The 72,089-nt window shown below is 47.8% G+C and overlaps 1 protein-coding gene across 1 annotated transcript; it reads right to left on the bottom strand.

Moving 5' to 3' along the window:
* Positions 1-56,733: 56,733 nt before the first annotated feature.
* On the bottom strand, positions 56,734-57,705 carry LOC143975858 (integrase/recombinase xerD homolog). Its single transcript, XM_077478415.1, has 2 exons — positions 56,953-57,705; positions 56,734-56,853 (listed from the first exon to the last, which is right to left on the bottom strand). Exons 1-2 carry the CDS (start codon positions 57,703-57,705, stop codon positions 56,734-56,736), a joined length of 873 nt encoding a protein of 290 aa, XP_077334541.1.
* Positions 57,706-72,089: the final 14,384 nt, after the last annotated feature.

Raw genomic sequence — 72,089 nt, 5'->3', positions numbered from 1 at the left:
ACCTGAAGCTGATGTTACCGAATATTTTTTTTTGAAATATCACATCCCTTCAAGACTGCCTATGCTGATGCTGAGTGACTGTCCTGTTATGTTGATTGTCTATCCTCTTCCTCCTCCGCTGATATGTTGGAAGAACATTTCTGGTTCTGGGTGATGCCATCAGCCCAATTTTTTAAGTACAATTTTTGATGCAATGCTTTGCAGCAGGGCTAATTCCTGCAATAAAACTAGAGTATATGGGAGAGGTTGCAGTGTGGTGGCACCAGCACCAGTGCCTAAAGCCCAATTTTTTTGCCCCTGTTTAACAGGGGCGTTTAATTACAATTTTTGATGCAATGCTTTGCAGTAGGGCTAATTCCTGCAATAAAACTAGAGTATATGGGAGAGGTTGCAGTGTGGTGGCACCAGCACCAGTGCCTAAAGCCCAATTTTTCTGCCCCTGTCTAACAGGGGCGTTTAATTACAATTTTTGATGCAATGCTTTGCAGCAGGGCTCATTCCTGCAATAAAACTAGAGTATATGGGAGAGGTTGCAGTGTCGTGGCACCAGCACCAGTGCCTAAGGCCCAATTTTTCTGCCCCTGTTTAACAGGGGCGTTTAATTACAATTTTTGATGCAATGCTTTGCAGCAGGGCTCATTCCTGCAATAAAACTAGAGTATATGGGAGAGGTTGCAGTGTGGTGGCACCAGCACCAGTGCCTAAAGCCCAATTTTTCTGCCCCTGTTTAACAGGGGCGTTTAATTACAATTTTTGATGCAATGCTTTGCAGCAGGGCTAATTCCTGCAATAAAACTAGAGTATATGGGAGAGGTTGCAGTGTGGTGGCACCAGCACCAGTGCCTAAAGCCCAATTTTTCTGCCCCTGTTTAACAGGGGCGTTTAATTACAATTTTTGATGCAATGCTTTGCAGCAGGGCTCATTCCTGCAATAAAACTAGAGTATATGGGAGAGGTTGCAGTGTCGTGGCACCAGCACCAGTGCCTAAGGCCCAATTTTTCTGCCCCTGTTTAACAGGGGCGTTTAATTACATTTTTTGATGCAATGCTTTGCAGCAGGGCTCATTCCTGCAATAAAACTAGAGTATATGGGAGAGGTTGCAGTGTCGTGGCACCAGCACCAGTGCCTAAGGCCCAATTTTTCTGCCCCTGTTTAACAGGGACATGTAATTACAATTCTTGATATAATATTTCACAGGAGGGCTTGTTCCTATGCCCACCCAGAGTAACTGTGAGGACTTATAGTGTTGTGGCACCAGCACCACAACCACCAAAGGTCAATTTTTCTACCACTGTTAAACAATGGCATGTAATTACAATTTCTTATATAATCGTTCACAGCAGGGCGCTCTAGGGGCCAACCAAGAGTCACTTTGAGGGCTTACAATGTTGTGGCAAAACCAACACCTTGTTCCGCCATTTCTGCAGAGCATATAGGGCAGGCCCCTACTTTCAAACATCCAACTTACAAACATCTCCTACTTGCAAATGGAAGGAGACAACAGCAAGTGAGATGAAAAAAGATGGACGACAAAACAAATTATACAGGGGTGATAACCGTTCCCTATGTTTTCCAAAAAGCTTAAAAATAGTTTTTTTGACTGGAGCTACACTTTAAAAATGTACCAGTTGAAAATTACAAACAGATTCAACTTAACACAACAAACCTACACAGTCCCTGTCTTGTTTGCACCGCCTGTATACTGCTGTTCTGAGTATATAGGGCCGGGGGTTCCCCTTAATATGCGTACAAGACCCAAAGGGGCTGGTAATGGGCAGGGAGGGCTACCCATGCCATTTTTCTCAATGATTTTCAACCATATTGCATGAACCAGATATAACATTAAAACCGCAAGCAGTTTTCAATGATGTTATTTCTGTTTAATGTCATTTTGTGCAGGGACTGTTCTAAACACGGGAAACACGTGGCACTTCACAGGCATACTACAGACACCCCCCAGGCACCATATTTAAAGGAATATTTCACTTTTTTTTCACTTTAATCGTCATTAAAATCAGTGCTCCCGCCAAAACGGCCATTATTAAAAACATTTTAGGCATTGACCCATGTCCCCTGGGGCAGGAGCCAGGTCCCCAAACCCTTTTTAGGACAGTATCTTGCATATTAGCCGTTAAAATTAGCACTTTTAATTTTGAACGTTCGAGTCCCATAGACTTCAATGGGGTTCTAAAGTTCGTTCGAATTTGGGGTCCGTTCGAAAGTTCTGGTGCGAACCGAACCAGGGGGTGTTCGGCTCATCCCTATTGAGAATTCAACTTTTTAATACAAGCACATTCATATGTGCGTTTAGTAAAGGTTTTTACAACAAACCAAGATATTTTGGGTATCCAAAACCCAGTTTAATCATATTTATTTTTTACTTGTTTTTTTGTGTAAACAGGCATGTATAAAACCGTAAAATACAGAACACAGGAACTTACAAAGTTCAACTTGGAAAAGTGAAGACAATATCAGACATGAGTATGTACAAACTGGGCTGATATTGCCTTCATCACATGGGGTGTGACCCCTGAAAAATACAAATTTGGAAGATGCACACAGTGTGTCAACATGTGCTAACTCCCATCATGGGGGATCAATGAAAATGCTTTGGGGCTGCAACCCCTTCATCTCAGACACTTTACACAAAACATGTACATTGATCCCCCATGATGGGAGATAGCGCATGTTTACACACTCTGTGCATCTTCCAAATTTGGAATCATGCAAAATACAAAATTTTTTGTTTAAAAAGCAAAAATAAAACCCTATCAATTTTTTTCGTTTTCACACTCTCCCCAAAACATCAATGATGTTCTTCATTTTATTTTTAACATCATTGATGTTTTGTTGTACAATTTCCAAATCCCTATTGCACTCCATTATCTCCCTGATCAAGATCTGGGCACTTTCACTGGTAAAACGGGAATCTTCCTCCACATCACCTAGAAAAAAACAAAAACAAACACACCATGTAATCCAAATATGGTGATATACATTGATGAGCTTACCGGAAGCTGTGTTCTCCGACACTCACCTGTTGTGGTGACAATTTGGCCAACCTCCACGATCTCTCCTTCTTCCTCCTCCTCCTGCTCCTGCTCCTCTGTTTCTTCTTTTGGAAGTTGCCCTTCTTTGGGAGGGGTGTGGCCCCTGGTGTCCTCATTGTCCCTGGTGTCCTCATACTTGCCGAGTCTTCTCTCCCCTATGAGAATGTAAACAAAGGGCAGAAATAGGAATATGAAACATTGCTTGGAAGTGTTGTACAATAGTTTTTTTGGACCGAGTTACAAGGTGAGAACATTATTGGGGCCACTTTGTTAAGCTGGAATACTTCCCTGCAGAACGATGTTTCATACGAACGAACGAAACCATGACCTTGAAGGTGGCCATTTTAAAATGCACAACATGAAATCAAAGCACATGGAGCATGTATGCAAGCAAGAATAATCATATGAACACACGACAACTACTTACTTTTTTTAAGAACACGCTTGATCCTTAGGTACTGCTCGTGCTCCCTCAGTTTCAGGTCTGACCAGTGTTTTCTCAGTTGATCCTTGGATCGGCGTACCCCAAAATTCTTCAGAAGACTCTTCACAACTTTATTCATGATCTTGGCCTTTCTGATATTTGGGTTTGGGTAAGGTCCATACTTCCCATCATAGTCGGTCCTGTTCAATATGTCGACCATCTCCAACATCTCTCCAAAAGACATATTTGAGGCCTTAAATCTTGTCTTCCTGGATCGGGACGTTTCAGGCTCCGGGCTTTCCTCACCCTCCTCCTAGTTAGTGGAACTATTATTGCGCACCTGCGTTCTCTCCGCCATGTGCTCTCCCCACTGCGCGGGAAGCGAAGGGGCCTGGAATAGTCTGTAAAGAACTTCAGGGGCGGGTGGAGTTTCACGCATGCGCACTGTATATAAAACGCTAAACACATGTGTATCGTCCGTATGATCTGGGAGGAGAGTGTGAGTCACGGACGCGGCGAATGTCGAAACGAAGGTAACATTTTTAACTTTGTGCTTCACTAGACTAGACTGCTTGTATCTAGGCCGCTGTTGGGACAAGATTAGGAGGGATTTTAATTGTATTATTAGTATTTGAGGGTTTGTCTTGTGTTGTGTCTTGCAGACAAAATGGACCCATTCAACAATCCCAACTTTATGGGGCTATTCCTCGAGCTCTACATGGAGATGCCCTGCCTGTGGCAGTTCCACAATAAATTTTATTATGACAGATCAAAGAGGAACGCAGCACTGGAGAAACTGCTTGCTTTGGTGCAGATCAGGGTCCCCACGGCAGACATGACATATCGGAATCGCAAAATTGTGGCCATGAAGCTTACATATTTCAGGGAGAGAAAGAAGCACCTGGAGTCCTTGAGAGCAGGAGATCCAGATGCTGTTTATTACCCCAGGATGGTGCACTTTGACAGGCTGCATTTTCTGGTAGACCAAGGGGTACCCAGGCCACCACTCAGGCCACCACTCTCCAGGCTTCCTCCAAGGCATCCTTCACCCCCAGCTGAGGCTTCTGATGTACAACCTGGGCCTTCCAGGCAGCACCATGTGGTGGGGCCCAGCTTGAGACAGGTATTGCATTGTTGAACATATTTCTTGTGTTACATTTAATGATGTTAACTAGATGTTCTTATTGATCAGTAAGTTGAGATTTCTCCAAGTGGTTTACATCTCAATAGACAGTAGTGACCAAAAATGATTGGGACGGGAAAGAAAAATGCTGGTGTCAGAATGATAGTCTGTTCTATTTGGTAAAAGTCAAATAGCAAAAGCCAGGAGCACAAAATGTTGTGATTGATGATCAAAAAATTAAAACTATGTCCCCTTTTCATACACAGGAAGACCTCAGTCGGGGGGAGGCTGTGGCAAGTGGCAGCCAGGAGGTCCAACAACGCCCTCCTTCTCCTCCTGCCCCAGCTACAGGAGCCCAGCCACAGCCTGGAAGGATGCCTGGTGGAAAGTCACAAAGGAAGACCAGAGAGTGATGGCCTGGGATGAGTCTGGTGTGCCAGAAGATGCAGCCTCTTGAAGATCACCATCCTGGGGACAGAAATGTCATCTGAGTTTCCTGCTCTCTAGGACTTCAGGAGCAGACTTCTCTCCCTGAGATATCTACTCCTCAGGCCACCAATTTTTTTATATCTCATTTAGTCATGTCTGCCCTGGGGGCCAAAGGCTGCACCAAAGTTAAGAAGTTTCTCCAGTGCTGCGTTCCTATTTTTATTTTCAAGCAAACAAAATAAATTTTATTTTTGTTTGATGAAATACTTGTGTAATGTGTGTTCCTTCAAAAAGTAGAGTTTATTTGTGAGCAGGCAGGTACATTTCCAAAATACAAAGTGAACTAAAGAACAAGGGGTACCAACACTAAACAACCTCCTGTAGATTAAAAAAGAAAAAGAAAATCTAAAAAATACAATAATGTTGTTGTTGTAAGTTTACCCCCCAAAAAAAACATCCAAAAAAAAAAAAATACAAACATTGTGTAGATGTGAATTAAACTAAAATTGTATTGCTGAAATGGTTAAAAAAGAGTAATGAAATCCGTTCGGGAGAAGTGTGTGTGACTATGAGCATCAAAAGAAGTTGGTTCTTGCAGCATTGTAAAGAACAAGAGAATGCGCTTGATGAATGATTTTTTAACATTGCAGCGTGACGAATGTGCTATATCGCTTACGAGCAGTAGTTTTACCTGAACGAGCGCTTCCGTGTCGGAATTTGAATGTGAGCATGCGTGGCACTTGGTCCGATGAAAATGCTCTACACATGATCGGATTAGGTCCGTCCGGCCCAGTTGGTCGGGAAATCTTTCCAACATGTTGGAAAATTGGGTCGGACGGAGATTCGGATGGAATCAGTCCGATGCATACCACACACAGTCGGATTATCTGACGACACGGTCCGATAAGACTCATTCCGACAGATTCTCCGACCGTGTGTACAAGGGCTAAGTATGCAGGCATCTGGGGGAAAACTGTCCAAATAGACCGTCCTCCGCACCCCCGACTCTCACAGCTGTCAGCCTGCAATCGTGATCGGGAAGACTACCCTGCAGTACAGCGTTCTATATTGTGAGAAGATTTACTTACTGATCCTTCCTGGGTCTTCCAGTCTCATCATTCTTGGTCTACCATGGTTGCAAAATCATTTGTCTTATCTAGTTTGGAACTCCAGTCAGGTGTTGTCATGGAGATCACGATTCCATCAGATTTGTCTCTCCAAGGTTCTGCCACCTATTTCTGTACCCGTGGCTGAGATCACTACCTGATAATGCTCCCTCCACATTATCAGGCCTTTCAAGATGTTTTTTGTAAAAAAGCTGCTGGCCATCTGCCCTCTCATCGTCCCTTCCACTTTGATCCTCATTAGGGATGAGCTTCGTGTTCGAGTCGAACATACGTTCGACTCGAACATCGGCTGTTTACCCGTTCGGGGGAATTCCGAACATTATGGGCCGCTCGCGCCAAATTCGTGTGGTGCTCACGGCCCACAATGCACTGCGATGGCGCAGTGCATTGCTGGCTCATGATTGGCCAAGCATGCACTGTGACCCCGCATGCTTGGCCAATCACAGCGCCGGCAGCGAGGAGAGCCATGATTGGCCACATGCAGGATGCCTGTGGCCAATCATAGCTCAGGCTGTGTAGTACACGCCCCACACTATATAAGGCCGCCAGCGTGGCGGCCTTGTGTAGTGTGTTGGCGTCTGAAGCAGTTAGTGGGTGTTCTGTGTACCTTCAACACAGTATACACCGATCGTTATCAGCCAATTTTTCGTTCTTGCTCTTCTGTAGTGGTTGTTGTCTGCGTGCCCTGACCGCAGTATACACCGCTATATTCACCTATATAGCTAGCGATATATCTATCTTTTATAATAGAGCTTGCAGTCAGTGTTAGAAGCTTGTGCGTGCTGTCTGCGTGCTCTGTACCCAGTACACACCGCTATATCCACCTACATAGCTCTTCTCTATTTGAGCCATCTGCCATCTGCAGGAGTTATTGGAAGTTGTATGTGCCTCCAGCACAGCACAGTATACATCTGTATTTACCCTTTATTGCTGGTGTTCTATAATAAAGGCATCTGCAGGAGTTAGTGGGTGTTGTGTGCCTCCAGCACAATATACACCTGTATCTACCCTTTATTGCTGTTCTCTAATAGAGCCATCTGCAGGGCTTAGTGGGTGTTGTGTGCCTCCAGTACAGTATACCCCTTTATCTACCCTTTATTGCTGGTGTTCTATAATAAAGGCATCTGCAGGAGTTAGTGGGTGTTGTGTGCCTCTAGCACAATATACACCTATAGCTACCCTTTATTCCAGTTCTCTAATAGAGCCATCTGCAGGGCTTAGTGGGTGTTGTGTGCCTTCAGTACAGTATACCCCTTTATCTACCCTTTATTGCTGGTGCTCTATAATAAAGGCATCTGCAGGAGTTAGTGGGTGTTGTGTGCCTCCAGCACAATATACACTACCTAATTGCTGTTTTACCCAACTCCCTTCAGGCCATTACCATGTCTGGAAGGCCAGCAAGGAGAGGCAGACAGGCGCAAGCCGATAAAAGAGGGCAAGCAGGCTCTGTGTCTAGAGACAACTGTGCTGGTCGTGGACGAGGTGCATCGTCATCATCAGCACGTGGCCATGGGACACGCTTCTCCTTCTTTTCGGCAGCTGGACATGTTGAGCCACAACATGCCAACGACTTGGTAGAGTGGATGATCAAGCCCTCTTCATCCTCCTCATCCTCTTTCACCCAGTCTCAGGGTACTAGCAAAGCAGCTGCCAACGCATCGTCTTCCCTCGTCTCAATGTCATCATCAGTGACTCCTTCCCTAGACCCACCACGTCCTCCTGAGGAGTCTCCTGAACTCTTTGAGCACAGTGTTGGGTACATGCTCCAGGAGGATGCCCAGTGTTTTGTAGGCTCTGATGATGATACTCAGCTAGAGGAAGGCAGTAGCGTGAATGCAGAGAGAGGGGATGCTCAAGAAGGACAGCAATCTGGCAGTCATGTTCCACAAGCTGCAGCATACTGCCAGGTTTGCTACAGCGATGAAGAGGGAGGGGATAATGAGGGCATTGACTCCACGTGGGTGCCTGGTAGGAGAGAGGAGGAGGAGGAGGAGGCACATGTCCAACGAGGCAGGATGCCCTCCGGGGGCCAGCTTAGGGGCAGCACACCGACTGAATCACACTGCAGAGCTCCGCCTGTGCAGGGCGCTGCCTCTGCGCGTTATTCTAAAAGTTCTTTGGTGTGGGCCTTTTTTGAGACGAGTGCATCAGATCGCACCGCTGCTATTTGCAACATATGTCTCAAGCGTATCTCGCGTGGCCAAAACATCAGCCGCTTGGGCACCACATGCTTGACCAGACATATGTTGACCTGCCATGCAGCTCGTTGGCAAGCGTACCTCAAAGACCCACACCAAAGAACAAAGCGGACCTCTCCTTGCTCCTCATCAGCTGGCATCTCCAACCCCACTAGACCTTCAGTCCTCTCTGAAACCTGCTCTGAGAAGAATGAAGGTGTAGAATTAGGTGTGTCACAGCCAAGTGCTTCCGGGCACTCTGCTAGCAGTACACCCACGTCCGATTATAGCAGGCAAATGTCCCTGCCCCAGCTGCTGGACCGGCGAAAGAAGTTCACTCCCAGCCATCTACATGCCCAGCAGTTGAATGCTAGCTTGGCTAAATTGCTAGCACTTTAACTGCTGCCTTTTCAGTTGGTAGACTCGGCCTCCTTCCGTGAGTTTGTACAATGTAGGGTTCCTCAGTGGCAGGTTCTCAAACGCCACTTTTTCTCACGAAGGCGATTCCGGGTCTCTACCGGCATGTGGAAGGCAATGTCCTTGCCTCGCTGGACAGGGCGGTCAGCGGTAAGGTGCATATTACCGCTGACTCATGGTCCAGCAGGCATGGACAGGGACGTTACCTGTCTTTCACGGCCCATTGGGTCACTCTTCTGGCAGCTGGGAAGGATGCAGGACAAGGTGAAGTAGTGTTGGAGGTTGTTCCGCCACCACACCTACAAAATGCTACTCTTGGTTGTGACACACCTCTCTCCTCCACCCCCTCCTCTTCTTCTTCCTCCATGGCCTCTTCCAGTGCTCTGTCCTCGGAACCAGCGGTGCTCCGTAGGCGTTCCAGGGGCTACGCAATTACGCAGGCAAAACGATGCCATGCCGTGCTTGCGCTGGTTTGTTTGGGGGACAGGAGCCACACTGGGGCGGATGTTTTGTCAGCTCTGCAGGGGCAGGCCGAGAGGTGGTTGACGCCATGCCAGCTTAAGCCAGGAATGGTGGTTTGCGACAATGGCACCAACCTCCTCTCCGCCCTCCGACAGGGACAACTGACCCATGTGTCCTGTGTAGCTCACATCCTTAACCTGGTGATGCAGCGGTTCTTGGGCAGGTGTGTGCATTTCCACCGATCATTTAATGCCAGTGATTGGCTGGCTGAGCTCCAAAAGGAGTTGAACCTGCCCAAGAACCGCCTTATATGTGACATGCCCACCAGGTGAAACTCAACGTTGGCCATGCTGCAGCGGCTGCACATGCAGCAGAGGGCCATCAATGAGTACCTGTGCGACTACGGCACCAGGACAGGGTCAGGGGAGCTCGGTTTTTTTCACACCGCCAGTGGGGCATGATCAGGGATGCATGCACTGTCCTGTCACCGTTTGAGGAGGCCACAAAGATGGTGAGCAGTGACAGTGCATGCATCAGTGACACTGTACCTCTTGTCCACCTCTTGGAGCATACGCTGCGTGGAATAATGGACAGGGCACTTGAGGCAGAACAGAGGCAGGAAGAGGAGGACTTTCTTGCCTCTCAAGGCCCCCTTTATCCAGACAGTGTTCCTGCTGTGCCACCCATCACACAGGAAGAGGATGAGGAGGAGGAAGAGGAGGAAGAGGACGATTGTGTCAGCATGGAGGTGGAGGCTGGCACTCAGCATCAGCAGCAGCAGCAGTCTTGTAGGGATGATTTACAGTCCCAAGAAACCCGTGGACTTGTACGTGGCTGGGAGGAGGTAGCTGCGGATCATGTTGTCCTTAGTGACCCAGAGGACTCCGGACCGAATGCCTCAGCTAACCTACACTGCATGGCCTCCCTAATCCTGCAAAGCCTGCGGAAGGATCCTCGTATTCTTCGGATCAAGGAGAGGGACCATTACTGGCTGGCCACTCTCCTTGATCCACGGTACAAGGGTAAGGTTGCCGACCTTATCTTGCCATCGCAGAGGGAGTAGAGGATGAGACATCTCCGGGAGGCCTTGCAGAAAGGTCTGTACAACGCGTTCCCAGAGACTGGGAGGTTACAAACTCCTGGTCCTGGACAACGTGTTGCTGAGGCATCGGTCAGAAGGAGCGGTGGAGAAGGTGGCCATCTGACTGATGCTTTCAGACAATTTTGTAGTCCGCAGCCCCAAGGTATGATCGGTTCCAGCAACCATCGCCAGCGTCTGATTTACATGGTGCAGGAATACCTAGGGGCAAGGTCAGACTTGGACACCTTTCCCATCGAAAATCCTCTGGCTTACTGGGTCTTGAGGATGGATCACTGGCCAGAGCTTGCACAGTATGCAATTGAGCTACTGGCCTGTCCTGCATCCAGCGTTCTTTCGGAACGCACCTTCAGTGCTGCTGGTGGCTTTGTTACCTATCACAGGGTGCGCCTGTCCACCGAATCAGTTGATCGACTGACCTTCATCAAGATGAATCAGTCTTGGATAACCCACAGCTACCAAGCACCTGAAGCTGATGTAACCGAATATTTTTTTTTTAAAATATCACATCCCTTCAAGACTGCCTATGCTGATGCTGAGTGACTGTCCTGTTATGTTGATTGTCTATCCTCTTCCTCCTCCGCTGATATGTTGGAAGAACATTTCTGGTTCTGGGTGATGTCATCAGCCCAATTTTTCTGCCCCTGTTTAACAGGGGCGTTTAATTACAATTTTTGATGCAATGCTTTGCAGCAGGGCTAATTCCTGCAATAAAACTAGAGTATATGGGAGAGGTTGCAGTGTCGTGGCACCAGCCACCAGTGCCTAAGGCCCAATTTTTTTTGATGCAATGCTTTGCAGCAGGGCTAATTCCTGCAATAAAACTAGAGTATATGGGAGAGGTTGCAGTGTGGTGGCACCAGCACCAGTGCCTAAGGCTCAATTTTTCTGCCCCTGTTTAACAGGGGCGTTTAATTACAATTTTTGATGCAATGCTTTGCAGCAGGGCTAATTCCTGCAATAAAACTAGAGTATATGGGAGAGGTTGCAGTGTCGTGGCACCAGCACCAGTGCCTAAGGCCCAATTTTTCTGCCCCTGTTTAACAGGGACATGTAATTACAATTCTTGATATAATATTTCACAGGAGGGCCCGTTCCTGTGCCCACCCAGAGTAACTGTGAGGACTTATAGTGTTGTGGCACCAGCACCACAACCACCAAAGGTCAATTTTTCTACCACTGTTCAACAATGGCATGTAATTACAATTCTTGATATAATTGTTCACAGCAGGGCGCTCCAGCGCCCACCAAGAGTCACTTTGAGGGCTTACAATGTTGTGGCAAAACCAACACCTTGTTCCGCCATTTCTGCAGAGCATATAGGGCAGGCCCCTACTTTCAAACATCCAACTTACAAACATCTCCTACTTGCAAACGGAAGGAGACAACAGCAAGTGAGATGAAAAAAGATGGATGACAAAACAAATTATACAGGGGTGATAACCCTTCCCTATGCTTTCCAAAAAGCTTAAAAAAAGTTTTTTTGACTGGAGCTACACTTTAAAAATGTACCAGTTGAAAATTACAAACAGATTCAACTTAACACAACAAACCTACACAGTCCCTGTCTTGTTTGCAACGCCTGTATACTGCTGTTCTGAGTATATAGGGCCTGGGGGCCACACGCATTTCCTTTTTTTAATATGGGTACGGGGTTCCCCTTAATATGCGTACAAGACCCAAAGGGTCTTGTAATGGGCAGGGAGGGCTACCCATGCCATTTTTCTCAATGATTTTCAACCATATTGCAGGAACCAGATATAACATTAAAACCCCAAGCAGTTTTAAATGATGTTATTTCCGTTTAATGTCATTTTGTGCAGGGACTGTTATAAACACGGGAAACACGTGGCACTTCACAGGCATACTATAGACACCCCCCAGACACGATATTTAAAGGAATATTTCACTTTTTTTTTCACTTTAATTGTCATTAAAATCAGTGCTCACGCCAAAATGGCCATTTTTAAAAACATTTTAGGCATTGGCCCAAGTCCCCTGGGGCAGGAGCCAGGTCCCCAAACCCTTTTTAGACAGCATCTTGCATATTAGCCGTTAAAATTAGCACTTTTAATTTCGAACGTTCGAGTCCCATAGACTTCAATGGGGTTCTAAAGTTCGTACGAATTTGGGGTCCGTTCGAAAGTTCTGGTGTGAACTGAACCGGGGGGTGTTCGGCTCATCCCTAATCCTCATTGATCTTTAACCTGGGACTACTCCACCTTGTGGTCAACTCTACCCTTTCTTCTTTCCTGAGACTCAAGCAATGTCTGAGTACATCCGGGAAAGTGTACAAAAAGTTTTCATCTGTAAGTCCAATTCTCCCACTGAGACCAGTTTCTTCTTTGTGCATAAAAAGGATGGTATGCTCTGACCTAGCTTTTATTATAGAGACCGCTATGCCATCATCAAATCAAATTCTGGCTATTAAGCTGGTGCTACAAGAATGGCAGCATCTACTGGAGGGATCTCCACACCGTATCCTGATTAATACTGATCACCCAAATCTCCTGTACTTGCAATACTTCCCATGCGTGAATCTCAGACAAGCATAAAGGGCTCTCTTCTTTGCCTGTTTTAACTTTAACATTACCTTTTGGCCTGGTTCCAAATATGGCCTTGCTGTTGCCTTTTCCAGATCATTTGACATTGCAGACTCATGTTGAATGTGAATATGTCACGTTGAACTGGAACCCATTATTCCTGCCAATCATATCTTGGCCACCACCCATCTTCAGTCTTCACATATCCTACCTGGAAAGACCTTTGTGGTGCCTGCCCTTTGCTCTAAGCTTATCAAATAGGCACGTAATTTCAAACCCTCAGGAGATCCTGGTGTTCAACGTACTGTGTTTTCCTGCAGTGCCACTACTGGTGGCCCTCCCTTCAGAAGGATGTTGAAGATTATGTTAATTTTTGTTCAGTCTAAGACTTACACGTCTGCTCCAGCTGGTCTCCTATTACCTCTACCTATTACAGAAGAACCTTGGTGTTGCATCTCCATGTATTTTAATTCTGATTACCCCCCCCCCCCCCTCCTCAGCAGGCTCCACCATTATCTGGGTGTTTGTGGACAGGATTTCTAAAATGTACCACTTAACCCCACTTCTAGGACTACCTTCTGCTGTCACGCTGAGAAATCTTTTATCTTCATGGTATGCCATTGTACAGCATCTCTGATAGAGGCGTTCAATTCGCAGATTGGATTTCTCCTCGGCCTGTCTGGATAAAGGGGGCCTTGAGAGGCAAGAAAGTCCTCCTCTTCCTGCCTCTGTTCTGCCTCAAGTGCCCTGTCCATTATTCCACGCAGCGTATGCTCCAAGAGGTGGACAAATGGACAAAGTAAAAGGGCTTACTACCACAGAAACCCGAGAATCTGTTGATGTCTCCCAAGTTGAACTAGGAACTATGGAATATGGAATTTGTAGTGTGCACGTGACCACAACCAACCTGTACTACTTCTATTAAACAAACAGATATGAGGTGAAAAAAGAAGAGGTTTCCGGAGCTCATAGATGATACAATCAATTTAATTAAAAATGGATTTCAAGGCCATTAAACGACGTATGGATTCTTTTTGGAGAATAAGGATGTCCTATGTCTCCCATGGTGAAAATTGTGAAAAGAAGACCTCCTGGTTTTTACCATAGTGGGGGAGTCAGAAAGGCCCCTGTCCCTCAAGGGAAGGGCTTCAAGAACATGCTGTTAAAGCTAGCTACCATGAAGCAGTAATAGAACCAATCCTTCAGACAGAAGATTCTGTCAATCTGGAAAAACTGACACAGCACCTGCCAGGAGTCTGAGCAGGTCAAAGTGCCAAATCTGTCTGGGCCACTCTGGAGCTATAAGGATCACCGGAATGCCCCCCATCTCAATCCAGTAAGGCAAACGTGGAAGGAGATTCAAGGAAGTCAAGGTTTAGATCAGGTTGTATTGATCCAACAAAGCCACCTGAGCATTTACTATTTCCACCAGAGGATCTCTGCACCTGGATTCAAACCTGTCCAGTTTATTGTTAAATTTGGAGGCCAAGAGATCCTTCTCCAGTGTCCCCCACATGCGACCCAGGTTGAAGGCATCAATCCCTCTGTCTTCAGATGATGCTAGCTGAGGTTATCTGCCTGCCAATTGTCCATGCCTGATATGTGAATGGCAAACATGGTTGGTGAGTGAAATTCTGCTCAGGACAGAATCCATTTTACTTCTCTTGCAGCAGTAAGACATCAAGTTCCTCTCTGATGGTTGCTGTACACTACTGCTTTGGCTTTGTCTGAGTAAATCCTAATTAGAAAACACTCCAATCAAGATGTCCAGCATTGTAAAAGCAGCCAACCTGCTCAAAACTCCAGAAAGTTTATTGGGAGTTGGGATTTCTCCAGTAGGGATGAGCTCGGTGTTCGAGTCGAATGATTCATCTGTTCAGTGAATTCAGAACATTGTGGACCGTTCGAACCATATTTGTGTGACGTGAATGCCCCACAATGCACTATGCCATCGCAGTGCATTGCTGGCTCATGATTGGCCAAGCATGCACCGTGACCCCGCATGCTTAGCCAATCACCACGCCAGCAGCGAGGAGAGCCATAATTGGCCACAGGCAGGATGCCTGTGGCCAATTATAGCTCAGGGGAGTTAACTACATGCCCCACACTATATAAGGCCGCCAGTGTGGTGGCCTTGTGTAGTGTGTTGCGGCGGTCTGGGAAAGAGCAGGATAGGCAGGGACAGTGTCTTTGAGGCTTGAAAACCTAGAGCTGTTGCAGTGGGTGTTGTGTGCCTCCAGCACAGTATACACCTGATGATACCCTTTATTACTGGTGTTCTGTAATACAGGCATCTGCAGCAGTTAAAGTGTGTGTTGTGTTCCTCCAGCACAGTATACACCTGAAGATACCCTTTATTACTGGTGTTCTGTAATACAGGCATCTGCAGCAGTTAAAGTGGGTGTTGTGTGCCTCCATCACAGTATACACCTGAAGCTATCCTTTATTACTGGTGTTCTGTAATACAGGCATCTGCAGCAGTTAAAGTGGGTGTTGTGTGCCTCCAACACAGTATACACCTGAAGATACCCCTTATTGCTGTTGTTGTTCTGTTTCTGTAACACAGGCAGGCAGCTGCAGTAATTACAGTCAGTGTACTGTGTCATCTGCTCAGTGTGCACCTAAAGCTACCCATTTGCTGATTTTCCCATCTCCCTGTAGGCCATTACTATATCTGGAAGGCCAACAAGGAGAGGCAAACAGTCACGAGCCAATAAAGATGGCAAGCAGGCTCTGTGTCTAGAGACAACAGTGCTGGTCGTGGACGCGGTGCATCGTCATCAGCACGTGGCCATGGGACACACGTGTCCTTATTTTTGGCAGCTGGACGTGTTGAGCCGCATCATGCTGAAGATTTGGTAGAGTGGAAGACCAAGCCCTCCTCATCCTCATCATCCTCTCTCACCCAGGCTCAGGGTACTAGCAAAGCAGCTGCCAACGCGTCCTCTTCCCTCGTTTCAATGTCATCGGTCACTCCTTCCCTAGACCCGCCATGTCCTCCTGAGGAGTCCCCCACAGTGTTGGGTACATGCTCCAGGAGGATGCCCAGCGTTTTGAAGGCTCTGATGATGATACCCAGCTAGAGGAAGGCAGTAGCGTGAGCACAGAGAGAGGGGATGCTCAAGAAGGACAGCAATCTAGCAGTCATGTTCCATCAGCTGCAGCATACTGCCAGGTTTGCTCCAGTGATGAAGAGGGAGGGGATGATGAGGTCACTGAATCCACATGGGTGCCTGATAGGAGAGAGGAGGAGGAGGCACATCTCCAACTAGGCAGGATGCCCTCCAGCTTAAGGGCAGCACACCGACTGCATCAGACCGCAGAGCTCCTCCTGTGCAGGGTGCTGCCTCTACGCATTATTCCTAAAGTTCTTTGGTGTGGGCCTTTTTTGAGACGAGTGCATCAGATCGCACCGCTGCTATCTGTAACATATGTCTCAAGCGTATCTCGCATGGCCAAAACATCAGCCGCTTGGGTACCACACGCTTCACCAGACATATGTTGACCTGCCATGCAGCTCATTGGCAAGCAGCATGAAGGTGTAGGATTAGGTGTGTCACAGCCAAGTACTTGCGGGCACTCTGCTAGCAGTACACCGATGTCCGATTGTACCAGGCAAATTTCCCTGCCCCAGCTTCTGGACCGTCGAAAGAAGTTCACTCCCAGCCATCCACATGCCCAGTGGTTGAATGCTAGCTTGGCTAAATTGCTAGCACTTCAACTGCTGCCTTTTCAGTTGGTAGACTCGGCCCCCTTCCGTGAGTTTGTGCAATGTGCGGTTCCTCAGTGGCAGGTCCCCAAACGCCACTTTTTCTCATGGAAGGCGATTCCAGCTCTCTACTGGCATGTGGAAAGCATGTCCATGCCTCGCTGGACAGGGCGGTCGGCGGTAAGGTGCATATTACCGCTGACTTATGGTCCAGCAGGCATGGACAGGCATGTTACCTATTTTTCACGACCCATTGGGTCACACTTCTGGCAGCTGGGAAGGATGCAAGACAAGGTGCAGTAGTGTTGGAGGTTGTTCTGCCACCACGCCTCCAAAAATCTACTACTGGCTGTGACACACCTCTCTCCTCCGCCCCCTCCACTTCTTCTTCCTCCATGGCCTCTTCCGGTGCTTTGTCCTCGGAACCAGCGGTGCTCCGTAGGCATTCAAGGGGCTATGCAAGTACGCAGGCAAAAAGATGCCATGCCGTGCTTGCGCTGGTTTGTTTGGGGGACAGGAGCCACACTGGGGCAGATATTTTGTCAGCTCTGCAGGGGCAGGCCAAGAGGTGGTTGATGCCAAGCCAGCTTAAGCCAGGAATGGTGGTTTGCGACAATGGCACCAACCTCCTCTCCGCTCTCCGACAGGGACAACTGTCCCATGTGTCTTGTGTGGCTCACATCCTTAACCTGGTGGTGCAGCGGTTCTTGGGCAGGTACCCGGGCTTACAGGATGTCCTGAGGCAGGCCAGGAAAGTCTGTGTGCATTTCCACCGATCATTTAATGCCAGTGATTGGCTGGCTGAGCTCCAAAAGGAGTTGAACCTGCCCAAGAACCGCCTTATATGTGACATGCCCACCAGGTGAAACTCAACGTTGGCCATGCTGCAGCGGCTGCACATGCAGAAGAGGGCCATCAATGAGTACCTATGCGACTACGGCACCAGGGCAGGGTCAGGGGAGCTCAGTTTTTTTCACCACGCCAATGGGGCATGATCAGGGATGCATGCACTGTCCTGTCACCATTTGAGGAGGCCATGAGGATGGTGAGCAGTTACAGTGCATGCATCAGTGACACTGTACCTCTTGTCCACCTCTTGGAGCATATGCTGCGTGGAATAATGGACAGGGCACTTGAGGCAGAACAGAGGCAGGAAGAGAAGGACTCCCTTGCCTCTCAAGGCCCCCTTTATTCAGACAGTGTTCCTGCTGTCCCACCCATCACACAGGAAGAGGAGGAGGAGGAGGAAAAGGAGGAGGCTTGTGTCAGCATGGAGGTGGAGCCTGGCACTCAGCATCAGCAGCAGCAGTCTTTTAGGGATGATTTACAGTCCCAAGACACCCGTGGACTTGTACGTGGCTGGGAGGAGGTGGCTGTGGATCATGTTGCCCTTAGTGACCCACAGGACTCCGGACCGAATGCCTCAGCTAACCTACGCTGCATGGCCTTCCTGATCCTGCAAAGCCTGCGGAAGGATCCTCGTATTCTTCGGATCAAGGAGAGGGACCATTACTGGCTGGCCACTCTCCTTGATCCATGGTACAAGGGTAAGGTTGCGGACCTTATCTTGCCATCGCAGACGGAGCAGAGGATGAGACATCTCCGGGGGGCCTTGCAGAAAGGTCTGTGCAACGCGTTCCCAGAGACTGGGAGGTTACAAACTCCTGGTCCTGGACAACATGTTGCTGAGGCTTTGGTCAGTCACAGAAGGAGCGGTGGAGAAGGTGGCCATCTGACCGAGGTGTTCAGAATTTTTTTTAGTCCGCAGCCCCAAGGTATGATCGGTTCCAGCAACCATCGCCAGAGTCTGATTTACATGGTGCAGGAATACCCAGGGGTAAGGTCAGACTTGGACACCTTTCCCACCGAAAATCCTCTGGCTTACTGAGTCCTGAGGATGGATCACTGGCCAGAGCTTGCACAGTATTCAATTGAGCTACTGGCCTGTTCTGCATCCAGCGTTCTATCGGAATGCACCTGCAGTGCTGCTGGAGGCTTTGTAACTGATCACAGGGTGCGCCTGGCCTGATTCGTTTGATTGACTGACCTTCATAAAGATGAATCAGTCTTGGATCACCACCAGCTACCAAGCACCTGAAGCTGATGTAAACTAATCATTTTTTTTTAAATATCACATCCCTACAAGACTGCCTATGCTGATGCTGAGTGACTGTCCTGTTATGTTGACTGACTATCCTCTTCCTCCTCAATGATCCTGCTGATAGCTTGGAAGAACATTTTTGGTTCTCAGTGATGCCACCAGTGGCTAAGGCCCAATTTTTCAGCCCCTGTTTAACAGGGGCATTTAATTACAATTTTTTACGCAATGCTTTGCAGCAGGGCTCATTCCTGCACTCCAACTAGTGTATCCGGGAGAGGTTGCAGTGTCGTGGCACCAGCACCAGTGCCTAAGGCCCAATTTTTCAGCCCCTGTTTAACAGGGGCATATAATTGCAATTCATGATATAATATTTCACAGCAGGGCCCGTTCCTGCCCCCACCGAGAGTAACTGTGAGGACTTATAGTGTTGTGGCACCAGCACCACCACCACAACCACCAAAGGCCCAATTTTTCTACCACTGTTCAACGATAGCATGTAATTACAATTCTTGACATAATCGTTCACAGCAGGGCACTCCGGCGCCCACCGAGAGTCACTTTGCAGGCTTACAGTGTTGTGGCAACACCAACACCTTAGGCCCACATTTCTGCAGAGCATATAGGGCAGACCCCTACTTTCAAACATCCAACTTACAAACTTCTCCTACTTGCAAACGGAAGGAGACAACAGGAAGGGAGATAAAATATTATACAGGAGTGATAACCCTTCCCTTTGTTTTCCAAAAAGCATAAAAATAGATTTTTTTTGACTGGAGCTACACTTTAAAAATGTACCAATTCAAAATTACAAACAGATTCTACTTAACACAACAAACCTACACAGTCCCTGTCTTGTTTGCCTGTATACTGCTGTTCTGAGTATATAGGGCCTGGGGGCCCCACGCCTTTCCTTTTTTAAATTTGGGTATGATGTTCCTCTTAATATCCATACAAGACCCAAAGGGGCTGGTAATGGGCAGGGGGGTTACCCATGCCATTTTTTTCTCAATGATTTTCATCCGTATTGCCGGAACCAGACAATACATTAAAACCGCAAGCAGTTTTAAATTACTTTTTTTCCGTTAAATGTAATTTTGTGAAGGGACTGTTCAAAACACGGGAAACACGTGCCACTTCACAGGCATATTATAGACACCCCCCAGGCACAATATTTAAATGTATATTTTTTTTTACTTTAATAGGCAATAAAATCAGTGCTCTTGAAAAAACAGCCGTTTTTTATTTATTTTTTAGTAGACATGTGTAGAGTAAAATATTTTGTTTCGGAATTTAGTTTTCGTCTGAAAACTTAATTTATTTAGTTACTCTTGAAAATCATTTTTATTTATTTCGTTTTTCATTCAAAAATTGCATTCGTCCGAAAATCCACATGAATTACGGTCGAATCTGTCTTTAAGGCTTATGGTGTCTGTCGAATGTATAAAGAAGATTCGATGGAGCTAGTATATAGCATACTTTAGAACCCCTGTTAAAGTCTATGGGACTCCAACATTCAAAATCTAAAGTGCTAATTTTAAAGACTAATTTGCAAGTTACTGTCCTAAAAAGTGTTTGGGGACCCGGGTCCTGCCCCAGGGGACATGTATCAATGCAAAAAAAAGTTTTAAAAACGGCCGTTTTTTCGGGAGCAGTGATTTTAATAATGATTAAAGTGAAACAATAAAAGTGTAATATTCCTTTAAATTTCGTAGGGGGGGTTGTCTATAGTATGTGAAGGGGCGCATGTTTCTTTTGCTTAGAACTGTCCCTGCACAAAGTGTCATTTATGCAGGAAAAAAAGTCCTTTAAAATCACTCGCAGCTATTATGAATTGTCGGCTCCGTAATACAGAGAACACTCATTGAAAGTCATTGATAAAAATAAATAAATAAATAAATAAATAAATAAAAAAGCGTGGGGGTCCCCCAAATTCAATTACCAGGCCCTTCAGGTCTGGTATGGATATTAAGGGGAACCCTGCCTCAAATTTAAGAAAAAATTTGACGTGGGGTTCCCCCTAAATATCCATAACCAGACCCTTCAGGTCTGGTATGGATATTAAGGGGAACCCCGCATCAAATTTAAAAAAAAATTGACGTGGGGGTCCCCCTAAAAATCCATACCAGACCCTTTATCCGAGCATGCAACCTGGCAGGCCGCAGGAAAAGAGGGGGGACGAGAGAGCGGCCCCCCCTCCCTCCTGAACCGTACCAGGCCACATGCCCTCAACATTGGGAGGATGCTTTGGGGGTCTGTGACACCTCAAAGCACCTTGTCCCCATGTTGATGAGGACAAGGGCCTCATCCCCACAACCGTGGCCGGTGGTTGTGGAGGTCTGCGGGCGGGGGGCTTATCAGAATCTGGAAGCCTCCTTTAACAAGGGAACCCCCAGATCCCGGCCCCCCCCTGTTTGAAATGGTAAGGGGGTACAAAAGTACCCCTACCATTTCACAAAGAAAGTGTAAAAAATAGTTAAATAAGACAAACACACTTTTGAAAAATATCTTTATTAAAAATAAAAAAAATTAAAATAAGATTCCAGCGGTGGTAATCCATTCTTGCTATCCAGCGACGGACGGTCATCTCTCCAGCGATGGCTCATCTCATCCAGCGCAGCGAATACATCCTTCTTCTGTCTCCGCAGAGGAGACACTGCAAGGATTCCGGCGGCCTGACGTTTCTTATATACGGAGGGCGGGGCCACCCGTCACCTGACCCCGCCCCCCTCTGACGCAAGGGGAAACCCGGGGTTCCCCGTGACGTATGGGTGACCCCGCCTCCTCTGATGTAACGGAAACCTGCCTGTGTTACATCAGAGGGGTGCGGGGTCACCCATACGTCACAGGGAACCCCGGGTTCATCAACATGGGGACAAGGTGCTTTGAGGGGTCACAGACCCCCCAAAGCATCCTCCCAATGTTGAGGGCATGTGGCCTGGTACGGTTCAGGAGGGAGGGGGGGCCGCTCTCTCGTCCCCCCCTCTTTTCCTGCAGCCTGCCAGGTTGCGTGCTCGGATAAAGGGTCTGGTATGGATTTTTAGGGGGACCCCCACGTCAATTTTTTTTTAAATTTGACGCGGTGTTCCCCTTAATATCCATACCAGACCTGAAGGGTCTGGTTATGGATATTAAGGGGGAACGCCACGTCAAATTTTTTCTTAAATTTGAGGCAGGGTTCCCCTTAATATCCATACCAGACCTGAAGGGCCTGGTAATTGAATTTGGGGGACCCCCACGCTTTTTTTTATTTATTTATTTATTTATTTTTTTATCAATGACTTTCAATGAGTGTTCTCTGTATTACTGGAGCCGACAATTCATAATAGCTGCGAGTGATTTTAAAGGACTTTTTTTCCTGCATAAATGACACTTTGTGCAGGGACAGTTCTAAGCACCAGAAACATGAGCCCCTTCACAGGCATACTATAGACAACCCCCCCCCCCCCCCGCCCCCCTACGAAATTTAAAGGAATATTACACTTTTATTGTTTCACTTTAATCATTATTAAAATCACTGCTCCCGAAAAAACGGCCGTTTTTAAAACTTTTTTTTGCATTGATACATGTCCCCTGGGGCAGGACCCGGGTCCCCAAACACTTTTTAGGACAGTAACTTACAGAATCTTTTCTCTCTGTCAAATCTTTTTTCTCTGTCGAATATTTTCTATATAATCTTGGACTAATAGAGGTAAGGTTAGGCACATTCGACCACAGGTTCTATAGACAATTGTTATTGTCAGAGTCATGTCGAATCTCCTATTCTATATCGAACTGTTGTAACAATGAAAACGAAAATAAAGCATTTATTTATGTCGGATCTTTCGTTTTTCGGATTTTGTGCTTTCGTTATCGTTTGTCAAAACGAAAACGAAAATAGCTGAAATTCGGACGAAAATGCATTCGGACGAAAACGAATGCACATGTCTATTTTTTAGCATTGATCCATGTCCCCTGGGGCAGGAGCTAGGTCCCCAACCCCTTGTTAGGACAATATCTTGCATGTTAGCCCTTAAAATTAGCACTTTTTTTTTCGAATGTTTGAGTCACACAGACTTCAATGGGGTTCTAAAGTTCGTACGAATTTCCGGTCCGTTCGAAAGTTCTGGTGCGAACCGAACCGGGGGTGTTCGGCTCATGCCTATCCTCCAGCATTCAAGTCCCCTTGAACCAACAATATGTCTAGGATGCCTGCTTAGCCTGTCGGGCTGGCATCCCTTGTGATGATCTTCCAAGAGATATGAAGGAAGGATTTCCTCAACTCCAGGAGCACATTCCTGAGTCACCAGACAAAAAAAACAACTTGGTCCTTGGCGGTAGGCATTTTTGTTCCTTTAGTGACAAAAGGTTGAGCTGTAGAGGTCTGGGATGAAACTGAGCAAATTGGACTGCACTGAAAGAGGCTACTATCTCACATGCAGAAAGAAAAAGAATCAGTAAACTCTTGGGCTGAAGAGTCTGAGTCTGGGAGCAAGGAGTCTGAGGTTTGGCTTGAACAGTATTCAGAAACAGACCCAGATACTCCAAGTGATGAGTTGGCTACAATGTAGACTTCTAAAGGTTTAGGATCCAATCAAACCTTTTCAAGGTCTAAACTGCCAGTGTCACATTTGTTGGTCAGGGCCTGTTCTGGCTGTTCTTCCTTCAGGCGATCATTCTGATTCCCCACAGTGGATATGCCCTGGGGAGAGTTAAACCCTTGGTAAATATGTGGGGTGCAGAACGTAGACTGAATGGCTAGGCCACAAACAATACATTCTGAGGGCCTACAGCCAGCTTGAGGCACAGGCTTCTTCTGCTGTGGTGGCTGAAAACACTAACTTGATATGGAAAATTGAAGTGTGACCCAGAACTGTTAGTGGATCAGGAAGGACTCAATACAGTGGGACTGTACCTCTTTTGTTTGGGATCCAACATATTACACCCCAAGCACGAACAACTTAGCTCTAATACAGGGTAAAACCTTGAGCACTGAAGAACCAACTAATGGCGGCAGGAGAGGTTTCAATGGTTTCTGCTTGTGTCATGTAATGGGGAGCAGTAGTGGGAAGAGCCTATTCAACTCTGAATGGCAGAAAATTCGATTTGAATGTGCATACCTGACAATTCCTCAGCTTTTTAAATTTTCTGTGGAACCAACAGAAAGAAGGGATAATACTATCGCTCTAGGGTTCTGATGGATAATTCTGATGACGATAATTTGCTTTGGAAGGTTTTTCCAATTTCCCACTGGACTATTATTTAGCTATGATATTCCCTCCTTTATATATTAAGGAGGCTATACTATCAATTCCATTTTCCACTTTCATAAAATTTAATTTTCTAAATTCCCCCATTATTGGTTTTAAAGTATAATGCAGATAGTGATTTGGGTCTTAAATATTTGTATCTGGTTTTTACCCGAGTGGCACCTTTAATATGGTTGCCATTATTTAGCTGATCATGATAATTGATATTTCCTCCTGGGTATCTGGCCCGTTGAGGTGCTGGTGTAGCAATGACTCCCGAAGGAGCTGCTAATTTGAGTTGGGCCTGCACTCTTCTGAGAAACCCCCATTTTGTGTAACTCTCTACCGATCCCTCGGGATCCTCTGGCTCCACCTGGTGGGGAAAGACAGTAAACCACACACTTGTACTCTTAACCAGAAATACTTTTACTGAAAGTATAACGAATAAATGATTACAGGAACTGCACTGTCGTCCCAACTTAGAACGTCAGCACAGCATAAATCAACAGTCACATACAATAAACAATATACAAGTATATTATTATCTAGACCTGGGAGCTCCCCTTACTTAAAGTCTACGTGAGGCCTCAATTAAAGTATTTCCCTCCTTTATCTTCTTTCTTCGCTAGCTTAAATGGTTCCACAGGTAATTGTAATCCAAAGGGGTAAGTGGAGAAAGTTAACTCAGAATACTCCAGGTATAACTCCAAGAACTTATAATCGCACTTGGGCGCTAAAGTGAACCAGGCCTCAAGCCTACTAAACGTCAGTTGCTCAGTCTTACTTCCGTGAAACAACAGGTTCCAGCGAGGCCTGTGAGAAAGTATAACTGTGTGCAGTAGTATTAAACAATGGGCCATAACCCGCTCACCAACTGCATCAGAGTTTGGGGTGATGACTTCGGTCCAATAACTGCAGCTTGCTTCCGCTCAGGCTGAGCCAGATGTTCTGTGTCGCTCCACCGACTGGATCCGGTCCTCCGCTATTCTGACAAGCGTCTCCGAACCTCGTCAATCCAATCACCAGCTCTCAGGCTCCGTCAAGTCACCTCGCAAACGGTCCGGTTTGCACTCCGCGGTGACTGTCTGCCAATATGTCCGAGAACCTTCAACACAGTTCCGCACAGGCAGCGTAGTCCCAAGAGACCAAATATGGCCACTGCAGTCCCTTTTATACCCTACCCAGAATGCACTGAATATTATCTTTCCAACACCATGAAAAGGAAAATAACTAAAGTCCATTTCCAGTTTTGGTCACTAGATGACACCAAATACTAACGAATAACATTGTCCATAGGTTTACATTGTATTCACATTAACTACATTAATACACAATTATGTCCCCACTACACTGGTAAATATTTATTACCTATTGGCTGGGATATGTTTTTCAGTTTGTTTTACGGAGCGACTTACCATTGCCCTATTAGTCTGGTTGATACCAGATTAATATATTTAATTATGGAACGTTCCTGTCCTCTTAAGAATCATTAAGATGACATGATTAATTATAATAAGAATCATTTTTAGATGACATGATTGTTCATTTTAGCTGATTATAATATAATTTTTACCAATTTCTAACATGGCGGATCCGGGCTCTGGACCTCCATGCGGAAGTTAGGTGGTTCCATCCCATGACTCAGAATGAGGCTTGGTTCCCTGCTTCCCTATATATAACGTGATGCGTCAGTGCGTCACCTGTGCCCCAGGTGACGTCATTATATGACGAAACTCGTTGGACGTGCTAACGTTATCATGCTATCTCTGCAGTGGACAGGTGTTCGCCTGTTACCGCCCGAATTTTCTTTTTAATCTTTTAAACTTCCTATACCATGTAAGTGCATAGATTTTTATTTAATACATTTATGATTGTACGGGTTACACTATGTGAGTTCCCTTCATTTTTTTGGTGGCTGACCATTACCGCTGTGGCTCGAGTACCTACCCACACCTTCTTGGAAGCTTGCTGTAGTTTGTCCAGCTGCTATACCCAGAAGTGCTGCTGCTGTTGCCTTGGATCAAGGACCCCGGCTGGGTTATAGCCACAGGCTTCATTAAGCTTGCTATCTGGTAAGCTTTTATTTCACACAGTGGAGGTACACTAGTTCATTGGTGCTTCTTGGTGAAGTGGGGGATTGAATTTTTCTATAGGATGTCACTCTGATTATCTGATATCACTGACCTTTTTCACAGCATACTGTGTATTTTTTGTCACATTTATTTGGTTACTACAATCACAGACTTTTTTCACGATACTTCACATTAACAATGTATTTGGTATTTATGTTTAATTAAGCACAGCTTTATTGTTTCTACTGTAAATAATTTGTCTGTATGTATCCTCTTTATGTAGCTGAACAGTTTTTCTTTAACTGTGTAATACAGTCTATCATTAACTTCTGATTAGATGAACCAATAAATGGAGATATGGTAGTTCTAGTTTGTAGCAATAATGCAACTCTAGAAGCCTGAGAGACAGCCACTGAAACACAAGGAACTTCTTTGCAAAGATGCCGTGACCAGTTACAAATCCTCTATGAGTGCAATGTGTGCAGTGCACATGGCCAATGAGGTAGGGGCGAGGCCCACTGTGCCCTTACACATTTCAAAACCTGGGGAAATGGCATTCCATTCTGTGTCTCGCTGCAGCTGCAACTGCCACTTGCAGCTGCAACAGGGATATATCCAGTGTGTATAGGGATGTGGAGATGAGCGCAGGTGTGTTCAGACAGGAGTCTGAGCAGGGGCATTTCTCTGTCCCATAGCACACCGCTTACACACATGCAGCTGTAAGGCAATGCCTCTGTTGTCTATGATTAGTTGTCAGCTTTGACAATTTCCCAGCAGGATAGCTTGGGCATGTTTGAAATTATTTTTGAATATTCCGCAGCTCATCTGGGGAGGAGATGGGTGTATCAGTGACAGCCTAATACTGGGGGGCAGGTCCCTGATTTCAGCGAGAAGTGGAATGCGATTGGTCACTGCTAAGGCCAATTACAGTCCTTCTAGCCCTGCCCGCTGGGAAAACAAGGAAGAGAGCCCTTGCTGCAGACAGAAAGAACCACAGTCCAGGGAAATGGTAAGCTGTGCCAGGGAGGGCTGTATTTTGTGATAGAGGGCCACTTACTCCACCACCCTTTCTACTGAGCACTGAACTTTGGATCATATGTGCTTGTACAAAATTAAAAGGCATGTTCACAATTGCTACAAGTTTGATTAATAAAATGGAAAAACTGGAATTGTTAATCCATGCAGAGGATTAAGACCAATCTCCTTGCACAGCTAGAAATGGTGGTAAGGCAATGGGGGACTTCAATTACCCTGATATTGGCTGTGCAGAACTACTTACACATCTAAGGTTTATCATTTCTTGAATGTCTTCCATGACAATTTCAAGTGTCAATTGGTGGATGCCCCAACTAGAAATAATGCTCTGTTATGCCACGTACACGCGATCTGACTTTTCGATGGACTTGGTCCGGTGGACAATCCAACGGACTTTGCAGCTGAGGTCCGCCGGACTTTCAAACGAACAGACTTGGCCACACACAATCACTCCAAAAGTCAGACGGATTCGAACGTGATGATGTAAAATAAGGAAGTTCATAGCCAGTAGCCAATAGCTGCCCTAGCGTCGGTTTTAGTCCGTCAGACTAGCACACAGAAGACTGGATTTTTCAACCGGACTTGAGTCTGTCGGAAAGATTTGAAGCCAGTTTTATTTCTAAGTCCACCGGACTTTTGGGAAGAAGAAGTCCGCTGGAGCTCACACACGATCGAATTGTCTGCTGGAAATTCAGATCGTGTGTATGCGGCATTAGACCTACTAATTACAAACAACACAGAGCTGACTTCAGATGTGGAAGTAAGTTATTACTTAAGAAACAGCATTAACAGTAATTACATCTACTATAAATCATACAAAAAGGGTATACAAGTGTAAAGCAAGAACATTAAATTAAAAAAAAAGTCAACTTTATTAAACTGTGCTCCATACTTTGTGACATTAAATGATATCAAATTGTAGAAACAAAGAACACTGAGGAAAAATGGGAGTGCATTAAGGTTATATTAAATAACGGTATGGGTGAGTGCATTTCAATTGGAAATAACTATAAATGAACAAAAGTTAAACCTTGGTGGCTAAATACCAGCGTAAAAAGGCATATTAACAAGAAAAAATAATTTAATGCAACAGGGTCACCATTACCATTCTAACACTAAAAAGAATGCAATAAGAAATATAAGAGTGCAATCAGGGCAGCTAACCCAAGAGACTCATATAGGCGGAGAGTAAAAAAATCCTCCCCAAATTTTTTAAATATAATAATAGTAAAAGGATGAAGTCAGAGCATATTGGTCCCATAATGGATGATCAGAAGTTTGTTTACAAGTGGCAGGTAACTGTAATAAATGCATTATTATTATATATGATTTATATAGCGCCAACAGTTTATGCAGCGCTTTACAATGTATACAGGGGGCAACACAATTACAGTACAGTTCAATACAAAAGGTACAGGAGGGCATAATACATAATAAATACATAATTTTCTTTGATTTTTACAAATGAAAAGGAAGGGTGTAATAAACAAAACATCATTTTTAACCGCTTGCCGACCGCTGCCTGTATATTTACGTTGGCAGAATGGCACAGCTGGGCAAAGTAATGTAGTTGATGTCTGCAGGGATACCCGCGATCGTGTTACGGAGCTGAAGAACAGGGAGATGCCGCTGTAAACACAGCATCTCCCCATTCTCCCCATTCTGCCTAGTGACAGGACACCGATCGTCTGCTCCCTGTCATCGGGAGCAGCGATCAGTGTCGTGTAATTTCTAGCCCATCCCCCCAGACAGTTAGAATCACGCCCCAAGACACACTTAACCCCTCCCCGCCCCCTAGTGGTTAACCCCTTCACTGGTAGTGACATTTTTACAGTAATTAATGAAATTTTATGGCATTGATCGCTGTATTAATGCCAATGGTCCCAAAAATGTGTCAAAATTGTCCGATGTGTTCGCCATAATGTCACGATAAAAATCACTGATCACCGCCATTACTAGTAAAAAAAAAAAATGATTAATAAAAATGCCATAAATCTATCCCCTATTTTGTAGATGCTAAAACTTTTTCGCAAACCAATCAACAATTTGTGAGTTTTTTTTACCATAAATATGTCGAAGAATATGTATCGGCCTAAACTGAGGAAAAAACTTTTTTTTAATATATATTTTGGGGATATTTATTATAGCAAAAAAGTAAAAAATAATGCGTCTTTTCAAATATTTACGCTCATTTTTTGTTTATAACGCAAAAAATAAAAACCGCAGAGGTGATCAAATACCACCAAAAGAAAGCTCTATTTGTGGGGAAAAAAAGGTACAACATCGCACGACCACCCAATTGTCAGTTAAAGTGACACAGTGCGAATTGCAAAAAGTGATCTGGTCAGGAAGGGGGTAAATCCTTCTGGGGCTGAAGTGGTTAATAGCATTACATGAAATGTACCTTTGTGACTTAACAGAATCTAGTGTTCAAAAAAGACTTGAAAAACTTTATGTGAATAAATTACCAGGAGAATCCTCAAAGAGCCGTGTTATAATCAGACCATTATTACAAATTTTTAAGAATAGCTTACTGACTGGACTGGTAGCAGCTGATTGGCAAAAAGCAAATGTGGTACTAATATTCAAAAAAGGGTCAAGATATATACCTGAAAAATACAGACCAGTAAGCCAAACATCAATGGTATGTGAACTATTGGAGGTGATGAAAAGGAACCACATCCAAGAGTTTGCTAATGAAAATGGTACCATTATTAGTAACCAGCATGGATTTATGAAAGATTGTTCTTGCCAGACCGGAGGAAGTAAGCTGTAACTTGGACAGAGGAAGAACTGTAAACGTGGTGTACCGTATCTAGATTTCACCAAAGTATTTGATATAATTCTAATTAGATCTGTTGGAGTTCATGGTGATGATGAAATCATACTCTATAGATGATAGTGATAGCTTGCATATATTCAAACCAGATGTATTGCCAACTCACCAGAGTTCCAGGCTGCCCTAAAAAGTGCAGCAAAAGTGTTTTTATAGGACCACAATGGTTGGGATAGCATTAAACTCCTCCAGTAAGTTGTTCAATCGCAAGGTCCACTTCTATGGCTTGCACTCATAAACCATCCAAAAAAAAGGGAGAAAAACAATATAGTGTAATACTGTTATGAACTACCAACCAGAACAACACCGGTGAAGCAAGTGCCACAGCGTGAGTAAAAGTGTTGTAACACCAACCACCACTCACATGCAATGCGCATTCCTTGCCAAGCAATGCTGCTAGGTACAGCCAAAGAGCCAAGCACTTATAAAAGATGCAGTCATCCAGCATCCGCCAACTAATTCTCATTCTCCTTCCTTCATCAACTGGGGTCCAAAACTCTGCTCTCTGCGTCACTTACTAGTGACCCCTGAACTCTGTCTCACATACTACTGACCCCTGGACTCTGCCTCACTTATTACTGACCTCTGAGCTCCCCCTCACTTACTACTGACTCCTGAACTCTGCGTAACTTATTTATGACCCCTGAACTCTGCATCACTTACTACTGACCCCTGAACTCTGCATCACTACTGATCTCTAAACTCCACCTCACTTACTACTGAATCCTGAATGCCACCTCAACTACTATTTACCCCTGAACCCTGCCTCATTTACTACAGACTCCTGAACTTCGCCTCACTTACTACTGACCCCTGAATTCTTGAACTCTGCATCACTACTGACCCCTGAACTCTGCCTCATTTACTACTGACTCCTGAACTTTGTCTCACTTACTACTAACCCCTGAAATCCTGAACTCTGCATCACTACTGACCCCTGAACTCTGCCTCACTTACTTCTGATCCCTGAACTCCACCTAACTTATTACTAACCTCTAGACTCTACCTCACTTACTACTGACCCTTGAATGCTGCCTCACTTACTACTGACCTTTGCACCATGTACTACTGACTCCTGAACTTGGTAAAACTTACTACTGACCTCTGAACTCTATCTCGCTTACTGCACCTTTAAACCCTACTTTCCTTTATAACTAAACTACATCTAAGCACCAAAAACTGAAATGATATTAATCTAATTTTTAACATTCATAGCAAACTCACTATAAAGAAATAGTAGTGGTAAAAAAGGCTGGACTTATTACAGACAAATCCCTGACAGGCCTGAATACTGGCCGTACTGGCTTGGCACCCCAAAGTGCCCGTGAACTTTGGAAGAAATATGTTAATTATTTTACGGGTCATTGCAATGCCAGACAATGTCTATTTTTTATTAATAAAGAAAAAATGATCAGATAAAGTCTAGAAATTTCTTTATTGCTTGCTTTTCTTTTTGGATGTCTCCTAGGTTCCCCTAGTGCATTTGTAGTGCCAAGTGGATTATTACTTACAAAATTACTTACAAAACTGGTACTGAGCTTGAAAGAAGAAGCCACACATTGTTGTTCTTCAAATGTTTTCTCTGTGCACATTTATATGTGCGTTTAGAGAATTAAAAAAACTTTTTCTCAATATTATTATTATAATTTTTTTTAGAAACAGGCATGTTTTAAAACATAACATACACAACTCTGGAACTTACAAAATTTAACGTATAAAAACTGAAGGCAATATCAGACATTATAGTGTGAAAAATGTCTTGATATTGCCTTCATCAGATGGGGTGATCTCACCCCTGTAAAAGCCAAATTTTGAAGATGCACACAACTTGGGAGTCCAAATGGGTAGTGTCAACATGTGCTATCTCCCATCAATGGGAGATCAATGGACGTGTTTTGGGGGTGCAACCCCTTCCTATCACCTACTAGAGTTACGAGAAAGGGGTTGCACCCACAAAACGTGTACATTAAGATCCCCTGATGGCAGATAGCACATGTTGACACACTGTGTGCATGTTCAAAATTTGGCTTTTAAAATGTACACTCAAAAATGTATTTTTGGGAGTCGAAAAAAAAAAAGAAATACTGTATGTGATTAGGGAAAAATTTAGATTCTCCCCAACACATCCATCATGTTCTTCATTGGCTGTTCCATAATATTCAGTCTATTTCGAATATTATTGATTTCCCCATTCCACTGCATGATTTCCTAGATCAGCCTTGTAAAAGGTTTCGCTTCCTCTTCCACAACCAGCACATCACCTAAAAATTGGTTAGAAAAACATGTATTTAGAAATATGCAGGCATACATAGATTACCTGATTACCTGAAGCTGGGGTGTCAGACACTCACCTGTTGGGGTGCCCATCTCGCCCACTTCCTCCACCTCTCCTTCCTCCAGATCCTCGGGGGGGCTTGGGCTGATTTTCCTCCTCGCTACTGGAATAATTTACAACTACCTGTTTCTCCACCATGTTGCTCCTACTGCGCACTGACGAGAGAAGGGGTGGGGAATATTCGTGAAAAAGAACATCAGGGGCGGGAGACACGGGGTGGAGTTTCACGCATGCGCAGTGTATATAAAGCTAACACGCATGTGTCGTGAGTACGATCTGTAGGACGAAAGAACGGAAGTGGTGAGCATGCTAAACAAAGGTAAAATTTGAACTTGGCCCATCACAGTGGCCTATACTGCTACAAGATTGAGGCCTATATTGGGATAAGATAATGAGAGTTTAGGCTGACATCAGTGTTTTTGTCTTGTGTATTGTCTTACAGCAAAGATAAATCAGTTTAAGGACCCAGAATTCATGGGCAGTTTCATAGACAGATACAGGTAGATGAGGAATTTGTGGTGAAACACAGCTTATATTATAATAAACAAGCTAGGAGGTCATCGCTGGAGAAACTACTGGAATTTGTGAAGACTCGGGTCCCCGAAGCAAACATGACATTTCTGGAAAATGAAATTGGGATCTTGAGGAACATGTATAAGAAGGAGCATAATAAGATCCAGAAATCACTCCGATCAGGAGCATCAGCAGAGAATGTTTATGTCCCCAGGCTGTGGTACTTCAACAAACTGCAGTTTCTGGATGACCAGACTGAAGCCAGGGAATCTCTTTAGACCCTTCCCTGCAGCCTTCCCTCCACCGTTCCCTCAACCCCAGCAGAGGCTGACGAGGAACAACCTGGGCATTCCATCCTGAAAGAAGTGGATGCGCCCAGCTGGAGCCAGGTATATTATTTTTTTACATATTTATTGTCCTAATATTAATGATATTAACTAGATGTTATAATTGATTACAAATCAATGATTTTATCCAAAAATTGATGTACACATATCACTAGACAGTAGGGGCCAAAAATGTTTGGGACCAGCTTGAAAAATACTGGAGTCAGAATGATAGTCTTTTCTATTTATTAACATTCAATTTGCAAGTCATGAGCTGAATTTTCTGTATGATTGATGAAGCAAAAACTACAACTATGTCCCTTTTTTATACACAGGATGAGCTCAGCCAGGATGAAGGTCTGGAAAGCGTCAGCCAGGGGGAGGCCATGCCCAGTGGCAGCCAGCAGGTGGCCTTGCCCAGTGGCAGCCAGGAGGAGGCCTTGCCCAGTGGCAGCCAGGAGGAGGCCTTGCCCAGTGGCAGCCAGGAGGAGGCCGTGCCTAGTGGCAGCCAGGAGGTGGCTGGGCCCAGTAGGAGCCTCACCCAATCCCAGGTGCCTCCTCTCTGCCTTGCCACCAAAAGGCCCAGGAAGGGGACAATGACGGAGGAGGCAGCACTTGGTCTCATTAGGGAAGCCAGCCATTTCCTCATGAGCCCCCCAAATCTGAAGAGGCCTATGGCTGCTATCTAGCCACCAGGTTGCTGGAATTTGAGAAGGGACAATGCCTCCTCTGTGAGGGAATTTTTTCTGATGCCCTTCAGAAGGGGTTGAGGGGCCAGCTGACTGAGAACAGCCACATATCTGAGCAAGCCTATCCTCCTCCTTCTCCTGCCACAAGTCCATCACCAGAGCCACAGCCTCCAAGGAAGGCTGCAGGGAAGGCTGCAGGAAAGGCTGCAGGGAAGAGAAGAAAGTGATGGCCTGGGTTCAGTCAGAAGACACAGGCTGTTGTAGTAAAGTTGCCACCTTTTCTTTAAGCCAATCCCAAACACTTTAACAGCCTGGGACACCTTTGGGTTTCCCAAGGAGAGTAGAAATGCGGTGCGCATAGCATGCAGCAGTGAACAGTGGGTGTAGCCAAATTGCTCTTCCTGACATCATCACCCTGATGCTGAATCTGCCCCAGACAGCCACCTGGGTGGCATCAGATTTGTGTGTGATTATCTTGGTCTTGATCTAGGCCACAGCCTAGTCTTAATAATGTGTCCTGGTTTCAGTGTGCCTGAAACCCGAATGCAAGATTCAAAACCCAGACTGTCCAGGTGAATCCCAGACAGGAGTGCAACCCTAGGTGGGGCCAAGTCCTGCTGTCTGTGTCAATGGACACAGCAGCAGGACTCGGGAGTGAGCATGCACGGGTGCCCCTCATGGGAAGCGGCTTTCTGTGGGGGGCACCTGATGAAGAGGAGTGGCCTGGGAGCATCAGCGGGGGACCCCAGGAGAGGAGGATTGGGGCAGCTTTGTGCAAAACCATAGGCATGTTTGTTTGATTTTTTTTTAAATCGAGACCCCAAAAGCAAGTCACAAACTCAGTGCGTTTGCTTAAACCAGATCACATGGTTAACCCTTTCATGACTAAGCCTATTTTTGGAATTTGGTGTTTACAAGTTAAAATCCATATTTTTTGCTAGAAAATTACTTGGAACCCCCAAACATTATATATATTTTTTTAGCAGAGGCTCTAGAGAATAAAACGGCGATTGTTGCAATATTTTATGTCACACGGTATTTGCGCAGTGGTGTTTTAAACGCAACTTTTTGGGAAAAGGGACACTTTAATGAATAAAAAAAAAAAAAAACAGTAAAATTAGCCCAATTTTTTTGCGAAATGTGAAAGATAATGTTACGCCGAGTAAATAGATACCAAACATGTCACACTTTATAATTGCGCGCACTTGTAGATTGACGACAAAGTACGGTACCTAAAAATCTCAATAGGCGTCGCTTTAAAAATTTTTTACGGTTACCAGGTTAGCGTTACAGAGGAGGTCTACTGCTAGAATTATTGCTCTCGCTCTGACGATCGCGGCGATACCTCACATGTGTGATTTGAACACCGTTTACATACGCGGGCGCGACTTCCGTATGCGTTTTCTTTGCTTCGCGAGCTCGCGGGGACGGCGGGCGCTTTGAAAATTTTTTTTTTATTTTTTTATTTATTTTATTTATTTTTAAATGACTAAATTGTTTAAAAAAAAAAAAAAAAAATTTGATCACTTTTATTGCTGTCACAAGGAATGTAAACATCCCTTGTGACAGTAATAGGTAGTGACAGGTACTCTTTATGGAGGGATCGGGGGTCTAAAAGACCCCCCACCCCTCCTTTACACTTCAATCTATTCAGATCGCCGATTCTGAATACCGGATATTTTTTTAAAACCGGCGCCATTGGCAGCCGAGTAAACGGGAAGTGACGTCATGACGTCGCTTCCGTGTTTACGATGAGGAGACTGGAACGAAGCCGATTACGGCTTCGTTCCAGTTCCTCCCCAGCAGCCAGAGCCGACGGATCTCTAATCGGTGCTCCCGATCGAGCGGGAGCACCGGTAACAGCGGCGAGAGGCGGCGGGAGGGGGGGACGTCCCCTCCCGCTCCTCCGGCATAACAGCCGAGCGGCTTTTAGCCGCATCGGTTGTTATGCCTGGATAGCCAATCGCCTGCTGTAAAAAACGGTACCGGGATGATGCCTGCAGGTGCGGGCATCATCCCGGTATAACCCCCGGAAGCCGAGTACGCAGATGTGCGTACGCTCGGCGGGAAAGGGTTAAACACGCCCATGCAATTTGGTTCCAGTGTGAATAAAAAAAAAAGCTGTCTGCACCTTCTTGATGTGGTGCAATTTGAGTCATGCAAAAAAAAAAACACACCAGTTAGGATAAGCAGGAACTTTTATTATTTAGTCTAGGATCATACTGTGAATTGCACCACGTTCCTGTGCAAAACACATGCGATTCTGTGCAGTGCGTTTTCCTCTGATCTCCATAATGTATGACAACAGGAACCAATCTTTAAACAAAAATATCTTTTATTTCTATAAATAATATAAATATACAAAACACACAATTACAAAACACAAGTACATAGTACAGAGAATAGGCTGTGGGGGAGGAGCCGGTGGAGAGTGTGAGGGATGGGGGAGGAGCCCTATAAAAGGTGGAGGGGGCGGAGCAAAGGTCAGTTTGACGGAGGGGACAGAGAGAGGAGGCAGTTTTTTTTACCACTGCTCCTCTAAAGATGGCGGACATCAAGACCATGCTGGCGGGGCTGAGGCGGCAGGCAGAGGAACGCGGACCGGAGTGGCTGATGGGGTCATCTCGGGGGGATGGCGGTGGCACTGGGACGGGACGTCAGGATGGGTGAGCTTATGCAGCGCGTGCGGAGGTCACGGCCTCCGACGCGTTTTTCGCCTGAGCCGGACCCTCGGCCGCCTCATGTGGTGCGGAGCCCTGGGGAGGACCGATCGCTCCCCCCCAGCAAAAAGGACACAGGGGGACCTGGAGCGGTCTTCAAGCCAGGGGTGGGTCACGCGGGCGGCGTGCTTCTGCTGAGACTGTGGGGGGGGGGGAAGGGGGGACTCTGAAGCAGGACCCAGTTCTGGAGGAGGGATGGCTGCTCGGGCTGGCTCTCGCAGAGATCCAGCAGCCAGGAGCAAGGGGACAGCAGGTCAACCTGGTCAGGTGCGTGGACCGCCTGCAGGCTGCTCAATGCATAAGGTTGGAAGGAGCGCCCGGGTGTCCACTACCCCATGGGCTGGCAGGGTTGGTTCACTTTGCCCAGGCTGCCAGGGAGGTATCGGCCGGGGGAGTGGAATCACAGATGCGGGTTGTGGCTTCAGCTTCCGGGGTCTCTTCCCCTGGGGGGCTTACACCCTCGCCTACATGGGACCAGGAGGACCGGTCCGAGGGCGAAGTGTCAGATGAGGAAGAGCTGCTTGTTCCTGGAGGAGATGTCCCCAGTCCGGCTGTGGGGAGAGTTCCTGGACAGCCAGGTGAGTCTCCTGATGCTGTATTGTTATCCAATGCATTGCAGGGTCTGTTGGGGGCGGTGCAGGCAGGTACAGGGAGGCCAGTGATGCCTGTGGGTCACGACATTGGGGGTGGCGGGGGTTTCAGCGGTGGTGGTACCGGGTAGTGGGGGGGCGGAACCGGCTGCACAGATGCGGGACTTGTTGGAGGGGTTGCGGGCCTTGGTGGGGCGTTTCGACGCCAGTGGCACCTTCAGTGCCTACCACAGTGGGGGAGGGGGTGGGGGGGCGGCAGGGTCTGACGCGGGCAAAAAAGACTGGGTGGCGCGGTTGGACATTGTTCGGTTGGACGACGCGGCGCGGTGTGAGGTGTACGTGTGTTTCAAGGGGCCGCTGGGGGCCCACTTGAAACAGGAGGTGTGGGACAAGATCGGGAAAGGGGAGTACGTAGAGATTTTCTCGCTTCTCCCGTTGGAAAAGTTCAACTTGGATAGGGTTAAGCCGATGATTCCAAGAAGGAGGATGAGGAGAAACGGCGGTATCGGCTGATACCGCGCACTTTCTCTAATTGGTTACAGGCGTTTGCCATTTTGGCTAGCGTCATTGGGGAGAAGAGCCCCGAGCATTGCTCGGCGCTTTTCTGTTATATGGATGCGATTGGGGAGGCCCATCGGGTGTATGGGGGGGGGGGTGGCGTGGCTCCGGTACGACGAGCAATTCCGGCAGCGCAAAACGGTGCGGCCGGAATTGCACTGGGACCACAAGGACATCAGCCTCTGGATGAGGCTTATGTCGTCAGGCAAGGGCCCCGCCTCAGTTTCTTCGGGGGGGGGGGGGGGGGGGGGGCGGGAGTGTGCCTACCTCGGGACTGCCGGCCGGAAAAAAGTGGGGGGGTGCTGGCAGTACAATGAGGGAGCCTGCAAGTTCGGGGGAGCGTGCAAGTTTAAGCACGAGTGTTCCGGTTGCGGTGGAGCTCACATCTTGTCTCAGTGCTTCCGAAAAGGGAAACGAGTCGGGGATGCTGCTCAGAAAAGGGAGGATGCCGGTGATATTGGCAAGGATGCTCCCTTTTCTAAGTAGGTATCCGGATGGGGCGGCGGCGCGTTTGCTGGCGGAGGGGTTCCGGGACGGCTTCAGGGTTCCGTGTTCGCTGCCAGAGGTGACGCGGGTCGCAAAAAACTTGAAGTCCGCATTGGAACATCCGGGGGTGGTGGATGACAAGCTGCAAAAGGAGGTGGCACTCGGGCGCATGGGGGGGCCATTTGGGGAAAAACCGTGGCCCAACTTGGTGGTTTTCCCGTTGGGGGTGGTCCCCAAGAAGGAGCCGGGGAAGTTTTGGCTCATTCATCACCTGTCCTTTCCGAAGGGGGGCTCAGTGAACGATTTCATTGACCCAGAGGTGTGCACGGTGTCCTACACGTCGTTTGACACTGCGGTCCGGTGGGTGCGGTGGTACGGTCAAGGGGCGCTGATGGCTAAGGCCGATGTGGAATCGGCGTTCCGGCTGCTTTCGGTTCATCCTGATAGCTTTAGGCTGTTGGGGTGCCACTGGCGCGAAAAATATTTTGTCGATATGGCCTACTGATGGGTTGCTCGATCTCGCGTGCGTACTTTGAGACGTTTAGCTCTTTTTTGGAATGGGTGGTGAGGGACGTTTCGGGCCTGGAGTCGCTTATCCATTATTTGAACGACTTCCTCTGTGTGGGCCCGCCTGCCTCCGCTGTGTGTGCGATTTTGCTGTCTACGTTGCAGCACATCGCAGGCAGGTTTGGGGTTTCCTTGGCAGCAGATAAGACGGAGGGTCCGACGTCGGAGCTGAGTTTCCTGGGGATTGTGATCGATTCCCGGGCAATGGAGTGCCGGCTGCCGGAGAACAAGTTGGTGGAGTTGCAACGGATGATTAGGGATATTCAGGGCCGGCGTAAGGTTCAGTTGTGGACGTTGCAGTCACTTTTGGGTAAGCTGAACTGTCGGCAGCTATGGCGGGTGTCAGTGTTCCCACGCACTTTGTGTGGCTGGGAAGGGAGCATTGCGAGGACTTGCGGGTTTGGCACAAATTTTTGGCTTCCTACAATGGTAGGGCCATGTGGATGGCGGGCCCTGTTAGCAATTTTGATATGGACTTGGTCACGGACGCGACGGGTTCTACTGGGTACGGGGTGTTTTTCAGGGGCAAGTGGAGCACAGAGCCTTGGCAGGAGGCTTGGAAAGCAGCGGATTTTCTGGGCAATCTGGTTCAGTTGGAACTATTTCCGGTCGTGTTGGCATTGGAGTTGTGGGGGGAGGAGTATAGGAATCTGAAGTTGCGCATTAATTGTGACAACATGGGGGTTGTGCAGGTGGTGAACCGCGTGTCGGCCTCATCCCCTCCAGTTATACCGTTGATGCGGCAGTTAGTCCTTCGCTGTTTACAGTTGAATGTTTTTGTTTACGCTGTACACATCCCGGGAGTGGAAAATGAGTTGGCTGGCTCCATGTCTCGTTTTCAGTGGGACAGGTTCAGGGAGCTGGCTCCGGGCGTGGAAGCAGAAGGGGCCCCTTGCCCGGAGTGGATTTGGAGGCTGCCATTGGAGTTGCCGCAGGATGGATCAGGCAGTCTGTGAGTGCACCCACATGGGCGGCCTATTCCAAGGTTTGGTCTGATTGGTCGGGTCTGGTTCGGGAAGCAGGGGTAAGTGTAATCGGGTGATCCGATCGGCTGTTGTTGGTGCTCTATTTTGTGACCAGGAATATGGAACGGGGGGTGTCGGTTTCCGCAATTGGACGGAAACTCGTGGGTTTGACGTTCTTATTTAAACTGTTGCGGGTGGAAGACTGGACTAAAGATTTTTGGGTGCGACGGGCGTTGAAGGGTTATCGCAAGCAGAACCAGACGAGGGATGCGCGGAGGCCGGTCACGTTCGCTACCCTGCAGGCGATTTGTGCTCAGCTGGGGCAGGTGTGCTCTTTCTTTGGCCTTCTATGGGGCGTTTCGGATTGGGGAGTTGGTTAGCCCGTCCAAAAAAGTGGCCGGGGGGCTGTTTGATGGGGAGGTTCGAGTGGAAGCTGATAGGGTGGGGCTCTGGCTACGCAGGTCCAAAACGGATCAGCAGGGTAAGGGGGTCCTAGTGTCTCTGTTTGCGTTGCCGGGATCCAGCGTGTGCCCGGTGGCGGCGGTGCGGGACTTTCGAGAAGTTAGGCGGGGGGGGCGAGGGGCCTTTCCTGCGGCATGAGGATGGGTCCTTTTTGTCCAGGTACCAATTTGTTTCGGTGTTCCGGAAGTGCTTACGGGAGGTGGGTCTGGATAGTAGAGACTTTGCGTTGCATTCGTTCCGCATGAGTCGGCTGTTCGCCGGATTGGGAGATGGGAATCTCTGTGTTTTTGTTCATATGTTAGGCCACATTTGGTGGTGGTTTGATTGCTTTCCTTAAAAAAAAAAAAAAGGGGGAACACCTGCACGACACTATTGGAGTTCGTTTCGCATGTGGGGGGGGGTGACGTGGGTGTTTTCCTGTCATGGTGGTTGCACTGTTGCTGGTTGAAGGCTGTTTACGCTGTTGGTTTTTCTTTTCAGATGGAGGTACGGCTCGCCTCCTCTGGATCGTGGGGCACTCATACGTGTGTTGGGGGGCCAGGAGAGAAGAGGGCAGGCAACTTGGTATTTCACGGAGCGAGGCTTGCTTGCGATGGTTGGGTATCCCGGGGATGAATTAGGGTCGTTTGGTGGAGGAGATTGATAGACATGTGTTACGGGAGGGTCCCCCGGCGGTGCTGTTAATTCATTGCGGGGGGAAATGACCTGGCGGTCCGGAAAGTCAGGGATTTGATTGCGGACATCAAGTCCGATTTCATGCGGCTGCGCTTCCGTTTTCCGGGTACAGTATTGGGTGGTCGGATATTGTGGCGAGGACAGTTTGGCGCTGGGCTCGTTCAGTCGAGAGCATCCATAGGACCCGTATTAGGGTCAACAAGGTGGTGGGGAGGTTTGTGGTCCAGCAGGGTGGGATCGTGGTTCGTCACCGGGAGCTGGAGTGTAATGTGGGGATGTACCTTAGATGGGATGGGGTACACTTGTCGGATGTGGGGATTGACTTGTGGTCATTGGGATTGCAAGAAGGTATCCTGAAGGCCTTGCCAATGTGGGGTGGCCCTCAAGGGTAAGGGAGTCACCCTTTTTGGGCTGTGGCGGTGTGTGTCTGGTGGTCTTTGATGGTTGGCAGTAAATCAGAAGTCATTTGATAAGGGGTAGGGGGCCCATTGCTAGTATGGGTCCCTCCAGTGTATTCCTGAACGTTGGATGGAATACCGTTATGGTTATCACTGCGGAGGTTGTCTCCGAGCGGTCACAGCTGGAGGCCTGGAAAAGTTGGAAGTGGGTACCGCAGTTGTTTGGTTGGTAAAGTTATGGGTCACCGTCAGAGATCACCAGACCGGGCATGTTACCTATATGCTATTCGTTACCAGATGTTATATGTATATAGTTATATGTATATAGTTTGGTTATTTATATATGGATATATATATATATTTTTGATTGGAGTGTTTGAGTATTGTAATAAAGGCTGTTATGGCCATTTTACTCCAAAGCAAGGTGTGGTCTCATACTTTATGGGGTTAAAAAGGGGTGGAGGTTGGAGTGGAATGGGTAACAGGTAAAAGAAAGGGACCTTTAGTCTACCCTGGTCATGGGCAATGGTCTGTGCACCATTACAGAGACCAATACCCAGACTGATGTTAATGATGAGCCAATTCTACTGACACTTCAGAATCATAGTGTGAGATGATGTCATCAATGATGTCATAGTGACCTCATAGGAAGTCAGACTACTCAGTAACTTAGACACATGTTGGTGGATTGTTCATTATGGAAAACCACAGTTTATAAAAAAAACCCAGAGGATATTTTGATTTGAGTTCAAAGAAAAGTTATAAAGAAATTCTCCTGAAGATGACATAATTTCATCCAGCTGCTTTTTGCATTTTTTATTAATAATTTTTTTTTTACTGTTTTTTTTAAAAATAAAAACTGTGCTTCATAGCTGATAAGGTTGAAAAAAAGACACCAGTCCATCCAGTTCAATCTGTGGTGTGCAAGTGTGTTTATATCAATAGTACATTGTATGTCCCTGTATGTTGTGATCGTTAAGGCGCCCATAAAAACATTTTTTTTAAACTATCGATGCTCCCGCTGAATCTACTGCTTGAGGAAGAGAATTCCACAACCTTACCGCTTCAGTGCCAAGACTCTCCTCGGCGGGGATGTGCTGTCTCTCTCCACTGGGCTCTTTATTGGATAGATTGATAGCAACGCAGCCATTGGCAACAGCTGCTGTGAATCAAATCCAATGACACGGGCGTCGGGCAGAGTCCGGCATTCTGTGTTCTATAGACAAAAATGCTGGACTTGGGAGCGTGCCCCCAAGGTAACTCCCTCGGGTAAGTGCTTCTCCTAGGGGGTTATCAGATGTGGGGAGGAGCCGAGAGAGCCACCGGGGGACCCCAGAAAACCAGGTTTGGGGACCACTCTGTGCAAAACTAGCTGCACAGTGGAGGCAAGTATGACATGTTTGTTATTTAAAAAAAAAAAAAAAAATGAAAACTTACAATTACAACTAATTGCTTTAAGCTTTGGCACTGAAATCTGGAAGTAGATTGGTTTCTATGCAGAAAGGCCCCAGATTTTGCACTCTCCAGCTGTAGTAAATAACGCCTGTTGCGTAATGCACACTGGGGTTGATTTATTACAACTGGAGAGTGCAAAATCTGGTGCAGCTCTGCATAGAAGCCAATCAGCTTCCAGATTTTATTGCCAAAGCTTAACCACTTGCCGACCGCCGCACGACGATATACGTCGGCAGAATGGCACGGGCAGGCATATGGGCGTATATATAAGTCCCTGCCTGCCCGCGGGTGGGGGGCCCGATCGGGCCCCCCCCCGGTGCCTGCGGCGGTCGGCATTCCTTCGAGAGCGATCCGGGATGAGGGGGCGGCCATTCATTCATGGCCACCCCCTCGCGATCGCTCTCGACGAATGGAAATCCCCCGTGACATCACTTCCTCTCCTGTAATGTAAACACAGGAGAGGAAGTGATGTATTCTCTCCTCCGTGTCGGTATTTTTCGTTCCGACACGGAGGAGAGCGGATCGGTGAGTTGCACCAACACTCTACACACACAGTAGAACATGCCAGGCACACTCACACCCCCCCTTTACCCCCCGATCACCCCCCCAATTACCCCTGCCCCCCAGTCACAGTGACACCAATGTCATTTTTTTTTTTTTTTTTTGCATTGGTGTCATTTGTGACTGTAATAACTGTTAGGGCAGTTAGAGTTAGCCCCCTTTAGTTCTAATGTACCCCCCTAACCCCCCCAATAAAGGTTTAACCCCGTGATCACCCCCCGTCGCCAGTGTCACTAAGGCTGGGTTCACATTGCAGCGGTTTATGAGAACGAATGTGATTCGCACCGCACTGCAGTGCAAATCACATCCGATCTCTGTGCGATTCGAGTTCAGCCATTCGCCGCACCCGCCGCACCCGCCGCAAATTCGCACGGGACCCTTTTTTTGGCCCGCAGCAGAATCGGATCGCATGGGTGTTCACACCATGCGATCCGAGTTTGCAGATCGCACTGCGATATGCGAACTGATCTGGGGGTGTCAGTAACATTTCACTGACACTCCCAGCAGTTCGCATAGGGCAGTGTGAACTGCCGCCGGGAGGCATGCGATGCGGGAACCCGCCGCGGATTCGCGGCGTTTCCGCATCGCTCCAGTGTGAACCCAGCCTAATAAGCGATCATTTTTCTGATCGCCGTATTAGTGTCACAGGTGACGCTAGTTAGGCAGGTAGGTATTTAGGTTCGCCGCAGCTTTTTATAGCGCCAGGGACCCCCATATACTACCGCATAAAGCCCCCTGATTGCCCCCTAGTTAACCCTTTCACCAGTGATCACCATATAACTGTTACAGGTGACGCTGGTTGGTTAGTTATTTTTTTATAGTTTCAGGGCACCCGCCATTTATTACCTAATAAAGGTTTAACCCCCTGATCACCCGGCGGGTGTCATTTGTGACTAATAACTGTTAGGGCAGTTAGGGTTAGCCCCCTTTAGTTCTAAGGTACCCCCCTAACCCCCCCAATAAAGGTTTAACCCCGTGATCACCCCCCGTCGCCAGTGTCACTAAGGCTGGGTTCACATTGCAGCGGTTTATGAGAACGGATGTGATTCGCACCGCACTGCAGTGCAAATCACATCCGATCTCTGTGCGATTCGAGTTCAGCCATTCGCCGCACCCGCCACACCCGCCGCACCCGCCGCAAATTCGCACGGGACCCTTTTTTTGGCCCGCAGCAGAATCGGATCGCATGGGTGTTCACACCATGCGATCCGAGTTTGCAGATCGCACTGCGATATGCGAACTGATCTGGGGGTGTCAGTAACATTTCACTGACACTCCCAGCAGTTCGCATAGGGCACCCGCCATTTATTACCTAGTCTCACTAGTGTACCCCTAAATTTAGGGGTGTCTACTTTCCAAAATGGGGTCATTTGGGGGGGGGTTTGTGCCATCTTGGCATTTTATGGCCTTCAAAACTGTAACGCCCTTAGAAAGCCTGAAGGCGGTGCTTGGTTTTCGGGGCCCCGTACGTGGCTAGGCTCCCAAAAAGTCCCACATATGTGGTATCCCCATACTCAGGAGAAGCAGCAGAATTTATTTTGGGGTGTCATTTCACATATGCCCATGGCATGCATGAGCAATATATCATTTAGTGACAACTTTGTGAAAAAAAAAAAAAAGTTTGTAATTTTCCCGCAACTTGTGGCAAAATATAAAATATTCCATGAACTCAACATGCCTCTCAGCAAATAGCTTGGGGTGTCTACTTTCTAAAATGGGGTCATTTGTGGGGGTTTTGTGCCATCTTGGCATTTTATGGCCTTCAAAACTGTAATAGGTAGTGAGAAGTGAACTCAAAAATTTACGCCCTTAGAAAGCCTGAAGGCGGTGCTTGGTTTTCGGGGCCCCGTACGCGGCTAGGCTCCCAAAAAGTCCCACATATGTGGTATCCCCGTACTCAGGAGAAGCAGCATAATTTATTTTGGGGTGTCATTTCACATACGCCCATAGCATGTGTGAGCAATATATCATTTAGTGACAACTTTGTGTAAAAAAAAAAATATTCAATGGGCTCAACATGCCTCTTATCAATTTCCTTAGGGGGTCTACTTTCCAAAATGGGGTCATTTGGGGGGGTTTTGTACTGCCCTGCCATTTTAGCACCTCAAGAAATGAGATAGGCAGTCGTAAACTAAAAGCTGCGTAAATTCCAGAAAACGTACCTTAGTTTGTAGATGTGACAACTTTTGCGCAAACCAATAAATATACAATTATTGACTTTTTTTTTACCAAAGACATGTGGCTGAATACATTTTGGCCTAAATGTATGACTAAAATTGAGTTTATTGGATTTTTCTAATAACAAAAAGTAGAAAATATCATTTTTTTTCAAAATTTGCGGTCTTTTTACGTTTATATCGCAAAAAATAAAAATCGCAGAGGCAATCAAATACCATCAAAAGAAAGCTCTATTTGTGGGAAGAAAAGGACGCAAATTTTGTTTGGGTACAACATTGCATGACCGCGCAATTACCAGTTAAAGCAGCGCAGTGCCAAAGTGTAAAAAGACCTCTGGTCATTTACCAGCAAAATGGTCCGGTCTGAAAGTGGTTAATTAAACCAGCTAATGCTAGAAGCTGATTGGCTACCCTGCACAGCTGCACCAAATTCTGAGTGCTCCAGCTTTTGTAAATCAACCCCATTGGGTTTGATAGCACATTGCTGTGCTAATCATTCTGAACTCAGGCAATGCAGCTCTGGCGCTCCACTACAACACTACTGTGTGTTGTGGCGCGATGCGTTGGGAACAATGCTGCATATATGTCTATGGTCCACTCTTAGGCTGCATTTACATCCGAACCACTTGGAAACAAGTGAACAATACACTAAATGCACATGAGGCTTGCAGTGCCATTATTACCTAAAGTCATCCCATAGGTAGCAGTTTTGTCGTGTGTTTTCCACACAAAAGTGCAAAAACATGCATCTCCAAAACGTGCTTGGCTCTGTGAAAGAGAAAGCTGGGTACACACCACTACCTGAAAGATCTCAGGTACCGCTGTGCGAGTCCGGGTGCCTGCCTAGGTCCGCAACCAAGAAGTCCATGAAGAGCAAAGAGAAGGGGCGGCACATCCGGAGATAACAGGCTTTTATCCCTGGATGTGCCTCCCCTTCTATCTCCGGATGTGCCGCCCCTTCTATCTCCGGATGTGCCGCCCCTTCGCTTTGCTCTTCATGTGCTTGGCTCTGCTACAAATTGGAGCTTGAGCTTCTTTGGCATGTTTGCGGCGCAACAGGCAGCCTATTCAAGCCAATGGGCTGTGGTACCAATAAGGTGTGAATGCAGCCTTATACATTGCCAGCCCATTCAAAATTAATATTACCACATGACACAATGAGCGTCAACACACGTGCATCAACGCAGCGCAGAAAATTGACACAGTGTGGATCAGGCCCTAAACATTTAACAATGCAATAGGATGAAAGCTATCAAATGCTCTGTTCGCACAATGCAGGTGCGATAGAGTGCACACTTGTTTTCTGCACGTACCTGGGCGCTGCATATAGGGCAGCTCATTCATTTCAATATATTGCCCTATATGCAAGAAACACACAAAATAAGGAGGTGTGATGGCACTGCAGGGCTGTGGATAACAGGGTACCACCGGGCCAAGGCAGCAGGAGGGTGAATCGAATGTTGGGGGGGGGGGGGTATTTACTGGAACCAATCCCCTGTATTACTCTCTCTGCAGCAACCAAAAGCTGACATTTTTTCCTCTCCCTCCTGCCAGATTTCAGCTACTGCAGAGAGAGCTATACAGGGAATCGGTTGCAGTAATTGCCCCCCTGCTCCACTGATCACCCTCCCTGTGCACCATACATTTCCCACTGCTGCCCCAGTTGTAGTACCACAAACTGGGGACAGATATGTCATCTGCTACTGGTCCTGATCTCTGGGATTCCTGGACCAGATTGTGCTCCCTATTATATGGACTCCTCAAGCTTACAATTTTCTTTTCCACAGTCTTGTTCATGTGTGCCATGGGGGCCAAAAGGCTTCACAAATTACAAAAGTTTGTCCAGCGTTGACTTCCTCTTTATTTTGTTACCCAGAACAAATGGATATTTTATTTTCACAAAATACTTGAATATAGTATAACTGATGTTGCCCCCCTTATTTGTTGCTACCCAGTAGGGATGAGCCGAACACCCCCCGGTTCGGTTCGCACCAGAACTTGCGAACGACCCCCGCGTTCGGTACGAACGTTAGAACCCCATTGACGTCTATGGGACTCGAACGTTCGAATTGGAAAGTGCTAATTTTAACGGCTAATATGCAAGATAGTGTCCTAAAAAGGGTTTGGCGACCTGCCTCCTGCCTCAGGGGACATGGGTCACTGCAAAAAAAAGTTTTAAAAACTACCGTTTTGGTGGGAGTACTGATTTTAATGACGATTAAAGTGAAAAAAAAAAAGTGAAATATTCCTTTAAATATGGTGCCTGGTGGGTGTCTGTAGTATGCCTGTGAAGTGCCACGTGTTTCCCGTGTTTAGAACAGTCCCTGCACAAAATGACATTAAGCGGAAATAACACCATTTAAAACTGCTTGCGGTTTTAATGTTATATCTGGTTCCTGCAATATGGTTGAAAATCATTCAGAAAAATGGCATGGGTAGCCCTCCCTGCCCATTACCAGCCTATTTGGGTCTTGTACGCATATTAAGGGGAACCCTGTACCCATATTAAAAAAAGGAAATGCGTGTGTCCCTATATACTCAGAACAGCAGTATACAGGCGGTGCAAACAAGACTGGGACTGTGTAGGTTTGTTGTGTTAAGTTGAATCTGTTTGTAATTTTCAACTGGTACATTTTTAAAGTGTAGCTCCAGTCAAAAAAAATATTTTTAAGCTTTTTGGAAAACATAGGGAAGGGTTATCACCCCTGTATAATTTGTTTTGTCGTCCATCTTTTTTCATCTCACTTGCTGTTGTCTCCTTCCGTTTGCAAGTAGGAGATGTTTGTAAGTTGGATGTTTGAAAGTAGGGGCCTGCCCTATATGCTCTGCAGAAATGGCGGAACAAGGTGTTGGTTTTGCAACAACATTGTAAGCCCTCAAAGTGACTCTTGGTGAGCGCTGGAGCGCCCTGCTGTGAACGATTATATCAAGAATTGTAATTACATGCCATTGTTGAACAGTGGTAGAAAAATTGACCTTTGGTGGTTGTGGTGCTGGTGCCACAACACTATAAGTCCTCACAGTTACTCTGGGTGGGCACAGGAAGGGGCCCTCCTGTGAAATATTATATCAAGAATTGTAATTACATGTCCCTGTTAAACAGGGGCAGAAAAATTTGGCCTTAGGCACTGGTGCCATCACACTGCAACCTCTGCCATATACTCTAGTTTTTTTGCAGGAATTAGCCCTGCTGCAAAGCATTGCATCAAAAATTTTACTTAAACGCCCCTGTTAAACAGGGGCAGAAAAATTGGGCCTTAGGCACTGGTGCCATCACACTGCAACCTCTGCCATACACTCTAGTTTTATTGCAGGAATTAGCCCTGCTGCAAAGCATTGCATCAAAAATTGTACTTAAACGCCCCTGTTAAACAGGAGCAGAAAAATTGGGCCTTAGGCACTGGTGCCATCACACTGCAACCTCTGCCATATACTCTAGTTTTTTTGCAGGAATTAGCCCTGCTGCAAAGCATTGCATCAAAAATTTTACTTAAACGCCCCTGTTAAACAGGGGCAGAAAAATTGGGCCTTAGGCACTGGTGCCATCACACTGCAACCTCTGCCATACACTCTAGTTTTATTGCAGGAATTAGCCCTGCTGCAAAGCATTGCATCAAAAATTGTACTTAAACGCCCCTGTTAAACAGGGGCAGAAAAATTGGGCCTTAGGCACTGGTGCCATCACACTGCAACCTCTGCCATACACTCTAGTTTTATTGCAGGAATTAGCCCTGCTGCAAAGCATTGCATCAAAAATTGTACTTAAACGCCCCTGTTAAACAGGGGCAGAAAAATTGGGCCTTAGGCACTGGTGCCATCACACTGCAACCTCTGCCATACACTCTAGTTTTATTGCAGGAATTAGCCCTGCTGCAAAGCATTGCATCAAAAATTGTACTTAAACGCCCCTGTTAAACAGGGGCAGAAAAATTGGGCCTTAGGCACTGGTGCCATCACACTGCAACCTCTGCCATACACTCTAGTTTTTTTGCAGGAATTAGCCCTGCTGCAAAGCATTGCATCAAAAATTGTACTTAAACGCCCCTGTTAAACAGGGGCAGAAAAATTGGGCTGCTGGCATCACCCAGAACCAAAAATGTTCTTCCAACATATCAGCAGAGGAGGAAGAGGATAGACAATCAACATAACAGGACAGTCACTCAGCATCAGCATAGGCAGTCTTGAAGGGATGTGGTATTTCAAAAAAAATTATTCGGTTACATCAGCTTCAGGTGCTTGGTAGCTGTGGGTGATCCAAGACTGATTCATCTTGATGAAGGTCAGTCGATCAACTGATTCGGTGGACAGGCGCACCCTGTGATCGGTAACGAAGCCACCAGCAGCACTGAAGGTGCGTTCCGAAAGAACGCTGGATGCAGGACAGGCCAGTAGCTCAATTGCATACTGTGCAAGCTCTGGCCAGTGATCCATCCTCAAGACCCAGTAAGCCAGAGGATTTTCAGTGGGAAAGGTGTCCAAGTCTGACCTTGCCCCTAGGTATTCCTGCACCATGTAAATTAGACGCTGGCGATGGGTGCTGGAACCAATCATACCTTGGGGCTGCGGACTAAAAAATTGTCTGAAAGCATCAGTCAGACGGCCACCTTCTCCACCGCTCCTTCTGGCTGATGCCTCAGCAACACGTTGTCCAGGACCAGGAGTTTGTGACCTCCCAGTCTCTGGGAACGCGTTGCACAGAGCTTTATGCAAGGCCTCCCGGAGATGTCTCATCCTCTGCTCCCTCTGCGATGGCAAGATAAGGTCGGCAACCTTACCCTTGTACCGTGGATCAAGGAGAGTGGCCAGCCAGTAATGGTCCCTCTCCTTAATCCGAAGAATACGAGGATCCTTCCGCAGGCTTTGCAGGATCAGGGAGGCCATGCAGCGTAGGTTAGCTGAGGCATTCGGTCCGGAGTCCTCTGGGTCACTAAGGACAACATGATCCGCAGCTACCTCCTCCCAGCCACGTACAAGTCCACGTGTTTCTTGGGACTGTAAATCATCCCTATAAGACTGCTGCTGCTGATGCTGAGTGCCAGCCTCCACCTCCATGCTGACACAATCATCCTCCTCCTCCTCTTCCTCCTCCTCACCCTCTTCCTGTGTGATGGGTGGCACAGCAGGAACACTGTCTGGATAAAGGGGGCCTTGAGAGGCAAGGAAGTCCTCCTCTTCCTGCCTCTGTTCTGCCTCAAGTGCCCTGTCCATTATTCCACGCAGCGTATGCTCCAAGAGGTGGACAAGAGGTATAGTGTCACTGATGCATGCACTGTCACTGCTCACCATCCTTGTGGCCTCCTCAAACGGTGACAGGACAGTGCATGCATCCCTGATCATGCCCCACTGGCGTGGTGAGAAAAAACCAAGCTCTCCTGACCCTGTCCTGGTGCCGTAGTCGCACAGGTACTCATTGATGGCCCTCTGCTGCGTGTGCAGCCGCTGCAGCATGGCCAATGTTGAGTTCCATCTGGTGGGCATGTCACATATAAGGCGGTTCTTGGGCAGGTTCAACTCCTTTTGGAGCTCAGCCAGCTGAGCACAGGCATTAAATGATCGGCGGAAATGCACACAGACTCTCCTGGCCTGTTTCAGGACATCCTGTAAGCCGGGGTACCTGCCCAAGAACCGCTGCACCACCAGGTTAAGGACGTGAGCTACACAGGGCACATGGGTCAGTTGTCCCTGTTGGAGGGCGGAGAGGAGGTTGGTGCCATTGTCGCAAACCACCATTCCTGGCTTAAGCTGGCGTGGCGTCAACCACCTCTCGGCCTGCCCCTGCAGAGCTGACAAAACATCCGCCCCAGTGTGGCTCCTGTCCCCCAAACAAACCAGCGCAAGCATGGCATGGCATCGTTTTGCCTGCGTACTTGCGTAGCCCCTGCAACGCCTACGGAGCACCGCTGGTTCTGAGGACAGAGCACTGGAAGAGGCCATGGAGGAAGAAGAAGAGGAGGGGGTGGAGGAGAGAGGTGTGTCACAACCAATAGTAGCATTTTGGAGGCGTGGTGGCGGAACATCCTCCAATACTACTGCACCTTGTCCTGCATCCTTCCCAGCAGCCAGAAGAGTGACCCAATGGGCCGTGAAAGACAGGTAACGTCCCTGTCCATGCCTGCTGGACCATGAGTCAGCGGTAATATGCACCTTACCGCTGACCGCCCTGTCCAGCGAGGCAAGGACATTGCCTTCCACATGCCGGTAGAGAGCCGGAATTGCCTTCCGTGAGAAAAAGTGGCGTTTGGGGACCTGCCACTGAGGAACCGCACATTGTACAAACTCACGGAAGGGGGCCGAGTCTACCAACTGAAAAGGCAGCAGTTGAAGTGCTAGCAATTTAGCCAAGCTAGCATTCAACCGCTGGGCATGTGGATGGCTGGGAGTAAATTTCTTCCGTCGGTCCAGCAGCTGGGGCAGGGACATTTGTCTGCTATAATCGGACGTGGATGTACCACTAGCAGAGTTCCCGGAAGCACTTGGCTGTGACACACCTAATTCTACACCTTCATTCCTCTCAGAGCAGGTTTCAGAGAGGACTGAAGGTCTAGTGGGGTTGGAGATGCCAGCTGATGAGGAGCAAGGAGAGGTCCGCTTTGTTCTTTGGTGTGGGTCTTTGAGGTATGCTTGCCAACGAGCTGCATGGCAGGTCAACATATGTCTGGTCAAGCATGTGGTGCCCAAGCGGCTGATGTTTTGGCCACGTGAGATACGCTTGAGACATATGTTGCAAATAGCAGCGGTGCGATCTGATGCACTCGTCTCAAAAAAGGCCCACACCAAAGAACTTTTAGAATAACGCGCAGAGGAAGCGCTCTGCGCAGGCGGAGCTCTGCGGTGTGATTCAGTCGGTGTGCTGCCCCTAAGCTGGCCCCCGGAGGGCATCCTGCCTCGTTGGACATGTGCCTCCTCCTCCTCCTCCTCCTCCTCCCTCCTTCCAGGCACCCACGTGGAGTCAGTGCCCTCATCATCCCCTCCCTCTTCATCGCTGTAGCAAACCTGGCAGTATGCTGCAGCTTGTGGAACATGACTGCCAGATTGCTGTCCTTCTTGAGCATCCCCTCTCTCTGTGCTCACGCTACTGCCTTCCTCTAGCTGAGTGTCATCATCAGAGCCCACCAAACACTGGGCATCCTCCTGGAGCATGTACCCAACACTGTGCTCAAAGAGTTCAGGAGACTCCTCAGGAGGACGTGGTGGGTCTAGGGAAGGAGTCACTGATGATGACATTGAGAGGAGGGACGACGATGTGTTGGCAGCTGCTTTTCTACTACCCTGAGACTGGGTGAGAGAGGATGAGGAGGATGAAGAGGGCTTGGTCATCCACTCTACCAAGTGGTTGACATGTTGCGGTTCAACATGTCCAGCTGCAGAAAAGAAGGACAAGCATGTCCCATGGCCACGTGCTGATGACAATGCACCGCGTCCACGACCAGCACTGTTGTCTCTAGACACAGAGCCTGCTTGCCCTCTTTTATCGGCTCGCGCCTGTCTGCCTCTCCTTGCTGGCCTTCCAGACATGGTAATGGCCTGAAGGGAGTTGGGTAAAACAGTAGTTGGGTAGTTTATATTGTGCTGGAGGCACACAACACCCACTAACTCCTGCAGATGCCTTTTTTATAGAACAGCAGAGTTAAAGGGGTATATACAGATGTATACTGTGCTGTGCTGGAAGCACACACAACTTCCAATAACTCCAGCAGATGTCAATCGGGCCCAAATAGAGAACAGCTATGTAGGTGGATAATAGCGGTATGTACTGGGTACAGAGCAGGCACACAGCACGCACTATCTCCTGAGTGACACTGCTGACTGCAAGCTCTATTGTTAAAGATGGACCACTAGCTATATAGGTGAGGTGAATATCACGGTGTATACTGCGGTCAGGGCACGCAGACAATAACAAGAAAACAGCAGAGTTAAAGGGGTATATACAGATGTATACTGTGCTGTGCTGGAAGCACACACAACTTCCAATAACTCCAGCAGATGTCAATCGGGCCCAAATAGAGAACAGCTATGTAGGTGGATAATAGCGGTATTTACTGGGTACAGAGCAGGCACACAGCACGCACTATCTCCTGAGTGACACTGCTGACTGCAAGCTCTATTGTTAAAGATGGACCACTAGCTATATAGGTGAGGTGAATATCACAGTGTATACTGCGGTCAGGGCACGCAGACAATAACAAGAAAACAGCAGAGTTAAAGGGGTATATACAGATGTATACTGTGCTGTGCTGGAAGCACACACAACTTCCAATAACTCCCGCAGATGTCAATCGGGCCCAAATAGAGAACAGCTATGTAGGTGGATAATAGCGGTATGTACTGGGTACAGAGCAGGCACACAGCACGCACTATCTCCTGAGTGACACTGCTGACTGCAAGCTCTATTGTTAAAGATGGACCACTAGCTATATAGGTGAGGTGAATATCACGGTGTATACTGCGGTCAGGGCACGCAGACAATGACCAGAAAACAGCAGAGTTAAAGGGGTATATACAGATGTATACTGTGCTGTGCTGGAAGCACACACAACTTCCAATAACTCCAGCAGATGCCAATCGGGCCCAAATAGAGAACAGCTATGTAGGTGGATAATAGCGGTATGTACTGGGTACAGAGCAGGCACACAGCACGCACTATCTCCTGAGTGACACTGCTGACTGCAAGCTCTATTGTTAAAGATGGACCACTAGCTATATAGGTGAGGTGAATATCACAGTGTATACTGCGGTCAGGGCACGCAGACAATAACAAGAAAACAGCAGAGTTAAAGGGGTATATACAGATGTATACTGTGCTGTGCTGGAAGCACACACAACTTCCAATAACTCCCGCAGATGTCAATCGGGCCCAAATAGAGAACAGCTATGTAGGTGGATAATAGCGGTATGTACTGGGTACAGAGCAGGCACACAGCACGCACTATCTCCTGAGTGACACTGCTGACTGCAAGCTCTATTGTTAAAGATGGACCACTAGCTATATAGGTGAGGTGAATATCACGGTGTATACTGCGGTCAGGGCACGCAGACAATGACCAGAAAACAGCAGAGTTAAAGGGGTATATACAGATGTATACTGTGCTGTGCTGGAAGCACACACAACTTCCAATAACTCCAGCAGATGCCAATCGGGCCCAAATAGAGAACAGCTATGTAGGTGGATAATAGCGGTATGTACTGGGTACAGAGCAGGCACACAGCACGCACTAACACTACTGACTGCAAGCTCTATTATTAAAGCTAGATCACTAGCTATATAGGTGAGGTGAATATAGTGGTGTATACTGCGGTCAGGGCACAGACAGTAACCACTACACAAGAGCAAAATAGTAAATCAGCCAAAAACGATTGGTGTGTAACTGTGTTGAAGGTACACAGAACACCCACTGCTTCAGATGCTAACAAACACTACACGAGGCCGCCTGAAAGGCAGCTTTATATAGTGTGGGGCGTGCACTACACAGTCTGAGCTATGATTGGCCACAGGCAGGATGCCTGTGGCCAACCATTGCTCTTCCCGCCACTGGCGCTGCGATTGGCCAAGCATGCGGGGTCACAGTGCATGCTTGGCCAATCGTGAGACAGCAATGCATTGCGCCATCGCAGTGCATTGTGGGCCACACGAATTTTGCCGCGAACGGCCCAAACGTTCGGAATTCGGCGAACGCATGAACGACCAATGTTCGAGTCGAACATGCGTTCGACTCGAACACGAAGCTCATCCCTACTACCCAGCCACCCAACTCCATCCTTCAACTTTCCCATTAAAGAGACCACACCTTTTACTTGGAGTAATTAGTGGCCGTAGCAGCCTCTTTATTAATTAAACATATAATAAACATATCAAAACAAACAATGACCTTATCATTTAACTGAATAAACTGAAAACGCGTTGGTCTTCTGCAGGGCCTTCCCTCTCCCCACCCCATTAACATACCAATCAACCGGCACTGCGATCGTATTAACTGTACCAGGCCTCAAGCTGATATGCTAGCTCAGAGGCCACCAACTCTTTGACCGCAGTGCCCCCCATTCACCATCTTCCATATAACCATTATTATATGGCATCAGCAAGGAGCCCATATCTCCAATGGGTCCCGCATCAACTTCTCTGTGGGGAGAGGTTATCTTCCTTTACCTGCACCGACCAACATCCGCCAACCGCTACGACATCCACCACCAACATCTGAAGGCAAAAACATGTTAACAACTCCCGATAACGAAAGGATCGCTACAGCACTTCCCACAGTACCCTGTCCCCTCTCTTTTTATTCTACCAGGGAGGGAGGGTGGGAATCTTCTTCCTCCGACTGACGCTGGGACGGGCATCGCTCACTCCTCGTGGCGCTAAACTCCGCCCCGTTCTTATTTCGACCTATCCCTGCTTCCCCATTTCACTATTTTCATGCTCGCTCTCTGCCTACCCCCTACGTGGTCCGTCTCCGAGCTTTCTTGAATATAGTATAACTGATGTTGCCCCCCTTATTTGTTGCTACCCAGCCACCCAACTCCATCCTTCAACTTTCCCATTAAAGAGACCACACCTTTTACTTGGAGTAATTAGTGGCCGTAGCAGCCTCTTTATTAATTAAACATATAATAAACATATCAAAACAAATAATGAACTTATCATTTAACTGAATAAACTGAAAACGTGTTGGTCTTCTGCAGGGCCTTCCCTCTCCCCACCCCATTAACATACCAATCAACCGACACTGCGATCGTATTAACTGTACCAGGCCTCAAGCTGATATGCTAGCTCAGAGGCCACCAACTCTTTGACCGCAGTGCCCCCCATTCACCATCTTCCATATAACCATTGTTATATGGCATCAGCAACGAGCCCATATCTCCAATGGGTCCCGCATCAACTTCTCTGTGGGGAGGGGTTATCTTCCTTTACCTGCACCGACCAACATCCGCCATAGCAAGCAAGGAAAAACCCTTAACCTTGCTTGCACCTCCACACCCTCAAAGCTCGTTCGATCCCCTCCTGGAGACCTAAGGACCACAGATCAATCCCCACGTCGTTCAGGGGCACCCCATCTGCATGTAGGTACCTCCATGTGTCCACCTCTAGCTCTACATGTCGCACAGCCAGCCCCCCATTGCGAACTTCAAAACGGCTGATGTCTTCGTTCACCTTCCTCCTGGCCTTGTTGATCTTTTCTACGGACCTAGCTAACCTCTCTGTGGACCTGGCGACCATGTCTGACCACACTATGATCATCCCAGGAAACGCCGCCCTAAGGCATAGGAAATCGTATTTGATATCCCTTGTAATGTCTAATTTGGTGCGCAAGCCCAGATCATTACCCCCTAAATGTAACACCAAGACGTCCGGGGGCCTATCAAAACCCGCAAAACGATGCACCTCATGAACCATCCTGCTCCAAAGCATGCCGGAAAACTGAACCGCTTCAGGTAAGCCTTCCTCCTTGAGATGCCCAGTTGCGGACCTTCCGGCCTGACATCACCCCTCCTAGCTCCCCAGCACACATACGAGTGACCCATAATCCAGACCAACCCTGGTGGACCACCTGAAAGAAAGAAAACAAAGAACCAAATAACGGTCACAGTACATTCATAACACAAACCCATGCCGACAGTCCCCCATAGCTACCCAACTAAACACATACCAACTCCGGTCGAACATAGGACCGAAACCTCCGCGATTCCCACCGGCCGATTCTTTTAACCAATTCCTCATCCAATCCCCACCTGACCACTTCCATCGCGGCCCCGATCCTGAACGAATGTGAGGAAAACTTCTCCCCCCCTAAACCCAATGCCTGTAAACATTTCCGAAAAACCCCTATGAACTGGAATCGTGACAAAAATTCCCCCCCTTTGTGCAGCAGCAATGGACCCAGCAGAGCCGGTCGGCAATCTAAAAATTCACGCAGGACGAGGACTGGACACAGCTGACAGCCCGGAATTGCGAACACCACAACTTCCTTGCCTTTACCGTCCTGGTCCATTTTTGACCTGCGTACCCTCATGGTCACTCTGTCATTCAAGCAAGTGACCTCCTCCACAAACAAACCTCTCCGTCCCTTCTTAGAAGGGCTGACTAATTCCCCTATTCGGAACGCCCCAAAAAAGGCCAACACAAACGCGGCCCTAAACAACAAAACCTCGTACCCCGAGGCACACACCACCTTCAGCTTTTCACAAATCCTGCCCAATAATTCAAAAGACACCGGCCTCCTGTCATCATTTACCTGGCGACCCTTTCGGTAACCCTTCACCGCCTGACGTACCCAAAAATCTTTTGTTAAATCTGGCTCCCCTCTCAGCTTGAACCAGAACGCTAAACCAGCCAACTTCCGCCCTACACTGGATATCGATATGCCATCTTCCAAATTCCGAGCCACAAAGTACAGCACCATCAGCCTATGATCCCGCACCTCCGCCTGTACCTGTCCACACAATGCTTCCCACTCAGCCCATGTCCTCTCGTACGCCGACCACGTTCCCCCACTCACCGAACTTCTGATCCAATCGGACACTCTTCCAACGCAAGCCTCCACAGTCTCTCTGGGCAGGGGATCCCGTGCTCCTCCGCTGCGGGAGCCAACTCCCGGAACTTGTCCCACTGGAAACGAGATCATCAGCTATAATGTTTTCAACCCCCGGCAAATGCACTGCATGTACAAAGATGTTCAGTTGCATACAGCAAAGGACCAAGTGTCGCAGCAAGCACACCACTGGTGGGTATGCCGCCGAAATTCTGTTCAGCACCTGCACCACCCCCAGGTTGTCCACATGGAAACGCACTTTCCGATCCCGGAAAGCTTCCCCCCAAAGCTCTACCCGCCAGCACCACCGGAAAAAGCTCCAGCAGCACCATGTTCCGTAGCAGTCCCCCAGTTCTCCAGGACGTGGGCCAGGGGCCCGCACTCCATGCCCCTTGAAAGAAAGCCCCAAACCCCGCTGCCCCAGCCGCGTCGGTGTAGAGTTCCAGGTCAAAGTTACTCACCAGCCCCGACGTCCACAATACCCTTCCTTTGAATTGGTCCGAAAACATGTGTCCTCCCGATGTTCCTTCAACAATCTCACAAAGTGTTTTGGGGAATCCACACCACCTGTACTGGCCGCTAACCGCCGACTGAAAACCCTTCCCATCGGTATAATCCGGCATGCAAAGTTTAACTTTCCTAGCACAGACTGAAGAGTCCTGAGCTGAACTTTGCGTACGCCTACCAACCCCCGTATCTCTGCCTTCAATGCCTCCAGCTTGTCTACCGGTAGCCGGCATTCCATGGCCTCCGAATCCAAAACTATGCCCAAAAAGCTAATCACCGTGGTTGGCCCTTCCGTCTTGTCTAGGGCCAAAGGAATGACAAAACTCTCCGCCACCTGCTCCAGCGTCGTCAACAGTACTGCACATATCGCCGACGTTCCTGGTCCCACGCACAGGAAATCATCCAGATAGTGGATGACCGAGCTCACTCCCGTGACGTCTCTGACCACCCATTCTACAAAGGAACTGAAACGCTCGAACAACGCACAGGACATGGAGCACCCCATGGGCAGGCACCTGTCCACATAGTATTCGTCCTGCCAACAGCAACCAAGCAGGCAAAAACTATCAGGGTGCACTGGCAACAATCGAAACGCCGCTTCGATGTCCGTTTTCGCCATCAGTGCCCCCTTACCGTATCGCCTCACCCAGAAAACCGCCGCATCGAATGACGTGTATGACACTGCGCTCAGCCTGGGATTGATGGCATCGTTAACCGATCCCCCTTTCGGATGCGACAAGTGGTGTATCAGCCGATACTTACCCGCTTCCCGTTTGGGCACCACCCCTAATGGAGAAACCACCAAATCCTTGATGGGCATATCCTTAAATGGGCCCGCAACACGCCCCAGTGCCACCTCCTTCCGTAATTTCTCTGAAACCACCTCCGGATGAAGCATTGCAGACCGCAGGTTCCTCGATACTGGAGGGGCCACCTCCATGACCGCCGGTATTTGAAACCCCTCCGCAAACCCCTGACCCAAAATCCGCGCCGTCTCCCTATCCGGATATCGATCTAGAAAAGGCTGCATCTTTTCCAGCCTCACCGGCGTCGTCCCTCTTATGCGCAGAATCTCCAACCCTACTTTTTCCCTGTTTAAAACATCGAGAGACCGGGTGGGCACCCCCACAACCAGAGCACTTGTGTTTGTATTTGCAGCTCCCCGCAAATCTACAACTGCCTTAGTTGTATTGCCAACAGACTCCCTTCTTCCTAGTGGCCGATTGACCGGAAGTCCCAGATCCACCGCCCCACCCCTGAAAAAACTGAGTCGGCATCCTCGCAGAAGACATCAGTCGCATCCACAAGCTGATGTCCTTGGTATCAGCCGGTATCGTCTTTTTTCCTCGTCCTCCTTCTTGTTGTCTTCCGGTTTCACCCTGTCCAAATTAAACTTCTCCGGGGGCAACAGTGAAAATATTTCCACGTATTCCCCTTTCCAAATCTTCTCCCTAACCTCCTGTTTTAAATGCGCGCCCAGCGGTCCCTCAAAACACACATATACCTCGCACTGCGCCGCATCCGCCAACCTAATCACATCTTGTTTCTTACCGCATCCCCCCAGTCCCCGCCTTTTCCCCCGACGTCCCCGGCAGCACCGCGGCCGCCGCGGTCACCACCCCAGCACCCGACCCCGCTCCGGTAACCTCTGTAGGCACAGTGGGCGGAGGCACCACCACCGCTTCCCCACTCGGCGCTGGGGCAGGCGGCACTGCGGCCCCCGACCCGTCCCTTACCCCCTCCGCACCCCCCTCCCTTGGCACCGGAGCGGTCCATGCAGCCCCCGGCGCAACCAGTACGGTACCGGTTTGCTCATACAGTGGTGTGAAAAAGTGTTTGCCCCCTTCCTCATTTCCTGTTCCTTTGCATGTTTGTCACACTTAAGTGTTTCGGAACATCAAACCAATTTAAACAATAGTCAAGGACAACACAAGTAAACACAAAATGCAATTTGTAAATGAAGGTGTTTATTATTAAAGGTGAAAAAAAATTCAAACCATCATGGCCCTGTGTGAAAAAGTGATTGCCCCCTAAACCTAATAACTGGTTGGGCCACCCTTAGCAGCAACAACTGCAACCAAGCGTTTGCGATAACGTGCAATGAGGCTTTTACAGCGTCCTGGAGGAATTTTGGCCCACTCATCTTTGCAGAATTGTCCTAATTCAGTTACATTAGAGGGTTTTCGAGCATGAACGGCCTTTTTAAGGTCATACCACAACATCTCAATAGGATTCAGGTCAGGACTTTGGCTAGGCCACTCCAAAGTCTTCATTTTGTTTTTCTTCAGCCATTCGGTGGTGGACTTGCTGGTGTGTTTAGGATCATTGTCCTGCTGCAGAACCCAAGTTTGTTTCAGCTTGAGTACACGAACAGATGGTCGGACATTCTCCTTCAGGATCTCTTGGTAGACAGCAGAATTCATAGTTCCTTTTATCACGGCAAGTCTTCCAGGTCCTGAAGCAGCAAAACAGCCCCAGACCATCACACTACCACCACCATATTTTACTGTTGGTATAATGTTCTTTTTATGAAATGCAGTGTTCCTTCTACGCCAGATATACTTGGACACACACCTTCCAAAGAGTTCCACTTTTGTCTCATCGGTCCACAGAATGTTGTCCCAAAAGTCTTGGGGATCATCAAGATGTGTTGTGGAGAAATTGAGACGAGCTTTGATGTTCTTTTTGCTCAGCAGTGGTTTTCTCCTTGGAACTCTGCCATGCAGGCCATTTTTGCCAAGTCTTTTCCTGATGGTGGAGGCATGAACGCTGACCTTAACTGAGGCAAGTGAGGCCTGCAGTTCCTTGGACGTTGTTGTGGGGTCTTTTGTGACCTCTTGGATGAGTCGTCGCTGCGCTCTTGGGGTAATTTTGGGCGGCCGGCCACTCCTGGGAAGGTTCACCACTGTTCCATGTCTTCGCCATTTGTGGATAATGGCTCTCACTGTGGTTCGCTGGATTCCCAAAGCTTTGGAAAGGGCTTTATAACCCTTTCCAGACTGATAGATCTCAATAACTTTCTTTCTCAATTGTTCCTGAATTTCTTTGGGTCTCGGCATGATGTGTAGCTTTTAAGGATCTTCTGGTGGACCTTACTGTGTCAAGCAGCTCCTATTTAAGTGATGCCTTGATTGTGAACAGGTGTGGCAATAATCAGGCCTGGGTGTGGCTAGAGAAATTGAACTCAGGTGTGCACAACCACAGTTATAGTATGTTTTAACAAGGGGGCAATCACTTTTTAACACAGGGCCATGATGGTTTGGATTTTTTTTCACCTTTAATAATAAACACCTTCATTTACAAATTGCATTTTGTGTTTACTTGTGTTGTCCTTGACTATTGTTTAAATTGGTTTGATGTTCCGAAAACACTTAAGTGTGACAAACATGCAAAGGAACAGGAAATGAGGAAGGGGGCAAACACTTTTTCACACCACTGTACCTGCTCATACCTGCCCACCAACTCCTTCAGTCCCGGCCCCGCTACTACCTCCAATCCCCAACCGCCCGCTGCCCCCCCCTAAGCGTCCCATAAGAAAAGCTGACTTACCGGACCGCCTGGAAGACCACTGACCGTTGACGGACCGCCACCCGGCACCTCATCTTCGGACGCCGACAGTTCGCCTTCGGATCGTTCCGGACTCCGATCGTCTTCTCCACTCTACTGACTTGACGCTCCCGCATGTTCCGGAGGAGAGCTGCGCCTGGGCCGTCCTTGACTCCGCCCGGTGGTTGCCTTGCCAGCCGACTTGTCCTTCCGCTTGGCTCCGTCACACAGTCCCTGCCGCATCAGGCCGGGTCCTCTCTGGCGCCCGTCCGGCGACCCTCTGCTCCCTCTGGATGGCGTAGTGGACCTGGCTGCGGCCTCTCCGCGTCTCCTTCGCTATAGCCCTGCCCCCGCCGAGGCTGCGCCAGGGGACAGGCCCGATCCTTCACCTTGCAGGTGCCTCTCCTCCTGTGCTGCCGCTGCCGGACCAGCCTGCGGCCGTGTGGCACTGCGCCCGTCTGCCCTTCTCCTCCTTAAGGCCTCTGCTGCTGCCATTGCCGGCCGTTTTGCGGGTGGCTCGCGGGGGGCGAAGCCAGCATTCCCCGCTCTGCGGAATGCAGCAGCCCCGGGAGATTCCAGGGAGAACCGAGCCGGTGGGCGGGAGTGCCACACCTGAGCCGAGTCCTACCCCTGTGACCGTCCGCTGTCCCCTTCTGTCCCCAACACCGCTGCCACCTGATCTCGGAGCCAGCACTCCCCGTTGGCCGCCGCGGCGGCCCTCATTTGCGTGACCAGGTCCGTCAGTGAGGATGCCATGGTCCTCTCTCTCCAATCTTCTTCCTCCGACTGACGCTGGGGCGGGCAGCGCTCTCTCCTCATGGCGCTAAACTCCGCCCCCTTCTTCTTTCGACCTATCCCTGCTTCCCCATTTTCACTATTTTCATGCTCGCTCTCCGCCTACCCCCTACGTGGTCCATCTCCGAGCTTTCTTTCCTGTGTGTTTTTATTCAAAAAGGACAGTTTGCTTGTGAGTAGGCAAGTACATTTAAAAAAGACAAAGTCAAATTAACAAGGGACAACAACCTCCTTGAGGTTAATAAAAAATATAAGATAATAATGTTATTGTGGTAACTTGACACTCCAAAAAAACAAATTATATGCAGATCACTAGAAAATAATTTTTAAGTAATCGTAAAATAAATCTGATGAAATAAAAAAATTGTAGACATTATTGATGGAGATTGTGCTTTTATAAAATAGAATATTAATCATGAGATGAGGATCAATAATAAAGAAATCAGTTTGTGAGAACTCTGTGTGAATATGAGCAGCAAAACAATTTCATTTTTCCAGGAAGAAAAGAATGTGCTGCATTAAAAGATCACAGAATTAGCAGCGTGAGGAATGTGCTAGCTCCAATACGAACACTAGTTTTACCACACCGATCGCTTCCGTCTCATACTTGGTTCAGAGCATGCATAGTTTTTGGTCCGTTGGAACAGCATACAGGCGAGCGGTTTTCCCGATAGGAATTGGTCCCCTCGTAAATATTCAAAACATGTTTTATTTCTAGGTCCATCAGAATTTTCGGAAAAAAAAGTCCGATGAGGCACACATACGATCGGAATATACGATGAAAAGTTTCCATCTGACTTTTCTTCTGCTTGTGTGTACGTGGCATTAAGGAGGGACTCTGATGTGAAGGGGCGCTGACTTTGATGTAATGAGTGGAGTGACGTAAGGAGGGAGTATGATGTGAAGGGTGCTGACTTTGATGCAATGGGGGGACTGATGTAAGGGGGGACTCTGATGTGAAGGGTGCTGACTTTGATGTAATGGGGGGACTGACATAAGTAGGGACTCTGATGTGATGGGGCCCTGACTTTTTGATGTAATGGGGGGGATTGACGTAAGGAGGGACTCTGATGTGAAATGCGTTGACTTTGATGTAATGGGGGACTAATCTAAGAAGGGACTCTGATGTGTAGGGCACTGACTTTGATGTAATGAGTGGAGGGACGTAAGGAGGGACTATGATGTGAGGGGTGCTGACTTTGATGCAATAGGGGGACTGACGTAAGGAGGGACTCTGATCTAAAGGGTGCTGATTTTGATGTAATGGGGGGACTGACGTAAGGAGGGACTCTAATGTGAAGCTGGAGTTAACTTTGATGCAATGGGGAGGCTGACGTAAGGAGGGACTCTGATGTGAAGGGGCTGACTTTGATGTAATGGGGGGACTGATGTAAACAGGGACTCTGATGTGTAGGGTGCTAACTTTGATGTAATGGGGGACTGACGTAAGGAGGGACTCTGATGTGAAGGGGGGTTAACTTTGATGTAATGGGTGGACTGACATAAGGAGGGACTCTGATGTGAAGGGCTCTGACTTTGATGCAATGGTGGGGACTGACGTAAGGGGGGACTCTGATGTGAAGGGGCTGACTTTGATGTAATGGGGGACTGATATAAACAGGGACTCTGATGTGTAGGGTGCTGACTTTGATGTAATGGGGGACTGACGTAAGGAGGGACTCTGATGTGAAGGGGGGTTAACTTTGATGCAATGGTGGGGACTGACGTAAGGAGGAACTATGATGTGAAGGACGCTGACTTTGATGCAATCGTGGGGACTGATGTAAGGAGGGACTCTGATGTGAAGGGTGCTGACTTTGATGCAATGGTGGGGACTGATGTAAGGAGGGACTCTGATGTGAAGGGCGCTGACTTTGATGTAATGGGGGGACAGATGTAAACAGGGACTCTGATGTGTAGGGTGCTGACTTTGATGTAATGGGGGACTGACGTAAGGAGGGACTCTGATCTGAAGGGTGCTGATTTTGATGTAATGGGGGACTGACGTAAGGAGGGACTCTGATGTGAAGGGCGCTGACTTTGATGTAATGGGGGGACGGATGTAAACAGGGACTCTGATGTGTAGGGTGCTGACTTTGATGTAATGGGGGACTGACGTAAGGAGGGACTCTGATCTGAAGGGTGCTGATTTTGATGTAATGGGGGGGGGACTGATGTAAGGAGGGAATCTGATGTGAAGGGCGCTGACTTTGATGTAATGGGGGGACGGATGTAAACAGGGACTCTGATGTGTAGGGTGCTGACTTTGATGTAATGGGGGACTGACGTAAGGAGGGACTCTGATCTGAAGGGTGCTGATTTTGATGTAATGGGGGGACTGACGTAAGGAGGGACTCTAATGTGAAGCTGGAGTTAACTTTGATGCAATGGGGGGACTGACGTAAGGAGGGACTCTGATGTGAAGGGGCTGACTTTGATGCAGTGGGGGACTGACGTAAGGGGGGACTCTGATGTGAAGGGGCTGACTTTGATGTAATGGGGGGACTGATGTAAACAGGGACTCTGATGTGTAGGGTGCTAACTTTGATGTAATGGGGGACTGACGTAAGGAGGGACTCTGATGTGAAGGGGGGATTAAGTTTGATGTAATGGGTGGACTGACATAAGGAGGGACTCTGATGTGAAGGGCACTAACTTTGATGCAATGGTGGGGACTGACGTAAGGGGGGACTCTGATGTGAAGGGGCTGACTTTGATGTAATGGGGGGACTGATATAAACAGGGACTCTGATGTGTAGGGTGCTGACTTTGATGTAATGAGGGACTGATGTAAGGGGGGGGGGACTCTGATGTGAAGGGGGTGTTAACTTTGATGTAATGGGGGGACTGACATAAGGAGGGACTCTAATGTGAAGGGCGCTGACTTTGATGCAATGGGGGGACTGATGTAATGAGGGACTCTGATGTGAAGGACGCTGACTTTGATGTAATGGGGGACTGACGTAAGGAGGGACTCTGATCTGAAGGGTGCTGATTTTGATGTAATGGGGGACTGACGTAAGGAGGGACTCCAATGTGAAGGGTGCTGACTTTGATGTAATGGGGGGATGGATGTAAACAGGGACTCTGATGTGTAGGGTGCTGACTTTGTTATAATGGGGGACTGACGTAAGGAGGCACTCTGATCTGAAGGGTGCTGATTTTGATGTAATGGGGGGACTGATGTAAGGAGGGACTCTGATGTGAAGGGCGCTGACTTTGATGTAATGGGGGGACAGATGTAAACAGGGACTCTGATGTGTAGGGTGCTGACTTTGATGTAATGGGGGACTGATGTAAGGAGGGACTCTGATGTGAAGGGTGCTGATTTTGATGTAATGGGGGGACTGACGTAAGGAGGGACTATAATGTGAAGCTGGAGTTAACTTTGATGCAATGGTGGGACTGACGTAAGGAGGGACTCTGATGTGAAGGGGCTGACTTTGATGCAGTGGGGGACTGACGTAAGGGGGGACTCTGATGTGAAGGGGCTGACTTTGATGTAATGGGGGGACTGATGTAAGGAGGGACTCTGATCTGAAGGGTGCTGATTTTGATGTAATGGGGGACTAATCTAAGAAGGGACTCTGATGTGTAGGGCACTGACTTTGATGTAATGAGTGGAGGGACATAAGGAGGGACTATGATGTGTAGGGTGCTGACTTTGATGTAATGGGGGACTGACGTAAGGAGGGACTCTGATCTGAAGGGTGCTGATTTTGATGTAATGGGGGGACTGATGTAAGGAGGGACTCTGATGTGAAGGGCGCTGACTTTGATGTAATGGGGGGACGGATGTAAACAGGCACTCTGATGTGTAGGGTGCTGACTTTGATGTAATGGGGGACTGACGTAAGGAGGGACTCTGATCTGAAGGGTGCTGATTTTGATGTAATGGGGGGACTGACGTAAGGAGGGACTCTAATGTGAAGCTGGAGTTAACTTTGATGCAATGGGGGGACTGACGTAAGGAGGGACTCTGATGTGAAGGGGCTGACTTTGATGCAGTGGGGGACTGACGTAAGGGGGGACTCTGATGTGAAGGGGCTGACTTTGATGTAATGGGGGACTGATGTAAACAGGGACTCTGATGTGTAGGGTGCTAACTTTGATGTAATGGGGGACTGACGTAAGGAGGGACTCTGATGTGAAGGGGGGATTAAGTTTGATGTAATAGGTGGACTGACATAAGGAGGGACTCTGATGTGAAGGGCACTAACTTTGATGCAATGGTGGGGACTGACGTAAGGGGGGACTCTGATGTGAAGGGGCTGACTTTGATTTAATGGGGGGACTGATATAAACAGGGACTCTGATGTGTAGGTTGCTGACTTTGATGTAATGAGGGACTGACGTAAGGGGGGGGACTCTGATGTGAAGGGGGTGTTAACTTTGATGTAATGGGGGGACTGACATAAGGAGGGACTCTAATGTGAAGGGCGCTGACTTTGATGCAATGGGGGGACTGATGTAATGAGGGACTCTGATGTGAAGGGCGCTGACTTTGATGCAATGGGGGGACTGACGTAAGGGGGGACTCTGATGTGAAGGGGCTGACTTTGATGTAATGGGGGGACTGATGTAAACTCTGATGTGTAGGGTGCTGACTTTGATGTAATGGGGGACTGACGTAAGGAGGGACCCTGATGTGAAGGGGGGTTAACTTTGATGTAATGGGTGGACTGACATAAGGAGGGACTCTGATGTGAAGGACGCTGACTTTGATGCAATGGTGGGGACTGATGTAAGGAGGGACTCTGATGTGAAGGGCACTGACTTTTATATAATAGGGGGACTGATGTAAACAGGGACTCTGATGTGTAGGGTGCTGACTTTGATGTAATGGGGGACTGATGTAAACAGGGACTCTGATGTGAAGGGGCTGACTTTGATGTAATGGGGGACTGACGTAAGGAGGGACTCTGATGTGAAGGGGGGGTTAACTTTGATGTAATGGGGGGACTGACATAAGGAGGGACTCTGATGTGAAGGGTGCTGACTTTGATGCAATGGGGGGACTGATGTAATCAGGGACTCTGATGTGAAGGGGCTGACTTTGATGTAATGGGGGACTGATGTAAACAGGGACTCTGATGTGTAGGGTGCTGACTTTGATGTAATGGGGGACTGATATAAACAGGGACTCTGATGTGTAGGGTGCTGACTTTGATGTAATGAGGGACTGACGTAAGGGGGGGGGGACTCTGATGTGAAGGGGGTGTTGACTTTGATGTAATGGGGGACTGACATAAGGAGGGACTCTAATGTGAAGGGCGCTGACTTTGATGCAATGGGGGGACTGATGTAATGAGGGACTCTGATGTGAAGGACGCTGACTTTGATGTAATGGGGGACTGACGTAAGGAGGGACTCTGATCTGAAGGGTGCTGATTTTGATGTAATGGGGGACTGACGTAAGGAGGGACTCCGATGTGAAGGGCGCTGACTTTGATGTAATGGGGGGATGGATGTAAACAGGGACTCTGATGTGTAGGGTGCTGACTTTGATGTAATGGGGGACTGACGTAAGGAGGGACTCTGATCTGAAGGGTGCTGATTTTGATGTAATGGGGGGACTGATGTAAGGAGGGACTCTGATGTGAAGGGCACTGACTTTGATGTAATGGGGGGATGGATATAAACGGGGACTCTGATGTGTAGGGTGCTGACTTTGATGTAATGGGGGACTGATGTAAGGAGGGACTCTGATGTGAAGGGCGCTGATTTTGATGTAATGGGGGGACTGACGTAAGGAGGGACTCTAATGTGAAGCTGGAGTTAACTTTGATGCAATGGGGGGACTGACGTAAGGAGGGACTCTGATGTGAAGGGGCTGACTTTGATGCAGTGGGGGACTGACGTAAGGGGGACTCTGATGTGAAGGGGCTGACTTTGATGTAATGGGGGGACTGATGTAAGGAGGGACTCTGATCTGAAGGGTGCTGATTTTGATGTAATGGGGGACTAATCTAAGAAGGGACTCTGATGTGTAGGGCACTGACTTTGATGTAATGAGTGGAGGGACGTAAGGAGGGACTATGATGTGTAGGGTGCTGACTTTGATGTAATGGGGGACTGACGTAAGGAGGGACTCTGATCTGAAGGGTGCTGATTTTGATGTAATGGGGGGACTGATGTAAGGAGGGACTCTGATGTGAAGGGCGCTGACTTTGATGTAATGGGGGGACGGATGTAAACAGGGACTCTGATGTGTAGGGTGCTGACTTTGATGTAATGAGGGACTGACGTAAGGGGGGGGGGACTCTGATGTGAAGGGGGTGTTAACTTTGATGTAATGGGGGACTGACATAAGGAGGGACTCTAATGTGAAGGGCGCTGACTTTGATGCAATGGGGGGACTGATGTAATGAGGGACTCTGATGTGAAGGACGCTGACTTTGATGTAATGGGGGACTGACGTAAGGAGGGACTCTGATCTGAAGGGTGCTGATTTTGATGTAATGGGGGACTGACGTAAGGAGGGACTCCGATGTGAAGGGCGCTGACTTTGATGTAATGGGGGGATGGATGTAAACAGGGACTCTGATGTGTAGGGTGCTGACTTTGATGTAATGGGGGACTGACGTAAGGAGGGACTCTGATCTGAAGGGTGCTGATTTTGATGTAATGGGGGGACTGATGTAAGGAGGGACTCTGATGTGAAGGGCACTGACTTTGATGTTATGGGGGGATGGATATAAACAGGGACTCTGATGTGTAGGGTGCTGACTTTGATGTAATGGGGGACTGATGTAAGGAGGGACTCTGATGTGAAGGGCGCTGATTTTGATGTAATGGGGGGACTGACGTAAGGAGGGACTCTAATGTGAAGCTGGAGTTAACTTTGATGCAATGGGGGGACTGACGTAAGGAGGGACTCTGATGTGAAGGGGCTGACTTTGATGCAGTGGGGGACTGACGTAAGGGGGGACTCTGATGTGAAGGGGCTGACTTTGATGTAATGGGGGGACTGATGTAAACAGGGACTCTGATGTGTAGGGTGCTAACTTTGATGTAATGGGGGACTGACGTAAGGAGGGACTCTGATGTGAAGGGGGGATTAAGTTTGATGTAATAGGTGGACTGACATAAGGAGGGACTCTGATGTGAAGGGCACTAACTTTGATGCAATGGTGGGGACTGACGTAAGGGGGGACTCTGATGTGAAGGGGCGTACTTTGATGTAATGGGGGGACTGATATAAACAGGGACTCTGATGTGTAGGGTGCTGACTTTGATGTAATGAGGGACTGACGTAAGGGGGGGGGGGACTCTGATGTGAAGGGGGTGTTAACTTTGATGTAATGGGGGGACTGACATAAGGAGGGACTCTAATGTGAAGGGCGCTGACTTTGATGCAATGGGGGGACTGATGTAATGAGGGACTCTGATGTGAAGGGCGCTGACTTTGATGCAATGGGGGGACTGACGTAAGGAGGGACTCTGATGTGAAGGGGCTGACTTTGATGTAATGGGGGGACTGATGTAAACTCTGATGTGTAGGATGCTGACTTTGATGCAATGGGGGACTGACGTAAGGAGGGACCCTGATGTGAAGGGTGGTTAACTTTGATGTAATGGGTGGACTGACATAAGGAGGGACTCTGATGTGAAGGACGCTGACTTTGATGCAATGGTGGGGACTGATGTAAAGAGGGACTCTGATGTGAAGGGCACTGACTTTTATATAATAGGGGGACTGATGTAAACAGGGACTCTGATGTGTAGGGTGCTGACTTTGATGCAATGGGGGGACTGATGTAAACAGGGACTCTGATGTGAAGGGGCTGACTTTGATGTAATGGGGGGACTGATGTAAACAGGGACTCTGATGTGTAGGGTGCTGACTTTGATGTAATTGGGGACTGACGTAAGGAGGGACTCTGATGTGAAGGGGGGGTTAACTTTGATGTAATGGGGGGACTGACATAAGGAGGGACTCTGATGTGAAGGGCGCTGACTTTGATGCTATGGTGGGACTGATGTAAGGAGGGACTCTGATGTGAAGGGCGCTGACTTTGATGCAATGGTGGGGACTGATGTAAGGGGGGGACTGGCCTAAGAAGGGACTCTGATGTGAGGGTGGCTTATACTGTTGTAATGGAGTATTCAGATGTTAAGTTGGGGCTCTGATGTAATGGGGGAATCTTGATGTAAAGGGAGGACTCCCCCATATTGTGCCAAGGAGAGGGTGACACCATCATCCAGATGTCAGTTTCCTTCAGCCCAACAAATAGAGTTCAGGAATGGGGTGCCTCATAATTTTGCATATGTTGGTGCTGTTACTGAAAAAAGGTTGAGAAATGCTAGCCTAATACATGTACTTTTCATTAAAGCCTAGAGATGCAAGGAACTAAGCGTTTACTCCTGCACTGCCTCTGTTCTACCCAGAAGTAATGTAAGATGTTGTTTTAGCCTCTTGACTCATGGCACAAAAGCACAACATGGTACACTAACACAGAAAAGTAAATTTATATATAATTTTCCAATAATATTCTATTTATAGTGGCACCACTAGGCTAAACAAAATTGTGAAGATAATAATAAATGGCAATTCTTAATCTATATAAACAATTACAGAGCATTGCATTTTTCAACATTCAGAACAAGTGTTGAGCAAAGCCACTGAAAACCCTTGGGAGAACTAAAAAAGCTACAGTACATGTATAAATCACCCTTCCAAACTTTACTGAATGCCACTAATAGCATTGAACTATTACAGGAAAACTATATTTCTTTTGAAACAAGAAATATTCACATTTTATAGTTCCGTGAAATTCTAATTACGGAACTTCTTGGGAAGGTTAATAAATTCCAACCACTAAGTTTTCTTTAATTTTTAAAAGTACACAAAACCGCAGAGGTGATCAAACACCACCAAATGAAAGCTCTGTTTGGGTACAGTGCGACAGCGCTGAAAGCTGAAAATTGTCCTGGGCGGGAAGGGGCGAACGTGCCTGGTATTGAAGCGGTTAAATAATGGCTAATCTTATGTGGTAAAATACTGCATGCGGTGGCAATTGTGCATGTGTTCAATTCACGTCCTTAACAACCAATGACTTATCATCTGTTTGTTGGCTTCCCCGTTCACAGCTAATTGTAATAAAGAAAAGCACATGATTTAAAGGTATGAAAAAAATACAGCATGGGACCCCCCCCCCAAAATCCATACCAGACCCTCATCCGGACATGCAGCCCAGCAGGTCAGAAAAGGGGGGGGCAGACGAGTGAGCCCTCGTCATGGGGGGGGGGGGTGCTTTGCTTTGATCTCATCCTCTCACAACCGTGCCTGGTGGTTGTGAGGGTCAGCGGGCAGGGAGCTGATCTTAATCTGGAAGGGGGCCCCCATATCCTGCCTCCCCACCATGTGGATGAGTATAGGGTACCCATTCACCAAAAAAGTGTTA

The sequence above is a fragment of the Lithobates pipiens genome, unplaced genomic scaffold (assembly GCF_037356315.1).
Source record: "Lithobates pipiens isolate NorthernLeopardFrog02 unplaced genomic scaffold, aLitPip1_a1.2 Scaffold_13, whole genome shotgun sequence".
Lineage (NCBI taxonomy): Eukaryota > Metazoa > Chordata > Amphibia > Anura > Ranidae > Lithobates > Lithobates pipiens.
The sequence above is the reverse complement of the archived record's forward strand: the minus strand, read 5'-3'. Positions and strand labels throughout refer to the sequence as shown.

Bases quoted from the DNA above. Each gene is read 5' to 3' on its own strand.
- LOC143975858 (XM_077478415.1), bottom strand. From the start codon at position 57,705: ATGGTGCTGTACTTTGTGGCTCGGAATTTGGAAGATGGCATATCGATA. The intron at 56,854-56,952 runs GTATGTGTTTAG...TCTTTCTTTCAG, and splicing joins CCTATGTTCGACCGGAGTTG to GTGGTCCACCAGGGTTGGTC.